Source organism: Helianthus annuus, chromosome 5, assembly GCF_002127325.2.
Source record: "Helianthus annuus cultivar XRQ/B chromosome 5, HanXRQr2.0-SUNRISE, whole genome shotgun sequence".
Taxonomy (NCBI): Eukaryota; Viridiplantae; Streptophyta; class Magnoliopsida; order Asterales; family Asteraceae; genus Helianthus; species Helianthus annuus.
Window position 1 is genome coordinate 20564887 of NC_035437.2, and position 72089 is coordinate 20636975.

Consider the following 72089-nt stretch of genomic DNA (forward strand, 5'->3'; position numbering starts at 1 on the left):
CCACTGGCTTCCAGGTCGGAAGGCCACGCTGCGTAAAGCCTACGTAGCCCCCACGCATACCACTGTCCTCGGGGAAGGGCACGTCACGTAAAGCCTACGTGACCCTGTACGTTTTCCTGTTCTCGGTAAAGAAGAACACATGGTCGGAAGTTAGTCTAGTAAGTACCGTTAATGAGAAGCCCTCATTAGCCAGGATAAACATGGGAAGCCCCCACCAGTAATAAGAACACAAGGTTTGGGAAGCCCCCACCTTTAGTACACACTAGTATGGGAAGCCCCACTAGTTATATTTACGCACTATGTTATGAACTTACTTTCTGTGAACTCGCTCAACTAGTTTGTTGATTTTTTGCTGCATGCCTTGCAGGACCTTAGGTATACTTGGAGCTTGCACAGGGAGGAGCAGGTCGTTGTGGGATACGGATCATGAACTTCATCTGAACTTATAACTATTTTGAGTTTACATACTATGCTTCCGCTATTTAAACGATGTTTGGTTTTGAAACATCAATCATGTCATGATGATTTACATTGATTACTTTTATTATTAAATGCTATGTTTGATATGATTGATGGCTTGATCCTGGTCAGTCACGCTCCCAAGCGGTGGTACTCCGCAGGTGGATTTTGAGGGTGTGACAGTTAGTGATTGAGATCAGATTAGGTTAGTGTAATAATGTTAATTGGTTTAGGATGTTTTAATTTGGAAAATAAAACAAAGTTCATGTAGTTTGTACAGACGGTATCAATTTATAAAAACAAACAATCTTATATTTCCAGCTTGAAGAGCTTCAGACCACATCTTCAGTTGCAGACATGAAAACAGATGAAATCAGATTGCAGACAATTTTTGTCTGCAAAAACAAACAGCGCCTTACAGTTTTGTTATTGGTTTTGTTTTTTCTCTCCTAGCCAAATTACGATTTCGCCCTCAGTTCAAATTTACAGTTTTGCCATTGTTTTTGTTCTTTTTTACTTGTCCAATTACGATTTTGCCCAAGTGTAAACTTATAGTCATGCCATCGTTTTAATTTTTTTTGGACAATGTTATGATAGTGTTTTGTTTTAATTGGTTACTCGGTGTAATTTTTATTCGTGTTAGGCGCCTGCTAGCACATGCTCATTTGTCATATAACTTTACAATTTTCCTCCCAGTTTAAAACTATAGTCTTTCAATCATTTTAGTTTTTTTTTTAGCAAAAGTATGGTAATGTTTTGTTTTAATTGGTTGATTCGATGTACTTTTTTTTAGATCGTGTGATAAGTAGTTATCATCATCATCATCATACTCAGTAAATCCCACCAATACCAAAGCTAAAGTAGGGTCTGAGTAGGGTAAGATGTAGACAATCTTACCTCTACTCCGTAGGAATGGAGAGGCTGCTTCCAGTGAGACCCCTGACTCTATTGTAGTTTTATATCAAGCCTTGGACCTAAGACACATAACACTCAAACAATCGGGACAGAGACTGATTGGTGCATGTAACCCCGTGTCTTTCAGCTATCAACGTCACCACATGATGCATGATTAACCATCCACTGTTTTTAACGTTATTTTCACGAAATTAGTAAAATAACGTCAAAGTTAGTACCATTTCACTTTTGCCCCCCTCCCGAGCGTCCACACATATATACATTATATGTGCACACCATAAGCAGGGTAATCGTGTTATAAGTAGTACGTACAAGTAACCGAAATACAGACATACATGTTATGAAAGAGAAATATTCGGCTTAGTGCCCGTAACGCGAAGGAAAAGCTAGTTGAAACTAAATAAACATATGATTCTATCGGTTTTTTTAGCAACGGACAGACCCAACTCCTCACTTTCTTCCTTACATTCTTCATTCAACCTTTTTGTACATTTCTGCTCGCCAAGATCCACCCAGATCCGACCCGACCCGATCCGATGCCTCACCTCCTCATTTCATATCCTCCAACGCATTCATCATTTTCCGTTACAAATATTCGTTGATCGCGTGAGTAAATTCCGTTACAATAAATCAATAATAATAATATTTACCGTTTGTACAATGCGAATTCAATGCTTGTTGTTGTAGTGTTAGCCTGTTAGGTTGATTCGGTAATAAATCCGTATAATTATTATTATTATTATTATTGTTATTGTTGTTGGTGAAATTGGTGTGAGATTGTAATTTGTAACCTAGGGTTTATAAAAATTGGGGCTTTTTGGGTTGTGCATGAAGATTTGGTGTTGTTTATGTTTCGGCGAAGAAGAAGAAGAAGAGGAATTTAGGAGCAGAGAGATGATGAGGGATGAAGATGATGAAATGAAGTTGTTAGGGGAGGGTTGTTCTAGAACTACTGCAGAGGTTGATTTGAATTTGAGTTTAGGCGGAGAGTCCGAGTCTTCGGCAGCTGTGGCTGCGATTGAACGAGATGATGTTGATCGCGATTCGCAGAGTAAACGGCCCAAAGTTCATTCTCTTGCACTGTGAGACCCTGTTTCTTGATATATCATGTGAATCATATGTTAAGTGATTGTTTTTGTTTTTGTTTAGGTTCTTATGTGATGACGGTTAACCGTGTGTGATTTTGCGATTTTGTTTATTACAGGGATTGTGATAGCTTTCTTTTATCTGATTCGTTTCGAGAAAGTAGGCCCTTTAGTGTGACTGAGAAAGAGTACGAATGTTTGGCGTCCGATGAAAATGAGAGTTCTTTCATGTCGGATAGTTGGAGAATGGAAGAAGATGAGAATGTATCGCCAGAGATAGAAGATTTAGAAGTTAGAATGGATCTTACAGATGACTTGTTGCATATGGTATATGTTGCTCTTTGGTTTATCTTCTGTGTTTTTTTTTTCTTTTGTTTTAGTTTTAGGGATATTGGTTCCATACTACTATGAGCTGATATGATTATTGTTCTGGCTTGTTAGGTGTTTTCTTTCTTGGACCACATTAATCTTTGTAGAGCGGCTAAGGTTTGCAAGCAGTGGCGTGTAGCTAGTGCACATGAAGATTTCTGGAGGTTATTAAGTTTTGAGAACAGTAACATATCACCACAACAATGTAAGACGTTCTTTTTTGTTATCTACGTATGGATGTAGCCAGGAAATTTTCAGGGTTTTGTATAAGCTAGAAATAACCAAACAACCTAAACCGGAGGTCCGGAACTTGCAACTTGAAATTTCTCTAGTAGAACATTTGTCCAGCCCTGATTAAGATTTCAAAATTAGAATATCTGCTGGATAGGTTTCTCGTTACTTTAAAACCGAATGATATGTGCCATCAATGTAGAATGTAGATAATTCTCCTGCCAAATATCTTCATATGCTTCTAAGCATAGTCGTCAAAGGTGCAAACGCACTCAAGGCGTAAAGGGTGAGCCTTGGGCCTAAGCGCAAGGTGCATAGCATAAACATACCATTTTTTGGGGTTATAGACGTGTTTTAGGCTTGTTTAGGGCTAGTTTAGGCTGGTTCCATGCCATATTTGATGTTTTAAACCAGTTTGTCCGGAATCTGCAGACATTAGCCAGAGTTTTCAGGATTTGGCTGAATTCTCGCCGGATTCTTGCCAGAAGGTCGCCAGAGTGCCTGGATGGCAGCAATGTTTTTTTTTTCCCGCGCCTTGCCTTGCATGAGGGCCTAGGCGCGCTCCCGAAGGGCTTTTGAAAACATATATTCTAACTAGGAGTAATTTTTATTTAGATGAAGTTAAATAGGTGATTGTTACTAGTTTATCACAACTGTAAAAGGCTTTGTTATAACTTCAGAAGATAGGTGGTTGGGAAGTTTGATGTTCTTTTGAGCAAAGTCGATTGAGAATCTGAACCATCTATATGGATGGATACAACACATTTAGAATACTTGTTGGGGTATGTGTTACAAATACATCACACATGCAGTACATGTGTCTCATATTAAAATTATTAGTACTTGTTGACAAGCATGTGTCTGTCTTCATATGGATAGTTCTGTACTCTGTACTTCAGCAGCGCAAAAGCATGTGAATATGTGAGTTTTTTTAAACAATTTGAAGATTGGGAAATCAATTCCAACGTCTCATCATGTGGAAACATTCAGCTCCTGTACTATATATATGTTACATCGGTTTTATATTCTTTTTTCGTATACTTACCTTTCAATATCATACGTGCCAAACTAGATTTTACAAAAGTTGTTTACTTGCGTTTCACTGTGTCTTAACATTTCTTTGCTATGTGCTATTTTCATGCTTTGGGCTTTTGGCTGGTGATTTGAGGTTTTGTGTTGGTTTGTTGGTGATAATTATTAGCCTAGCCAAGTTTTAGATCGGCATTGAGTTCATAGCTCTATTATCTTTGTACTTGAATGTGACAAACTGACGATGTTTATTTTTTTATTTTTTGCAAAAGAAATCGACAATATTAAATTTGATTTAAGCTCGTTGGGATGGACTCTAAATTTTGTTGCTATATAGTTATACATGTTGGTTGTCGTGCGTTTTTGGGCTATCGGCAAATAAATATGTATACAAGTGATTTGTAATGCTATGTTATGGTGCTTGCATTTGTTATTCCTTTCAGTTTCCTTAAGCTTAGAGCACTCTGTCATGATAGTTATAATGTTTTTCTATTTCTATTACCTTAAGGTCTCGTTATATTTATATTTGAAAAATAAAGGAAATTAATATCCACATATGTATTATATAGATGTTTGTTTCATTTTGAAGCATTGATTTAAAGTGGAAAATTTTCACAATCACATATTTTATTTTCAGTTGAAGACATGTGCCATCGATATCCAAATGCTACTCATGTAAACATTAATGGGTCGCCAGCTATTCACACACTTGTGATGCAAGCGATTTCTTCCTTAAGGTGATCACTATTTATTACTCAAGACTACATCATCATCGAATATTGTGTTTAACTTGTTACGCATTTGACTTCTTTCAGGAATCTTGAGTATTTAACCTTGGGAAAAGGACAGTTAGGGGAGACATTTTTCCAAGCTTTAACCGACTGCACTATGCTAAAGAGTTTAACCGTGACTGATGCTATTCTCGGTAATGGCATCCAGGAGATACCGATATACCACGATAGCTTGCAACACATTCATATCGTGAAATGCCGTGTGGTCCGTATTTCCGTCAGGTAAACAATGTATAAAAACGCTAGTAGAATTGTATACGGTTGCTTGATACAATTCTCGCTAAGAAAGTGTTATCTTTTTGCCAGGTGTCCCCAACTTCAGACTCTATCGTTGAAGCGAAGCAGCATGGCTCATGCTGTACTGAACTGCCCTCTTTTGCACGATCTTGATATAGCATCTTGTCACAAGCTTCTAGATGCTGCGATTAGGTCAGCGGTGACATCATGTCCTCTCTTGGAGTCACTGGATATGTCTAACTGTTCTTGTGTTAGTGATGAAACACTACGTGAAATTTCGATTACGTGCGGAAATCTTCATATCCTGAATGCATCATACTGTCCAAACATCTCCCTTGAGGTAATTTCCGTCATATATGATTTATCAAATATGCTGGTGATATTTTATTGATAATATACCCTTCTTGTTTGCTTGAAGTCTGTAAGGTTGCCTATGCTAACCGTTCTCAAGCTTCATAGCTGTGAAGGCATAACTTCTGCTTCTATGGCTGCCATAGCATATAGCTATATGTTGGAGGTGAAAATCTGCTCTGTTGTCGTAAATACTGACCGCTAACCTTTGCAAGAACAATTCTTTGTAACCTTTTCAGCCCACAGGTTTTGGAGCTTGATAATTGCAGTTTGTTGACATCCGTCTTCTTGGATCTTCCTCGCTTGCAGAATGTCAGACTCGTACATTGCCGCAAGTAATGCATTAATAATACTCTACTAAAAAACCATTATTTATGAGAAAATATTCTATTAGCATTACCAAATTCTTATTTAATTAATACGGTGCAGATTTGTGGACTTGAGTTTAAGAAGTCTGGTATTGTTGTCCATTAAAGTCTCCAACTGTCCTTCACTCCAGCGAATCAACATAGTATCGAACTCATTGCAAGTATGGCTTAGTCCTATTTGTTCTTTTGGATTTTGATTTTATTCTGAATGCTTGAATATTTGTATGCAGAAACTAGTTTTGCAAAAACAGGAAAGCTTAAGTTGTTTGGAGTTGCAATGCCAGTCTCTACAAGAAGTTGACCTCACCGACTGTGAATCTTTGACGAATTCGATCTGTGAGGTTTTTAGTGATGGCAGTGGATGCCCCATGCTCAAATCATTGATTCTTGATAACTGTGAGGTATGACGTCTATTAGTTTTTTTTACGATTTGACATTTTTAACTTTGTGGATCATGTATTATATAGTTTGAGAACGGAACTCTGATTATGTTATCTTCATTGGTTCAGAGCTTGACAGCTGTTGAATTCCGTAGCAATTCGTTAACTAGTCTCTCTCTTGCTGGTTGTCGTGGCATTACGTCCCTTGAACTAACTTGCCCGTATCTTGAACAAGTGTCGTTGGATGGATGCGATCATCTTGAAAGAGCAATCTGTAGTCCAGTTGGCCTTCGATCTCTTAATTTGGGAATTTGTCCAAAGTTAAACACACTCAAGATCGAAGCACCGACTATGGCGTTGCTTGAACTCAAAGGCTGTGGTGTCCTATCAGAAGCATCTATAAACTGCCCACTGTTAACATCTCTAGATGCTTCCTTTTGCAGGTCATCTGAATTTACCCTTTTCTCTTTGTACCCATCAGTTAAAATTCGTTAATAAGATGCTAATGGTTTATGCTACACGAATGCAGCCAACTGAAGGATGACTGCTTATCTGCAACTACCGCCTCGTGTCCCCTCATTGAATCACTAATTCTGATGTCGTGCACATCTGTCGGTTCCGATGGACTTGCATCTCTTCGTCGGCTTCCAAATTTGACATCACTTGATCTTTCCTACACGTTTTTAACCAACTTGCAACCTGTATTCGATTCTTGTTTCCAGTTAAAGGTTAGTGTTATCATCACATAATTTTTCATTGAGTAAAATGCCATCTTCGCCCCTGAGGTTTGGCTGGTTTTGCAACTTCCATCCGAAGGTTTATTTTTCCGCATCTTGATCCAAAAGGTTTGAAATCTTGCCATTTTCATCCGGCTCGTTGACTCCAACCATTGTTCTCTGTTAAGTCAGGGGTATTTTCGTCTTTTTTGTTAACTTAAAGGGCAATTAGGTCTTCTTCACTTTATGTACAAGCATTTAGCATAATGTACGAGCGAGAGTCCTTAAGTGAAAACGATCGGATTGCCCTTGAAGTTAAAAAAAGACGAAAATACCCCTGACTTAACAGAGAAAAATGGTTGGAGTTAACGAGCCGGATGAAAATGGCAAGATTTCAAACCTTTTGGATCCAGATGCGGAAAAACAAACCTTTGGATGAAAGTCGCAAAACTGGCCAAACCTCAGGGACGAAAATGGTATTGTACTCGTTTTAATTTTCGAACCTTGGCTTACTAATTTTTTTTTTGTTTGTTGAAGGTTTTGAAATTGCAAGCATGCAAATATCTCACCGACTCATCACTTGAACCTCTTTACAAAAACGGGGCCCTCCCTACACTGCGTGAATTAGACCTATCATACGGGAGTCTGTGTCAGGCTTCCATAGAAGAGCTGCTTGCTTGCTGTACTCATTTAACTCATGTCAGTTTGAACGGGTGTGTGAATATGCATGACCTAATCTGGAGTTTTAGTGTTGATCGTGTGTATCAGCGTTTCCTCCAAAACCTCAACTGTGTTGGTTGCCCAAACATCAAGAAAGTACTCATCCCCTCGATCGCTCATTTTTCTAATTTATCGTCGTTAAACATGTCGCTATCTGTGTATCTGAAAGAAGTTGACGTGGCATGTTCTAATTTGTGCTTTCTCAATCTAAGGTGTGACTTTGTGGTATTGTATTCGTATTTGTAATGCTTAAATAATTTAATAAAAAGCGTATTTACATGTTTTTGCTACTTCAGCAATTGCAGCTCATTGGAAATCTTGAGGCTCGACTGCCCACGATTAACCAGCCTCTTTCTGCAGGTATACAAAGTGTGCCATTTATTTATTATTTACTAAAGTTTATTTACATCATTTCTGAATCTTTTCTCTCTCAATTAGTCTTGCAATATTAGCGAGGCAGCTGTCGAGTCCGCTATATCGCATTGTAACATGCTTGAGACACTAGATGTCCGTTTTTGTCAAAAAGTAAGTCGTGTGAAAATGCGTCATTGTTTTAATCATTTTGTTCCATAAAAACATGCTTATTTATTTGTATTTTTTGTGGAACTCAATAGATAAGCCCAGCGAGCGTGGGAAAACTACGGACTGCGTGCCCTAGCTTGAAGCGCATATTCAGCAGCATGGTGCCGATTTAAGTTATTCTCTGAAACTATTGTGAACGTTTTAAATGCTATAATTGTTAAGGTTCTCACTCTTGTGGTGGTGTTTGTTTAAACCGTACTTATTCTAGAGTGTATAAAAAACATTGATGTATGCATATTGTAATACTGTCTTTGTGGTGTTCCATTTGAGTCCTGGTTTAAGTAAAACGACTCAGTGTTTCGACTAAGAAATAATTCTCTGATTTAAAGGATTATCTAGAAAGTTAATATGGGTTAAGGATAATTCAAGTGGATTCGAGATAAATATAGAGTGGTTATTTATTTAACTAGTTTGATTTATTTGTTTATTAGATGGGTTTATATTAAATAAAGTTTGAGCAGGTTTAGGACTAGACGTGTTAGTCTCCAAATTGTTTGTATTTGGTTTTGTATGTTCATAATTGGAAGTCTAGGCCAACAATTGGTAGACAAGCCGAAGCAAGGATCGATTACACGTTCAAGATCTACTAAGCCGAACTCGACCAGGAGAGAAGCAGATAAATAAAGGATCACTGAATAAGTTTATCCGTCTACGTATTTGATTATCGTAGTAGAAAAAAGAAAAAGAAAAAAAAAAACGAGTACAGGTCGAATGAGAAATCAGTGAGTTTAAGTTTTAATATAACTTTGAATTAGTTTCAAAGGAGATGGAATAATTCATGAACAAATTGTGAAGTTTAAGCCGGTGGAGTTATATATCGAATAGAGTTAAATGCCATTTTAGTCCGGTTTTATAACCAGATATGTGTTTTTATATAAAAACCCAAAAAGAGTTAAAAAAAAATAAAAATAAACCTTTAATTAACATAATAGACAAAATGACAAAAATACCCCTTGACTAACTGAGAAGCATGGATGGGGTTAAGTCAGATGGACCAAAATGACAACGATGAAACCTTTTTGGATCTAGATGCGAAAAATGAAACCTTTAGACTAAACTGGCAAAATGACCCAAACCACAGGGACTAAAATGACATTTAACTCTATTGAATATTATCATTGGTTTTTAAAGTAATGACATTTGTTGGACGCGTTGATTGAATCCGTCAAAAAGTGAATTAATTCGATAATAGAGAAGATCGAATCTATTTATAGCCGAGTCGAAAAATCCGTGTGATGAAGAGAAGATCAACCGAACGAAGATCTGATCCGGTGAAGAAGAATCGGATCCGAGTTAATTCCGATCTACGAGTAAAATTACCAAGAAGACGAGACCGTTTCGGATTGTGTGGAAGCAACCTATCTCGTCGAAACCAAAGAAGATTAATCACTCTGTATAAGTGATAAGAAGAGGTGTGGCAATCTTGTAATTTAATCAAGGTGTGATTGAATCCGACAATGAAATGGTTGCATGTAAATCTTTCATATGTTAAGTGTACTGGAATGATCATAGAAGTGGTTTTGGAGTAGTGAACAATGGATATGTAAAAGTACACATATTGTTGTATTAATGATAATAGATTTGAACAAAGCATATGTAAATTGATAGATGAATGATCTATGGATGCAATCTCACCACTATCATCATCACATAATGCTAGTACTCAAAACTTGCAACACTATCACTATCACTTTCAACTTCAAACTCAGTTCCTCTTTACCTTTAACATCAACCTTACCACAAGCTTTCACTTTCAACTCACTTCTAACATCATTAGCAAACTCCACATTCACATTCTCATGATTATCAAGGTCGAACATCATTAGCAACCTCCACATACACACTCTCGTGTACCATGTTCAAGCTTGGAAAAATGTGCCCTTAGGCCTTAATGAAATATATAATCTAAACTAGTTTTTCATACAATCTAATGTCAATGAGCTAATAATTAATTTAAACCATAAGAATAGTTTTGTTTTGTAAGTGGGCCTATGTTGGTGTTTGTATGGTATATCCTATTAAAATTTTTTTACATATACATATCAGCTTTTTTTTTTAAATAACATGCCCTTCGAAATATCGGACATTGGCTGGTGGATGCCAGGCTTAAAAGCTAAAGTATCGTAGAATGTTAAAGTGACCATGACTATGGCTTTATGTTAGGTATTAAATATTAGAGAAGGTCAACTAGTCTTTTGTATTGTATTTAAACGAACCAATGAATAGAATGGAACCATCGATAATTTGAGCTAGTCTGCTTCTATCTCTGAGTTTTCTTCTTCTCATTGTCGATAATCTAATATGTATCACTTTAATCCCCATCTTGTTAAATATTTTAAATATTAGTTAGTATCTAGTTAGTAAAGTTAGGGCACAAAGTGTATTATAGTAAGTAATAAGTTAGTTATGGAATTATTGTAAATAAACAACCAATACATTGCAATGTTTCAGGGAAACGTCGCGTCGGTTCGCTAAAGGATTCCACGCGACCACGCCTATAAATAGGCATCGTCGATCACCATTTGTAATCAACCTGTTCTTCACACAATCAATAATACAAAATCGTTTCTATCTAATTGATGTTTTTACAATCTTGATTTCTATTGTATTGTGTTCAATCGATCCGATTAAGGCCATCAATTACTTAGTAAGTTTTATAAATTTTAATACTTTATTCATTCAAGTCTTTGTCATACACATAAATATGGGATTCAATTCAATTTTTACAAGCAAGCTCTCCGTACATCCTAAATTGTACGGAGAGCTTGCTTGTAAAAATAGTAAAATTTCAGTTTTGATCGATTATAAGATAATTATTTTAGTTTGAGACATTAAATTTAATATAATTATTTATGTGGATTATTCTTATGGCTTGGTTATTTGCTTTTACAAGGGGTGGTCCATTGGCAAAGGCAAAGCCTTTAAACACCTTGAGAGAGGGAGGTCTTAAGTTCAAATCACATAAACGACAGGAATAAAAGAAATTTGCCGTTAAAAAAATTGCTTTTACAAGTAACTATTAATAAATGCATATCATCATTGGTTATCCCTAGAATTATTTGAAGGGGACCAGCAGATAATTTTCACACATATTTTCTTGCTGTTAAATACATATGAGAGAGAAGCAAGCAAGGGTATATAATCTTATACTATATTATAATGCATGAGTGAGGGACATTTTAAGATACCCAAAAAATAAGAACTTTTTTCCTCTTTATTTATAGAAAGATCCCTAAAATAAGGGTAGTTTGGTCTTTTAAACATTATTTATTTTTTAGCCCCTAAAATTATTACACTTAAATCCATAAGGTTTTAACAAAATTATAGATAATTAGTTACAGTTCACCCCTCCATAACAAACTTATATTTTTTTACGTATTCTTGATATATCTTATAAACTATACTGTTTAAAAAAAATCCAAAGATAGCATGGCGACCTACACATTTTTGTCGACGTTTCGGTAGTTGCTTTGTTCAATATCGATGCACTAATTAAAAGGTACAAGTCGATTATGCGTTAATGTACAAGTAATTAATACTTGTGATCTAATTTGCCTAATCTACAAAGATGGGTTGCATCTATGCAAACAAAAACAAAAGGAACTAAAAGTACCGTAACATAAAAAGAAAATATTATGTGTCATATTTTATTTTATTAAAACTGTCTAATATCTATACTTAGATATATCTTATAGAAACTTAAAACTAACAACAACAAACTTCCTAAATAAAGGGGTGATAAATTTAAAATTAAACTCTAATGACTTCTATAGTTACTACTATAAAATTATAAATATAGCAGGACACTCCTATATCTATTGCTAAACAAAGTTCAAAAAATGGATCCAGTTCTGAATTCAATTGTTGCGAAAGGTCAGTTTTGTTATATCGCAGCAGTGAATATTTTTTTCTTTTATTTACTTTTATGTGAATGTAAACTTATTTGATTTTTCAGATTCAGTTGCATGATGAACATGCTAATTTAAACAACACATTTGTCGAACAAGCTTTTAAGGTATTGATTTTGCTGGTTTTTAAGTATTATTTTTGCGTATATCTTTCATATTAACATGTTCGTTATGTTATTATATGTGTGTATCACACCCCCAAAAATCCACATGCGGAGTACCACCGATTGAAGGCGTGACTGACCAGGATCCAGCCACCAATTATGTTGATCATTGGTTAGTAGAGATAATATTCACCAACCGTAATGGTTAATAAATAACACAGTTTAAAGTTCAAAAGTTTAAGTTCAGATAACAGTTTAAATAAGTAGCGGAAGCATAGACAAAACAGTTCATAGTTCATGTTTATTTAGAACCCCACCACTAGGGTTAGACGACCACTACACCTCCCCAAGCTGCAAGCTCCTGAGTCACTGGTTACCTACAAAGCATGCAGTAGGGTATCAACAAAAATGTTGGCGAGTTCACGAGTTGTCCAGTTTTTAATTTCCAAAAACTTGTTTCACCAGTTAATTTATCCGTTTATACATGTCGTGGGGAGCTACCCCATAAGTAAGCGACTAAACTATTTTCCAATACCGAATACTAGGTGACCGTACGTTTCCGCAGTGCCCCGTTTGTCAATGTTCTATCGTCGTTGACGGTTTGCCAAAGTACATTAGTTCACTCCCGATCCCATACACGGGCACGGTGTGAGGCTGGTAAGACCTAAATAGCGCTATCAACTAATAACCCGTTCGCGTGGCCCCAGCGACTAATCGGTATTAAGTAGTAGGGACTTGAGTGATAAAGTTTTGTTTAGTGTTGCTCGTTGCATTCCGTATAAACTGTAATTAACTAAGAGTCCCGTTTAAGGGGAGAAAAGTAGGTTTGTATCCCTTACGAGGGGGATAGCATTGTTTAAGTTTCCGTTTCCCAAACCACCGGGAACGCATGCTTTAAGTTGTGAACTCACCTTGGGTTGCTCGGCAGTTTAGTTTACTTGGTTAAGTATGCTGATCACCACGTCCTAATATGGTTACCAGTATGGGTTAGGCTCGGATACAAGTAATCACGTATATCCTACACGTATCTAACATATAGCATGCATACAATTATTGTTGGGTTATTGGGCCTATTCCAACGATTGCACAGTCAAACAATAGCAGTTAACACATAGTCCAGTCAACAGTCAGCCCAAACCAAAAACACGTTGTGGCCCAATAACCAAAGTAGACAGCCCAGTCGAGACAAGGTGGTCTCGACTCGAGAACACGCGGTCTCGGGTCGCAACCACGAGATCTCGAGTCATGGATTTCTGGTCTCGAGTAGTGCAGGCATGAGTCATAACTTCAGAGGTCTCGAGTCCAGTCTCGAGTCGAAACCATGAGATTTCGAGTCGAGACCTTGATGGTCTCGAGTCCCTGAAGTCTGTTTTGAGTTGTTTGGTCAAGGTCTCGAGTCGCAATCACTGCGGTCTCGAGTTGTAGTTTGATGGTCTCGAGTCGAAACCGGAGGTCTCGACTTGCACACCTGATAACCGATTCCTTCTAGAACCTGTCCAACTTGTACTATCCAATAGAATTTCATTTTCATGATCCTATGTACTAACCAATACCATTTCACCAACATGTTTTCTTGTCTAACACTTCATCAAAACAGATCAAAACAAGCATTTTTCAAATGTTTTTCATGATCTTCAAGTAGTTCATCTTATAAGTTTTCATATTAAATCAGTCATGTTCATCTTACATAATCATGCATTTTATGGACAAGAATCGTAACACATAAACTAGATACCAAGATCATTTTGCAAACCATCATCAAACAAAACATTTGTTCTCTAATATTTAGCATAAATCAGATGGTCATGAACAATCCTAAACTATCATTCTTTTGCCATTCAAAACATCTCAACAAAATGTTACCCTACAAAAGTCCACACTTTTTACAAAGGAGATCATGTTCATCTTAGATGTTGGAACCAAGCATGTATCATTAACAAACATGAACCCATTAAACCGAATAACCACTTTCATCATACTTAAATACTAGCCACAATGCACATTATCACATAATCAACATTTTTATCATGCATTTGCATGTGTTTACAAAGAAACACTAACCGGCTAAGGATTTTGAATGTAGAAGTGAGTAGGTTGTTGTCCGATAATCCTCGAGTGAAGAACACAAGCTGTTCCGAGAGCTTTGCCGCTACCGGTTGGATCCGAGAGGTGGAGAAGGAGGGTTTATGGTGGTGTTCTAGGGTTTTAGTGAGGGAGAGAGAGTGTAGGAGTGATGTGCGTGAAGTGTAATATAATTTAGATGTATATTTTAAGCCCTTTTTACACTTTTAGCCAAGTTTTAAATTTATAAAACACGATATTTACTAATACTAAACACACATATGGGCAAGTGCACCCATCGTGGACGTAGTATAGTGTTGGTAAGATACCGAGGTCATCCAAGGACACAAGAGCTTTTAGTACCGGTGTATCCTCAACGTCTAATCAAATCAAAAAGTTAGAAAAGGTTTTTAAACTAAGAAAATAAAAACTAACTAAATGCTGAAAAATAAAATAAAAACAGATAGACAAGATGAATCACTTGGATCCGACTCGTGTATTAGTATAACCTTTGATTATTTTCGCACTTTTGCACTTGTTTAAGAGATTATCTTAGTTATTGTAGTAGGCCCCTCTTTTGGAGGCGACGTTACCCTCAACCCAGTAGTTTGAGTCAGCAAGGATACAATCCTAAAGGGTCGGATTATTGTAAGATAATGAATTAAGTTATTAATGCAAATTATGGTAGGCCCCGCTTTTGGCGGTGATGTTACCCTCGGCTAAGTAGTCTGAGTCAGCAGGGATACAGTCCTAAATAGCCGGGTTATAGTATTAATAGTAGTTAACTTATGAGGGGGTCAAAGAATTTGGATCCCCGCCATCCAATACCTATGGGCATTGAAGGAGATCCTACTAAATTTGATCCAGGTCCCTTGCAGGACCTCTAAACGCTGAACAAGGGCAAGACCCTTACCAAACCGTTCCCTTAACCCCCGATCAGGTAGCCAACATACCTCCATATAGACCGTGGAGATATGAATGGTGAAAATCTTTTATTTTATATAGACAGTAAAATAATGCCAAGACACCACGGACAAACGATAAGGAAAGATCACCTTCAACATAAGTAACTAGTTATTAAAGTCATTAATACAAAACCAAATAAAAAGTGCAAAAGATTAAAAATAAAAAGTATTATACTAAACACTTGTCTTCACCAAGTGATGTAAGAGACTTAGGCAAACATGGCCTTGATTGTCAAGAACTCTTACTATTAATCTTGGATCCCGAGACGACTCACACACTCTACGATGGACAATGGATGATGGTGGTGGATGATGGTGTTATGGTGGTGGTGGGTGGTGGATGAAGTGTGAGAGAGGTGGTGTGCCAAGGGATGAGTTGGAATGAAACCAAGCACTCCTATTTATAGGCTGAACAGAAGGCTGGGCACGGCCCCGTGTCCGCTGGACACGCCCCCGTGCCCGTCTGACACTCTCTCTCTTCATTAATTGTAATTCACAATTACAATAAATGCGCCTGCTGTACTTTCGCCACGCCCCCGTGCTCACTGGACACGGCCCCGTGGTGGGCAATAGAAGCTTCTACAGGTTTGTCTTTTCTGCTGCTTCTTGGGCACGGCCCCGTGCTGGCTGAGCACGGGGCGTGTTCAGTCTTCTGTTTTCTCTTCTTTGCTTGGGAGGATGCCGTTGAGGGTTCGGGCAATCTACTTTTGTTCCTTTTCTTGTATTTATGCTAGAATTAGCTGTATTTTTGCTTCTTTTGTGTATTTGAGCTCATTTCATCCTGAAAATACAAAAGGAAGACAAAAACACTCTTTTTCCAACATTAGTACTTAAAAAGGGTTAGTTTTATGCCTCATTTGATGTAATTTATATGTTGCATTTTATACACATCAAGGAGAGTGTGTGAGAATGTAAGGTAAAGGTGGATGATGGGTTTTTATATCAAATGATGCACCCTAAAGGGGCTTTCGGGTGGACTAAAGGAGGTCCACGGCCCAACCGGCCCACTGTTTACTGTTCACTCGAGACCGGGTGGTCTCGAGTCGTGGTCTCGGTTCACTAGAACTTATACAACTATATATATATTTATTACATACATATAACTTAATACAAGGATCATATAGCATACCAAGGTAATTCACAAATTTCCATCTAATAAAATATGTACACATAATTTCAATACAAGATAGTTGCTCGGGAAAACCCAGAGTGTCACATTATCCCCAAGTTTTAAGAACTTTCGTCCCGAAAGTTAAGGCAGCCACTGTCAAGCTAGTATAAGTGAGAACGTTTCAACGGGGTGTCACATCATCCCCCGTTAGTTTGGAATTTCGTCCCGAAATTCGGTTGTAGCTTCAGTGTTGGGGGTTTCATTTGGGAACATGATGTGTGTAAAATGCAACATATAAATTACATCAAATGAGGCATAAAACTAACCCTTTTTGAGTACTATTTTGGAAAAAGAGTGTTTTTGTCTTCCTTTTGTATTTTCAGGATTAAATGAGCTCAAATTCACAAAAGAAGCAAAAAGACAGCTAAATCTAACATAAATACAAGAAAAGGAACACAAGTGGATTGCCCCACCCCTCAACGACATCTTCCCAAGCAAAATAGAGAAGGCAGAAGACTGAACACGCCCCGTGCTCAGCCAGCACGGGGCCGTGCCCAAGAAGCAGCAGAAAAGACAAACCTATAGAAGCTTCTATTGCCCACCACGGGGCCGTGTCCAGTGAGCACGGGGGCGTGGCGAAAGTACAGCAAGCGCATTAATTGTAATTGCGAATTACAATTAATGAAGAGAGAGAGTGTCAGACGGGCACGGGGGCGTGTCCAGCGGACACGGGGCCGTGCCCAGCCTATAAATAGGAGTGCTTGGCTTCATTTCAACTCATCCCTTGGCACACCACCTCTCTCACACTTCATCCACCACCATCATCCATTGTCCATCATAGAGTGTGTGAGTCGTCTCGGGATCCAAGATTGATCGTAAGAGTTCTTGACAATCAAGGCCATGTTTGCCTAAGTCTCTTACATCACTTGGTGAAGACAAGTGTTTAGTATAATACTTTTTATTTTTAATCTTTTGCACTTTTTATTTGGTTTTGTATTAATGACTTTAATAACTAGTTGCTTATTTTGAAGGTGATCTTTCCTTATCGTTTGTCCGTGGTGTCTTGGCATTATTTTACTGTCTATATAAAATAAAAGATTTTCACCATTCATATCTCCACGGTCTATATGGAGGTATGTTGGCTACCTGATCGGGGGTTAAGGGAACGGTTTGGTAAGGGTCTTGCCCTTGTTCAGCGTTTAGAGGTCCTGCAAGGGACCTGGGTCAAATTTAGTAGGATCTCCTTCAATGCCCATAGGTATTGGATGGCGGGGATCCAAACTCTTTGACCCCCTCATAAGTTAACTACTATTGATACTATAACCCGGCTATTTAGGATTGTATCCCTGCTGACTCAGACTACTTAGTCGAGGGTAACGTCACCGCCAAAAGCGGGGCCTACCATAATTTGCATTAATAACTTAATTCATTATCTTCCAATAATCCAACCCTTTAGGATTGTATCCTTGCTGACTCAAACTACTGGGTTGAGGGTAACGTCGCCTTCAAAAGAGGGGCCTACTACAATAACTAAGATAATCTCTTAAACAAGTGCAAAAGTGCGAAAATAATCAAAGGTTATACTAATACACGAGTCGGATCCAAGTGATTCATCTTGTCTATCTGTTTTTATTTTATTTTTATTTTTCAGCATTTAGTTAGTTTTTATTTTCTTAGTTTAAAAACCTTTTCTAACATTTTGAGTTGATTAGACGTTGAGGATAAACCGGTACTAAATGCTCTTGTGTCCTTGGACGACCTCGGTATCTTACCAAAACTATACTACGTCCACGATGGGTGCACTTGCCCATATGTGTGTTTAGTGTTAGTAAATATCGTGTTTTATAAATTTAAAACTTGGCTAAAAGTGTAAAAAGGGCTTAAAATATACATAAAAAATATACTACACTTCGCACGCATCAAGTTTTTTTGGCGCCGTTGCCGGGGACAAAAGGATTTTAAGAAAGTTAGGAATCAACAGCCTAATCATATTTTTATTTTTCTTTTTAATTTTTAGGATTTTCTTAGTTTTTCAGCTTCTGCAGAGCTCAGCACGGGCCGTGCCTGGTCGGACACGGGCCGTGCCCAGCATAATCACTGGCAGTTTTTAGTTTTCCAAGTTATAGAAGGCTGACCACGGGGCCGTGTAGGTGCAACAAGGGACCGTGTAGGTGCAACACGGGGCCGTGTCCAACTCTCTAGTAACTGGGATCTGGAAAACAAACACTGTAACTCCGACCACGGGCCGTGCTCACTGAGCACGGGGCCGTCGTGAACCTTCTGACCAGCATTCTTTTCTGTTTTTATTGCAGGAGTTGGAACCAGACGCCATTCTACATAGTGTAAGAGCTCCAGTTCTAATAAGGACATAAAAGAACCTCTAGAAGAACCCGAACGCTTTCTCAGAAAAAGACTAAAAGCTAAAAACCAAGAGAAAGTTTCGGGGAATCCACCTCCAATGGCGTACCAACGTACCCTCATGGATTATCTACGACCTACCGTAGGTAACCTAGGCACCGCTATCAATGCACCGAATGTTGAAGCCAATAACTTCGAACTTCGGCCACATTTGATACAAATGCTCCAAAACTCCGCAACCTTCCATGGGCTTGCGGACGAGGATCCCCATCTACATATTATTAATTTCTTAGAAATTTGTGATACCTTTCGGATCAATGGAGCATCAAATGACGCCATCCGCCTTCGAATGTTTCCTTTTTCACTAAAAGACCGAGCAAAAGCTTGGCTCAACGCCTCCCAGCTGGATCGGTAAACACCTAGGATGAACTAGCCCAAAAATTTCTATATAAGTATTTCCCTCCCGCTAAAACGGCTAAATTAATGACTGAAATTAATACATATTCACAAGAGGACGGGGAATCCTTATATGAAACTTGGGAAAGGTTCAAGGAACTATTGCGAAAGTGTCCACATCATGGCCTTGCGATATGGCAACAAGTATCCACTTTCTATAATGGGTTGTTGCCACACACAAGGCAGACACTTGACTCTAGCTCCGGGGGACTTTTAGGTAATCGCCGCCCGCATGAAATATATAATCAAATTGAGGAAATTGCTCAAACCAATTTTCAGTGGCACACCCCCCGAGGCAATAAATCTATTGCCCCGGGCGCCCATAAGGTTGATGAAAGCAATTCTTTACAAGCCCAGATCGAGGCCCTTTCTTCAAAAATAAAAAAATTGGAAATGACAAAAACGGTCTCGGTTATGGCTTGTGAAGGGTGTGGTGGGCCACATGAAAATTGGAGTTGTATGAAAGAAACAGACGATCAACAAGAGGCGGTAAGCTACATTGATAATAGACCTAGGCCGTCGGGTCCTCCAACGGGCACTTACAACCAAGGGTGGCGAAACCACCCAAACCTTGGTTGGAGAGAGCCCGGCAATAGTAGTAACCAACAAACCCAACGAACAAACTTTCAACAACCAAGAAATGAGTCACAAAATTTCACTCAACAACAAGGTGGACGAGAAAGGCTTGAAGATACTGTATCTCGCCTCATCTCCGACACTGAAAAGAAAAACTCGGACAGGTTTCTACAATTAGAATCAAATTTTAGAGATCAACAAGCTAGTATTCAAAACATAGAAAAACAATTAAATCAACTAGCTCAAAATTTTTCCGAGAGACCACAAGGTGCATTACCAAGTAATACCGAAACAAACCCAAAAGCGCAAGTTCATCTCATTACGTTACGAAACCGCACCGTGGGGCCTGCGGAAGCGCCACCGCCGACAGAAGAAACTGTACCCCCGTCTCTGCAGGAGAAGAACTCCCCTCCATCATCAGAGCCTACCAAGGCTCCTCGAGTTTCGTACCCCGGTAGGTTAATTCGTCAAAAGACCAATGAGCAATTCGCAAAATTCGAAAGTCTATTAAAACAATTGCATGTCAATATTCCTTTTATTGATGTCCTAACCCAAATGCCCAAATACTCTAAGTTCATGAGAGACTTCCTTACTCATAAAAAGAAAATTGAAACTTTGCAATTAGTTAACTTAGGCGAAGAATGCTCTGCCCTCGTACTCAACAAACTTCCCCAAAAGAAAATCGATCCTGGAAGCTTCACGATTCCCTGCTCAATCGGGGACTCCCCCGTTCGTATTGCACTAGCCGACCTTGGGGCTAGCATTAACCTCATGCCCTCATCAATGTTTAAAAGACTCGGCTTAGGAACAACGAGTCCTACAAAAATGAGCATACAACTTGCTGATCGATCCGTCAAATTCCCGCAAGGTGTCATCGAAAATGTCCTAGTAAAGGTAAACAAATTTGTCTATCCGACCGATTTTGTCATACTCGATATGGAGGAAGACACCGAGGTCCCCCTCATACTAGGGAGACCATTTTTCTTGCCACCGCACAAGCAGTGGTAGACATGAATGACGGAACGCTCACCCTAAGGTACGGGGATGATGAAGTAAAATTCGGGGTTGGGAAGAGAATAGAGGACGACGACCCGGTCAACTACATGAAGGTTATTGATTCGAGTTTGGATGCTGCTCTCTGACGGTGCAACATGGGATGCCAAACATCCCACTCGGAAAATATATAACCTCACATTGGGTCTAGCCAAGGACCCTTATAAACGTGGCGCACCACCGAGGCATTCCGCGGAACTACCCTTAGTTTAGTTTAAATCTTTTAGTTTTAATTTGCAGGAATAAAACACACTCGTGGTGGTAAGGGATGAAAAGGGGAACGAGAAAAATGACCCCATGCACAAGAACAAGGCAACCGACATCAATTTCTCCGATACAGAAGGTTCAACACGGGCCGTGTCCAACCAACACGGCCCCGTGCTGAACCCCCTGCAGAAAAATGCCCAGTTCAGGTAACTGGACACGGGCCGTGTTCACTAGACACGCCCCCGTGTCCAGGTTTCTGTTTCTTTTCTTTAATTTTCGTCACTGGCACCTGAACACGGGGCCGTGTCCGGTCACCACGGGGCCGTGTCCAAATTGCCAGTAACATAAATCTTTGCTCTTAACACTATATTACACATCTAATCAACCTAAAAATTTATTTTTGGGACACATTGAGGACAATGTGTAAATTAAGTGTGGGGGGGGGGGATGCTAAAATCTTGAAATTTTGCAAGTCCTAATAACAAGCCTTACACAAAACTCTATTGGAACCGCTAAACACCCCAAATTTTTTTTCAAAAAAATTTTTCATTTTTTTTACTTGTCTAAAGTTTAAGTTAGGAATCCTAAGATTAATAAGGTTATATTTTTATAAATTTACAACCGAGAGCGTCGTGATAATAAGAACCGACATAAGAAAATTATGAAACGGCATGACAAGCTTAGTTAAAATTTGATTATATATACTTGATCACATAAAAACCCATTCCCACAAATAGTGAGTTTTGAGCCTTTATTGAGCATACAAATTTACATCCTTAGACTAAATGCTCATTTTTCGTTTCTTGTGTGAATAGCCGCTTGGTTCTTACGACTCTAGAACTTGCCATGACGATTCATTCCCGGTCCTTACCAACTTAAACCCAAGTAAGTAAATGATGGAGGCATTAGGACTAACCATTTTTCTTTCTACACCATTATTTTTTATTTTTTTTACCACCTATCCAAAAAAATCCCCCTAGTTAACCCCTTTGAGCCTAAACCTTTCATTTCTTTACCCTAAAACCTTTTTACCCACCAAAAACCTTTTTTATTTTTCACCCTTTTATTTTAGTAACAAGCTCGGTTTTTCGTGTGACTAAAAAACAAATGATGAAGTTAGAAATAAACAAACAAAGCTCTTAAAACAAAAATCTTGTTTGGAAAAATACTTCAAAATAAAAAGTCACTAAAACAAAGTGTTTTATGAAAACCGATGCTTTTTACGCTTTTCGCCCATTTCTACTAACCCATTCACCCACCTTTAGCCCAAGCCTATACCCAAAAAGTCCTCTTGATATTTACAAAGGTAACAAGTTAAAAAGGAGGAGGATTGATTGCTTGGAAAGCTTATGGTAGGAATAAGTTCCATGCCGCTCTCGAGTGATTCACTAAAAATACACCTTCGGCCGAGTGTGAGTGATTTCTCCCGTGAGGTATGTGAACTTGTATATAAATGGAATTTTAAAAAAGGCATGTTATGCCCAAATAAGTAATTTATCCTATGAAACGTTCTAAATAAATCATAACGAATAGGATTGTAAATAAATAAAAATAAAACCCCAAAAAAAAAAAATCTTGGATTCTCAACACTCTATGACAAGCCAAAACCTTCTCTTCTACCCATTCCATTTGGGAGTGTAAGCCACATATTAAAGAGTTTTGCTTGAGGACAAGCAAAAGTTCAAGTGTGGGGGTATTTGATGTGTGTAAAATGCAACATATAAATTACATCAAATGAGGCATAAAACTAACCCTTTTTGAGTACTAATGTTGGAAAAAGAGTGTTTTTGTCTTCCTTTTGTATTTTCAGGATTAAATGAGCTCAAATTCACAAAAGAAGCAAAAAGACAGCTAAATCTAACATAAATACAAGAAAAGGAACACAAGTGGATTGCCCGACCCCTCAACGGCATCTTCCCAAGCAAAACAGAGAAGGTAGAAGACTGAACACGCCCCGTGCTCAGCCAGCACGGGGCCGTGCCCAAGAAGCAGCAGAAAAGACAAACCTATAGAAGCTTCTATTGCCCACCACGGGGCCGTGTCCAGTGAGCACGAGGGCGTGGCGAAAGTACAGCAGGCGCATTAATTGTAATTGCGAATTACAATTAATGAAGAGAGAGAGTGTCTGACGGGCACGGGTTTTTTTTTCTTTTTTGAAAAAAAAAACCAGCGGACACGGGGCCGTGCCCAGCCTTCTGTTCAGCCTATAAATAGGAGTGCTTGGCTTCATTTCAACTCATCCGTTGGCACACCACCTCTCTCACACTTCATCCACCACCATCATCCATTGTCCATCATAGAGTGTGTGAGTCGTCTCGGGATCCAAGATTGATCGTAAGAGTTCTTGACAATCAAGGCCATGTTTGCCTAAGTCTCTTACATCACTTGGTGAAGACAAGTGTTTAGTATAATACTTTTTATTTTTAATCTTTTGCATTTTTTATTTGGTTTTGTATTAATGACTTTAATAACTAGTTGCTTATTTTGAAGGTGATTTTTCCTTATCGTTTGTCCGTGGTGTCTTGGCATTATTTTACTGTCTATATAAAATAAAAGATTTTCACCATTCATATCTCCACGGTCTATATGGAGGTATGTTGGCTACCTGGTCGGGGGTTAAGGGAACGGTTTGGTAAGGGTCTTGCCCTTGTTCAGCGTTTAGAGGTCCTGCAAGGGACCTGGGTCAAATTTAGTAGGATCTCCTTCAATGCCCATAGGTATTGGATGGCGGGGATCCAAACTCTTTGACCCCCTCATAAGTTAACTACTATTAATACTATAACCCGGCTATTTAGGATTGTATCCCTGCTGACTCAGACTACTTAGTCGAGGGTAACGTCACCGCCAAAAGCGGGGCCTACCATAATTTGCATTAATAACTTAATTCATTATCTTCCAATAATCCAACCCTTTAGGATTGTATCCTTGCTGACTCAAACTACTGGGTTGAGGGTAACGTCGCCTTCAAAAGAGGGGCCTACTACAATAACTAAGATAATCTCTTAAACAAGTGCAAAAGTGCGAAAATAATCAAAGGTTATACTAATACACGAGTCGGATCCAAGTGATTCATCTTGTCTATCTGTTTTTATTTTATTTTTATTTTTCAGCATTTAGTTAGTTTTTATTTTCTTAGTTTAAAAACCTTTTCTAACATTTTGAGTTGATTAGACGTTGAGGATAAACCGGTACTAAATGCTCTTGTGTCCTTGGACGACCTCGGTATCTTACCAAAACTATACTACGTCCACGATGGGTGCACTTGCCCATATGTGTGTTTAGTGTTAGTAAATATCGTGTTTTATAAATTTAAAACTTGGCTAAAAGTGTAAAAAGGGCTTAAAATATACATCAAAAATATACTACACTTCGCACGCATCAGAACAACTGGGGATATTTGCGCTTCATCTGGTCTTCCCGCTCCCAGGTAAACTCTGGGCCACGGCGCGAGTTCCAACGAACTCGCACGAGAGGTATCTGGCTACGTTTGAGGGTTTTGATCTCTCGATCCGTGATCTCAACCGGTTCCTCAGTAAAGTGTAGCTGTTCGTCAATAGTGAGTTCCTTGAAGGGAATTACGAGTGTCTCATCTGACAGACACTTCTTCAGATTAGACATGTGAAAGACGTTGTGTACCGCACTCAGTTCTTCAGGCAGATTCAATCTATAAGCCACCTTACCAATCCTCTCGGTAATTTCGAATGGTCCGACATATCGCGGATTCAGCTTGCCTCGTTTACCAAAACGAACCACACCCTTCCAGAGTGAGACTTTAAGTAGAACCCGGTCACCGACCTGGAATTCTAGCGGTTTCCTACGCTTATCAGCGTAACTTTTCTGACGGTCACGAGATGCCGCCATACATTGTCTGATCTGGGCAATCCTTTCCGTTGTGTCTACCACCAGTTCCGGGCCTATGATCTGGCTGTCACCAACCTCCGCCCAGCAAAGTGGTGATCGGCATTTACGACCGTACAATGCCTCAAAGGATGCTGCCTGAAAGCTGATGTGGTAGCTGTTATTATACAAGAATTCCACTAGCGGTAGGTGTTTCTCCCAACTCTTGCCAAAATCGATCACACATGCCCTAAGCATGTCTTCTAGGGTTTGGATGGTGCGTTCAGACTGCCCATCCGTTTGTGGATGATAAGCGGTGCTCATGTCTAAACGTGAGCCAAAGGATTTGTGCATTGCTTGCCACAGTTCCGAAGTAAAACGTGCATCACGATCTGATATAATAGAGGTTGGCACTTCGTGCCTCGATACTACTTCCTTTAAGTACACGTCTGCTAAAGTGGAGAACTTGTCTGTCTCTTTGATAGCCAGGAAGTGTACAGACTTAGTCAATCGATCCATTATCATCCAAATAGTGTCATTTCCACGCTAAGATCTAGGCAGGCCAGTAACGAAATCCATGGAAATTTGCTCCCATTTCCATTTCGGGATCTCTGGTTGTTGTAACAAGCCTTGCGGCTTCTGGTATTTGGCCTTAACTCTAGCACAGGTCAAGCACTTGCTAACATAGGTGGCTATGTTGGCCTTCATACCAGGCCACCAATAAGTAGTCTTGAGGTCGTGGTACATCTTATCCGAACCAGGATGTACTGAGTAACGGGACTTATGGGCTTCGTCCATCACGAGCTCGCGTAACTTTCCATAAAGGGGGACCCATATGCGCCCGGTTACGTAATAAGCATCATCTTCTTTTTGTTCTAGCCGCTTCCTTGACCCGCGTAGGGACTCCGCCCTGATATTTTCTGGTTTCAATGCTTCAACCTGAGCATTTCGGATTTGGTTAGGAAGGTTCGAGTGGATAGTGAGCTGTAGAGCATGAATACGCTTAGGTTTGGTTTCCTTCCTGCTGAGGGCATCGGCTACAACGTTAGCCTTGCCGGGGTGATATTTAATTGCGCATTCGTAGTCATTTAGGAGTTCGACCCATCGGCGTTGCCGCATATTCAACTCCTTTTGTTCCATTATGTGCTGAAGACTCTTGTGATCCGTGTAAATTGTGCACTTGGTACCGTACAAGTAATGTCTCCAAATCTTGAGCGCGAAGACCACAGCTCCGAATTCTAAATCATGTGTCGTGTAGTTCCGTTTGTGGATCTTGAGTTGTCGCGAAGCGTAAGCAATAACTTTCTCGCGTTGCATCAACACGCAACCGAGTCCTTGGATAGAAGCGTCGTAGTAAACCACAAAGTCGTCGATACCTCCGGGTAACGAAAGAATAGGAGCACTACAGAGATTATCCTTTAGTTTCTGAAAAGCAGACTCCTGAGCATCATTCCATTTTTAAGCGATACCCTTCTGGGTAAGAGTTGTAAGGGGTTGAGCGATCTTTGAAAATCCCTTGATGAATCTACGATAGTACCCTGCCAATCCCAAGAACTGGTGGACTTCGGTCGGTGTCTTAGGGGTAGGCCAATTCTTTATAGAGTCGATCTTTACTGGATCGACATGAATTCCGTCCTTATTGACCACGTGTCCAAGGAAGTGGACTTCTCGAAGCCAGAAGTCACATTTCGAGAATTTAGCGTACAATTGTTCATTGCGAAGGAGTTCGAGAATAAGACGCAGGTGTTGTTCATGCTCCTCTTGACTTTTTGAGTAGACCAGGATGTCGTCGATAAACACAATTACGAACTTATCGAGGTAAGGTTTGCACACTCGGTTCATGAGATCCATGAAAACCGCAGGCGCGTTAGTCATTCCAAAGGGCATGACGAGGAATTCGTAGTGTCCATAACGAGTTCTGAACGCTGTTTTGGAGATATCTTCATTACGGACTCTCAGCTGATGATAACCTGATCGCAGGTCAATCTTAGAGTAGTAGCTCGATCCTTGCAATTGATCGAATAGATCGTCGATACGGGGGAGAGGGTAGCGATTCTTGATGGTAACCTTGTTTAGCTCACGATAGTCGATGCACATACGGAATGTGCCATCCTTCTTTTTGACAAAGAGCACTGGGGCTCCCCAGGGTGACGAACTAGGATGGATAAATCCTTTGTCCATCAGTTCTTGCAGCTGTGCAGAAAGTTCCTTTAGTTCGGCGGGGGCTAATCGATAAGGTGCACGAGCTATGGGTGCTGCTCCGGGAGCTAGCTCGATTTGAAATTCGACCTGGCGATGAGGAGGGAGTCTAGGTAGTTCTTCGGGAAAAACCTCGGGGTAGTCACGTACCACTGGAAAATCTTCGATCCTCTTTTCCTTCTCCTGTGTGTCGGTGACAAGTGCTAAGATAGCAGTGTGCCCTTTTCGTAAACACTTCTGGGCTTTTAAGAACGAGATGATGCCTGTGACTTCTATGCCTTTGTCACCTTGAACGATAAGGGGTTTGCCAGAACGGCGGGGGATGCGCAAGTGCTAAGATAGCAGTGTGCCCTTTTCGTAAACACTTCTGGGCTTTTAAGAACGAGATGATGCCTGTGACTTCTATGCCTTTGTCACCTTGAACGATAAGGGGTTTGCCAGAACGGCGGGGGATGCGAACCATTTTCTCTTGACAGAGGATTTCAGCGCGATGTTTGGATAACCAATCCATACCAATGACGACGTCGAAGCTTCCAAGATCGATAGGGAAAAGATCGATGCTAAAGGTTTGACCAGACAATACTAGTTTGCAGTTGTTGATAACATGTGAGGCCTCGATGCTTCTACCATTAGCTAACTCGACGATATGCTTAGAACTTAATAACGTAGGTGTATGCTCAAGCTTCTTACTAATACGTAGGGATACATAGCTAGCATCGGCTCCAGAATCAAATAATATGGAAACATAATGATCATTGAGTAGGAACTTACCCGCCACGACGTTGGGGTCATTCCTTGCTTCCCCAGCTCCAATAACAAAAGCCCTTCCTCTTGCACCATTCCCAGCATTGTTGTTGTTTTGATCGTTGTTTCCAGCTCCCTGGTTGTTGTTGCGGTTCTGGTTCAGTTCAGGGCAATCCCTGCGTATGTGCCCCGTTGCTCCACACTTAAAGCATCCACGGTTGTTTCCTTGCTGCTGTTGCGGCTGTTGCTGATTCTGCCTAACTGGAAGCTGGCTTCTGCAGTCTTTGGCTTCATGACCCATCTTGTTGCATCGCTGACACTGACTTTTGCCACATGGCCCACTGTGGTGTCGGTTACACTTGTTACACTTGGGGTGGTTTCCTCGGTAGCCACCCTGTTGCTGAGGGCCCTTGTTGTTTTCGGTTTTCCTTTGCTGAGTTGGGGCCTGAGTGGGGTTAGCATCCTTGCTTTGGTTTCCTTCCCACTTACGCTTGTTATCACCAGAAGTTCCATTAGTAGCACTGACCCTTTTTGGCAGCTTGCCCTGTTCCACAGCCTGATCAGTGAGTTTGTGAGCAAGACGAACGACTGGCTGAATGGTATTGAGGTTGGCTGAGGTCACATGGCTCCGAATTTCTGGGGCCAAACCCTTGATGTATAATTCGATCCTTCGATACATAGGTCGAGACATGTTTGGGCAAAGAGCAGCATAGTCGTTAGACTGTTTGGTGTAGGCCTCGATCTTCGATCCAACCATCTTGAGCTCAAAGTACTCATTTTCGAGCTTGTGGATGTCATCCCTGTGACAATACTCTTCCTTAATCATATCCTTGAAATCTTCCCATGCAGTAGCATTAGCAGTTTCCAATCCAAGCATCTGAATTTGTGTTTTCCACCAGGAAAGCGCGTTTCCTTCAAGTGTACCAGTAGCAAACTTCACCCAATTAGCAGGGGGACACTCGCAGACAGCAAAAACAGCTTCGGCCTTCTCAATCCAGTGCAGGAGACCTATGGCACCTTCAGTGCCATTGAAAGGAAGAGGCTTGCAATCCATGAAGGTTTTGAAAGTACAAACACGTGGTTGCGCGGGCGCATGCTGACCTGTTGTGAGAAGCGAAGCGAATAGGTTTAGGAGTGAAAAGACGATGCGGCGGTAGGATCTAAACATCCTAAAATAACGAGTTTACCTCCAGGGTGAGCTGCGAAAGCTGCAGCCACCGTGTTGATCAGGTTAGTGAACTGAGCCTGAGTCATGTTAACGTTTCCTCTTCCGCGTCCACTCATTGTCTTCATAACCAGAAAACATAGCATGAGTGTGATGTCGTAATGTAGTGAGAATGAGATAGAAGAGGGAGGTGTATCTACCTAACTAGGCACACTAGTACGTATAACAGAACAGAAAACATAAAGTAAGCAAACAAGTAAACACTAGTCCGAGCCATGAGGTCTAATGCGTTGGGTCTTGCACTTGGAGTGTAGTGTCGTCACGAGTCACGGGTTATAGTCTGGTTTTTTCTCAAAAAGACTTCCTTTTTAAAACCAAGTTCACTATAACCAATGGCTCTGATACCAATCTGTCACACCCCCAAAAATCCACATGCGGAGTACCACCGATTGGAGGCGTGACTGACCAGGATCCAGCCACCAATTATGTTGATCATTGGTTAGTAGAGATAATATTCACCAACCGTAATGGTTAATAAATAACACAGTTTAAAGTTCAAAAGTTTAAGTTCAGATAACAGTTTAAATAAGTAGCGGAAACATAGACAAAACAGTTCATAGTTCATGTTTATTTAGAACCCAGCACTAGGGTTAGACGACCACTACACCTCCCCAAGCTGCAAGCTCCTGAGTCACTGGTTACCTGCAAAACATGCAGTAGGGTATCAACAAAAATGTTGGCGAGTTCACGAGTTGTCCAGTTTTTAATTTCCAAAAACTTGTTTCACCAGTTAATTTATCTGTTTATACATGCCGTGGGGAGCTACCCCATAAGTAAGCGACTAAACTATTTTCCAATACCGAATACTAGGTGACCGTACGTTTCCGCAGTGCCCCGTTTGTCAATGTTCTATCGTCCTTGACGGTTTGCCAGAGTACATTAGTTCACTCCCGATCCCATACACGGGCACGGTGTGAGGCTGGTAAGACCTAAATAGCGCTATCAACTAATAACCCGTTCGCCTGGCCCCGGCGACTAATCGGTATTAAGTAGTAGGGACGTGAGTGATAGAGTTTTGTTTAGTGTTGCTCGTTGCATTCCGTATAAACTGTAATTAACTAAGAGTCCTGTTTAAGGGGAGAAAAGTAGGTTTGTATCCCTTACGAGGGGGATAACATTGTTTAAGTTTCCGTTTCCCAAACCACCGGGAACGCATGCTTTAAGTTGTGAACTCACCTTGGGTTGCTCGGCAGTTTAGTTTACTTGGTTAAGTATGCTGGTCACCACGTCCTAATATGGTTACCAGTATGGGTTAGGCTCGGATACAAGTAATCACGTATATCCTACACGTATCTAACATATAGCATGCATACAGTTATTGTTGGGTTATTGGGCCTAATCCAACGATTGCACAGTCAAACAATAGCAGTTAACACATAGTCCAGTCAACAGTCCGCCCAAACCAAAAACACGTTGTGGCCCAATAACCAAAGTAGGCAGCCCAGTCGAGACAAGGTGGTCTCGACTCGAGAACACGCGGTCTCGGGTCGCAACCACGAGATCTCGAGTCATGGATTTCTGGTCTCGAGTAGTGCAGGCATGAGTCGTAATTTCAGAGGTCTCGAGTCCAGTCTCGAGTCGAAACCATGAGATTTCGAGTCGAGACCTTGATGGTCTCGAGTCCCTGAAGTCTGTTTTGAGTTGTTTGGTCAAGGTCTCGAGTCGCAATCACTGCGGTCTCGAGTTGTAGTTTGATGGTCTCGAGTCGAAACCGGAGGTCTCGACTTGCACACCTGATGCCCGATTTCTTCTAGAACCTGTCCAACTTGTACTATCCAATAGAATTTCATTTTCATGATCCTATGTACTAACCAATACCATTTCACCAACATGTTTTCTTGTCTAACACTTCATCAAAACAGATCAAAACAAGCATTTTTCAAATGTTTTTCATGATCTTCAAGTAGTTCATCTTTTAAGTTTTCATATTAAATCAGTCATGTTCATCTTACATAATCATGCATTTTATGGACAAGAATCGTAACACATAAACTAGATACCAAGATCATTTTGCAAACCATCATCAAACAAAACATTTGTTCTCTAATATTTAGCATAAATCAGATGGTCATGAACAATCCTAAACTATCATTCTTTTGCCATTCAAAACATCTCAACAAAATGTTACCCTACAAAATTCCACACTTTTTTACAAAGGAGATCATGTTCATCTTAGATGTTGGAACCAAGCATGTATCATTAACAAACATGAACCCATTAAACCGAACAACCACTTTCATCATACTTAAACACTAGCCACAATGCACATTATCACATAATAAACATTTTTATCATGCATTTGCATGTGTTTACAAAGAAACACTAACCGGCTAAGGATTTTGAATGTAGAAGTGAGTAGGTTGTTGTCCGATAATCCTCGAGTGAAGAACACAAGCTGTTCCGAGAGCTTTGCCGCTACCGGTTGGATCCGAGAGGTGGAGAAGGAGGGTTTATGGTGGTGTTCTAGGGTTTAGTGAGGGAGAGAGAGTGTAGGAGAGTGTGTGAGAATGTAAGGTAAAGGTGGATGATGGGTTTTTATATCAAATGATGCACCCTAAAGGAGCTTTCGGGTGGACTAAAGGAGGTCCACGGCCCAACCGACCCACTGTTTACTGTTCACTCGAGATCGGGTGGTCTCGAGTCGTGGTCTCGGTTCACTAGAACTTATACACCTATATATATATTTATTACATACATATAACTTAATACAAGGATCATATAGCATACCAAGGTAATTCACAAATTTCCATTTAATAAAATATGTACACATAATTTCAATACAAGATAGTTGCTCGGGAAAACCCAGATTGTCACTGTGTGTTTTATTACAGGATGATGGTGATAAAAATATGGATATTATTTCTTATGGTGCAATGTTTTAGTCCATACAAGTCTAATCTTCAATATGAATTTAGTGAATATGTAATTTTAAGGTTTATTTAATCTTTTTTTAACTTTTGTATTCAATTTTTGTCATTTATAGGGATCGGAAGTTTGAGATTCAAAGGAAGAGATCCAAGAGACTCTCTTAATGGAAATGAAGTGATGTTATTAATTTAGACGATTCTGAGGACAATGACAAAGAAGAGGAATTAGAAGATAATGCCGATTCAAACACAAACCAGAAAACACGATTAAAAATACGTCGAGTGTCAATTCAGAAGCGGAACAGATTTCATGCAGTCTAATATGAAATCTATCAAGTGTTTTTATATAATATATATATATATATATATATATATACATATTTTTCATTTTCAGTTGTTATGTTTGACCTAGACGTATGAATAAAGTTTATTTTATATTTGAACTTTATCTTTGGTGTTAATATAATGCAGTTATTAACCATATTAATAAAGTTCAAAATAAAGTTAATATCCTAAATTTACAAGTCAACTGAACTTATATAAGTTAATATCCTAAAGTTGAAATTATAATAGTCAAGCTGAAATTATAAAATATTGCAGTTATTCTTGGATATTAATCTAATAATTTGCATTTCTTAATTAAAAAGTAATAAAATAATAAACTTTAAAGCTAAACTAAAAAACTGAACTTACTATGATATAAAGTTAACAAAAAATAATTATTTTATAAACATTTTTAAAACAAGTAATATAAATAAAATACTCTAGAAATTTACAATCTTTACTAGATAAATTCTAAACTGGGTTGCAATTTTTTAGGAATTATAAGTTCAACTATATTGTTATAGATAATATTAGTCAGTTCTAAAAGAATTATTTACCAACTTGACTAGATACATAGTAGTAGATTGTGTTGCATATTTTTAGGGATTATTAGTTAAAAGTAGACTCATATAGATAAGATTAGTTAGGAACTAAAAATTTGAACTTAGTATGATATAAAGTTAATAAAGATATAAACTCTTATCATTCTATTTTTTTATAAAAACAATTATTGAAATTTTATAAAAATATAAATTTTTTATATTTGTAAAAAACCGAAATTTAACAATTTAAGTTAAAGCTCTAAAACGTACTTACCAATCAAATACTATTTTTTATTTTTATAAAAACGAAAATTTTAAACTTAAAGTTTATTGGATGGGTACTATGTGAATATTTAGAAAAAGTTATAAACTTTAAAGAATAAAATTATACTTTATAATTTAACCAATAAAATAAACAAACTTTACAATTATAACAACTTATCTTTTATTTTTTGTCTTTTAATTATTAACTTTTATAAAAAAACAATATTTTTTTGTCTTTTGATCATTAACTTTTATAAAAAAAACAAAACTTTTACATATGTGTAGACTTATGACATATATCCACCACATGTTATCATAAATGTTATACGAACAATAAAACTACCAGAAACGAGTGTCGCAATGCAAAGTGTCGCCCCCGCCGCATCGCGCGGGCACCCTGCTAGTATATACCTATTAAAGAGAGCAAATTAGCAATCTACCTTTACTTATACATGTAACATATTTTATGAGCTAGTAAATATAATGTGACCCTATGAATATTGAGATTACAAGGTGTAGAACACAATTTACAAGCTTGACTGTCACCGGGATGCATTTTACCATATTACATATAATTGAGCATTTATGAAAATTTAATGAATTAATATATGTATAAAAATGCATTTTGTTAATGTACATTACATTACATGTCATTATAAGGATATCATATATGATCATGTAACAAACTAAATACCACATAATAAACCTAACTGTCTTCATCTAGCAACATCAAACCTTCAAAACATATTTTCGTACATACAAATCTAAAGGGATGAAATTTTAATCCACACGATACTGAGACATAACTTCCTTAGTTGCAATTTGAGTCATGACAACCTAAAGACTAGAGTGAATTGTAAGTTTTGTTCTTTACTTTTAAAATTGATGTTTCAGATTGTTGTACGGTTTGTCCTTTACCTTTAAAATTGATGAGTTCTTTTTATTTACATATTTTTTAATTAAAATAGGTAAATTACAAATGTACCCTCATGTGACTTGTACATGATCTCATTTAACTTTAAAAACAAACTGAGTTAGGGCTAAAGGACAAATCGTGAAACAATCTGAAACATAAAGTATAAAACTCATCAATTTTAAAGATAAAAGATACCGCTTGAAATTGGGTATATAGATAAAGGACAAAACTTGTAATTCACTCTAAAGACTATGATTAGTTAGATTGTTGATGATTCGAGATTATTAAAAAGGTAATGGACTTAACTCAAGTAGCTAATATTCACATTCCAAAGGGACTGTTCCCTAGCAGTAGCAAGGTTTGATGGAAATGTGTCATATCAGTTGAGGGTTCAAGTCTCATGATGAACAAATATGTAAATTAGGAGTAGGATCACAGATTGTGTGTGAGTTAGCCGAAAAAAAAAAAAGCGTCAGATAATATAACATAAAAAGATAATGTTCATTTAGTACTTAATATAAACATAACCTAAATAATTTTACCAAAAAGATATAAATTCATGAAATTTATAAGCAATGCACATTAGTGGCAGTATGGCACTCAAAATAGGCTTGTTTTGTTTTGTTATTTTGAGGTTCGGGCCTTTGGGGGCCAGAAACCTTAAATACAGCAATTGAATTGAATGGGCACGTGACAGGGAACACTTGCCGTTGGGTGGGAGCATCGACACACTTCCATTTCCATACACGTCATTTCTCTGGCTCATATATATATATATTTTTTTCTTCTTAGACATGTGTAGTGGTGGAATAAAATAATGCCCCCACCATGGGGCATTATTCGACACGTGTCATCCTAGTCAGTATGGGGAATTATTGCAAAAGTGGTGTAGTGGGCATAATACCTTATAATGCCCCCTTCCAATTATTAAAAAAAAAAAAGGAAAGTAGTTGCTGCAGGTCAAAGTCCTCCTCATTGGCTAGTCAAAGTCCCCCTCACACTCCATTGGCCACATCCATTTTCCTTCCAACCCATTTAGCGTTATAATTAAAACGCTGGCTTGCGAATTTTCAAAAAAAAAAAAAAAAACGCCTCATAACGCCTAGTGTAGTGGGGGAGGGGGCGTTTTGGGGCGTTTTTTTTTCAATTTTTTTTTTTAAAAATCACGCCCCACTACGGGTGGTCTTAGACTGGAGGGAGTGGGGCATCCTTTTGAGAGGGCGTCTTGCGACACGTGGCGCCACGTCAGATTAGAGGATTTTGAGCAAAAAAGGGGGAGTGGGGCAACTTTGCTGGGTAGGGTGTCTTGCGACACGTGTCACCCATTTAATTTTGATTTGGTTAAAAAAAAATAATTGGTCAAAGGGGGGAAGCCAGGCGTCTTGCAGAGGATGCCCAAAGGGGGACGCCCCCATGGAACGCCTAAGGGGAATGGTGTGCAGGGCGGCATTAGGCGGCTTGGAGGGGGAGAACGCTCCACTCCCTTCAGTCTTAGTGGTGGCGTTGGTTGGACGGGGAAGCCAGCCAACATTTGTAATGTTTTTCTTTTTATTAATTCTAGTAAAATTACAATTTTATTGTTTGTTCCCTAATGTTGATGTACTTTTATTATGATATCGTTTTTTATTATGATCCCTAATAGACATTTTAACGTTTGGTTGTGAAAAATTTAGTCATCGAAAAATGTGACCCCATAAGAAAAAAAATCATGGACCAGCAATTGTGTACTAACCATAAACAAGATATAAAGTTATGAACCATATAAAATTTGTATCTCAATGCATAACTACCAATAACTTACTTGGCTCGCTGCTCACACAGTGAGTCTAGGAATCTACATTTACTGATCCAACGAACTATTTTCACACTCATAGTCACCAGTTGGACGATTTACACAACCGCACAATTTCATACTTTCATTGGGCAACAAGGTCGGAATATTTCAGACTTTCGGTGACACAATGAGCAACAAGTAAGTTCGAATTCGATTCGAAAACTGTACTCAGGATTCGGTTTGGATGCCAACTCAATTTGTAAAATTCAAAACCGAATTCTAGTTCGTAATTTTAATTCACTTTTACAGGTTCTTCGAGTCCAATTAAAATAACAAACACGGCTACTTTCAAACTTAACGTAACCTCACTACAAGCATTGAATATAAAATTTAGAGTTAAATGCCAATTTTAGTCTTTGTGTTTTGGGTCATTTTGTCAATTTAGTCCAAATGTTTCATTTTGGTATGTGGGTCCAAAAATATTTCACCGTTGCCATTTTGGTCCACTAGGTTAACTTCATTCATTTTTTCTGTTAACGAGAAGAGCAATTCGGTCATTTTATATGTAAATCTGTTAACTATCAGCCATATAAAATGATCGAATTGCCCTTCTCGTTAACGGAAATAATGGATGAAGTTAACCCAATGGACTAAAATGGCAACGGTGAAACCTTTTTGGACACATATGCAAAAAATGAAACCTTTGGACTAAACTGACAAAATGACCTAAACCACATGGACTAAAATTTAACACTAATTATGGGTACTATTATACTTTCGAACCCAACTTGGGCCGACTTGATTAAATAACCCGATGATTATGTAAATATGCATAAACATCGAAGGTAAAAAATGCAAAATGAGTATCATTTAGAAAGATGTACCTAATATCATGATAGATGCATGTTATACAAAAGACACATTTCCTCACGGTTTATTAAATATATGCCAAATGGGTTGATTTTTAAGTTGACGGATAATTACACATTTTGTCTGTGTTAGGAAAAATGGCTTCTATTCTAGTATCACCACGCCACCGGTTTTCTGATAAACATTGAAAATATGATAGCATTTTCTTACCATACTTATATGATATTAATAATGACAAATAATTCTAAAAACTCATGTAGTAAAAAATATTTAGAATAATTCTGAAATTTGATGTAGTAAAAAATACATTTGAGATCAAATGTATCCGTATCTCTCATATCTTGAGTGAAATGTAAAGTTGCAGTTAGTGGCGGTGTTTGAACGAAAAATCAGTGGGTGTCAGACTCTCAAAATCCAATAATAGGGGATGAACTCTTAAAATTCCAATATTTTACCCAACAAAAAAAATCAGAAATTTTTAGTAAAATTAACACAATGATCGAAAAATCAAGAGGGGTCGGGGCATCCCAGACCACCAAGATGCTCTGCTACTAATTGCAACATATATTGTTGGACTTCTGAGCTTATTTAATTATATCATGACATGTCTCTTTGTTTTTTATACATGTATACATGGAGACGTTTAATACATAATAAAATTTAAGTAAAAAACTACGAAACACAATAAATATATGTATTTATTGTTTTATCACTAATGGATAACGGTAACCATCTCCCTTTATTATTTTACAAACTACCAAGTGGTTATTCTTTGGCCAAAGAAGTTAGACCGCGAACCGACGCGTTGTATGCTTCTTCGTCCTTAGTTAGTGGAAGACTTAATCCTTCATCCATCTCTTCTCGTGTACTCATCCTTCAACTATAGCTTCGTCTTTGAGAATTGAAATGTGTTATATACGATCCATTGTGCCCAAGTGATCCTTTAAGTAAATGCACATCTATACTGCCTCGAGAGTGAACCTTGTTCTTCGTATCGTTAAAACCTTGCCACCAACGGATGATTGTGAGTGAGCACCTTGGGAAGCCATTGCGAAAAGTTTGCGAGACGAGCGTTTTTGCACTTTTCGTAAGCGGTTTTTATTTTTGTGTGTGTAAGCGGTTTTTCTTTTTATTTTTGTAAGTTGTGGTCAACCAAAAACACCCTCTAGCTATTTTTTGGGCGAAAAAAAAAACGGCTAGAAAAGTGGTCCAAACGGTCAAATGGTCGTTTTTAACGTTCAAATCGTTGGCAACTGTATAAATCAGTTTCATTGGGTCGGTTTGGATTCGAAACCGGTCTAGGTCAGGTTGAGCATCCAGGGAGAGGAACCGATGTGGAATTGGTGGTTTGAATAGGTTTGGGACTGGTTCAAGATGAAACCGGTTTGGACCCGAAACTGTTCAGGTCAGGTTGCCCCTTCCGGTTCGCAAACCGGTTTTTTTGGGCGAGGTCCAGGAGCTGAGCCGTTGGTGGAAGTCTTGGCCGTCTCGCTTGCTAGCATCAATTGTTTGACAAGTATTAAGTGGGCGATTAACACTAAACGAGGATCAACAACCATTAAGTTAAAAACCAATATGTACAAGTGACTAAGTTATTTACCGTTGATAGCAACTGAATTAGTTGCAACACGTTTTAACCGCCAACTGACACACATTTTCACGAACCAGTCTCATTTCAAGTAAACCTATTGAAAGTTCCTCATTTACAAAATAAAAGTCTTTAGTCTATTTCAAAGGTTAATCTGAAAACGACTTTAACACGTTTTTCTAACCAATTATAACCAAACATTAGGGAGGGCGGGGCGTCTTCGGGGACTCACCTCGGGGAGGCATTTTGCCGATTAGGTGGGTACCGCCATTAAGGCGGGGGAGTGAATCGGGGAAGCTTGTAGGTGGCGGCTCACCGAGAGAGAGGGGAGGAGAGAGAGAGGAGAGAGAGAGAGGGGACCAATCACAAGCTTTCCTTTTTTTTTTTTTTTAAAAAAAAAAAAACCAATTCACCTAAGAGGGGAGTGGCGCCATCAAATTGGGGTGTTAGGGGAGTTTAAGAGGGGAGTTGACGTGGCACACGGGGATTGGTTTGGCGTAAGAGAGGGGACTCCCCTCTTAGGGGAGTGCCCCTTACACCCTTAGACAAACTTTTTGGAACAGAAAAACAACCAAAGCCTTGTATGCATCGAATAAACAGCAAGTAAAATAAGCAATCATTATTTTCGTGATTCTATCCTATAAAAAAACATAATGAAGTACTCATCAGTAGTTAAAGGGACCGAGTCTGAAGGCACATGGAAGCCATAAAAGTATCTGTAGATTAAATGGATGTTTTCCCCCTCTCCGAATAAATAAAGTGTCCACTGTTCTCTTCTGCTCTGCTCTGCTACTTCGTTTACTCACATCCATCTTCTCTCATAAGCATAGCATTGTCATTATCAAATATCATATACCACCCTAGCCCCCAGCCCCCAGCCCCCCCCCCCCCCCCACCCACAAGTGTGAGTGAAGACCCTGTCAAAAGGCAGATGTCTCCCTCACCTTCACACTCTGCAAACATCTCAGAAAAACCAAAACTTGATGGAGACTAATGATTGGACTCAAGTGTATACAACCCAACCCAACCCCACCCCACCCTTCTTGTGTGTGTATATATATATATATAAAGGGTAAATCTTTATTCTAACAGTAATAATATTTCAAGATTACATTTTTATAGATTTTTAAAGGGTTATAAAGAATTTGCAGATTGACCCACATGTACATGTATGGTGTAGAATGGAAATAATCTTTTTTCTGAAAATGATAATAGTTTAAATGCATGAAATATTAAAAACTAACATGATGTTGAAATGGGTCTTTTTCATCTCTCTTATCCTGAAAAAGTTGTCAGCAGAGAGAGAAAGAGAGAGAGAGAGAGAGTAAAAATTTTGCAGGGTTTAATAACACAGTTGCTGCTCAGCTATACCTTGTCACTACTATTATGTTACTGTTCCAAACTTCTTGACTTTATCTCTCCACAATCCTACATAGATTCTATATTGTTTTGTTACAAATGATGGGACTCAACAAGCACTTGCATCTTGAAAATTTCAAGAATATTAAGTGGTGAGGTGGTTCAAGGTGTTGGGTGTGGTGGCTGTGGCTTAGATCATTTATGGAGTTTCTAAGAAAAAAGGTTCAAGCTTTGAGAATGATGAGGCTTTGTTTGTTTCTTCTGGTTTCATCAAGCTTCTACCTTTTGGTGAACTGTGATGACGGTGAGTAGTTTTTTTTTTTTTTTTTTTTTTTTTTTTTTTTTTTTTAACCTAACCCTTTTTGTACAACTTTTGATCCATATTGTACAACTGCACAAGTCTGTTTTTGAGTTGGGGAATAGGGTTTATTTTGTAATCATGTTTCTTGATTTCAAGCTATTTGTTAACTAATATTCATTTTGACATGAGTTAATTCTTGATTTGGGAAAAAAGTGTTTTTTTTCTTGATTTTCAAGAATTAAGAACCCATTATAATATTCCCTTTGACTTGTATTATATATTCAAGTACTGTTTATTTTAGGTTAATTAAAATTATTTTATCCACTTGAGACATGTGCTTTTGAGTTAATATATTAATTAATTAATATATAATCTTGAATTTTTAATATTGAAGGAGGGATATTGTTGGAGATTAAAAAGTCATTTAGAGATGTGAACAATGTGCTCTATGACTGGACTGATTCACCTTCTTCTTCAGACTACTATTGTATGTGGAGAGGTGTTTCTTGTGATAATGTCACCTTCAATGTGGTTGCACTGTGAGTGTATTGCAACTTTCAATACCAAGATTATGACTTTTTGGGTCAAAATGTTGACTTTTTTTTGGAACCATTTTTCAGTAATCTTTCAGATTTGAATCTTGATGGAGAACTGTCACCAAGTATTGGACAGCTTAAAGGTTTACTCTCCATGTACAGTTTCTTCCCTTTAATACCCTTGAGCTATTTTTTTAATAAAGTGAAATTTCTTTTGTTATTCTGAAATTAAAAAAAAAGTTTTTTTTTTAATCTGATTTTGGATCATTTTTAAGCAGAGATCTACGTGGAAATAGATTATCTGGTCAAATTCCAGATGAGATTGGTGATTGCAAGACCCTCAAGAACCTGTAAGCATCATATAAAAAAAAAAAAAACCTTTTTTTATGATTTCTGGGATCTGTTTTTTATTTAATAACTTTAACAAGTTTTGTGGCTATGATTTATGATTAAATTACTTTACTAGGGATCTATCATTCAATATGTTAACTGGAGACATCCCATTTTCGGTATCGAAGTTAAAACAGCTCGAGCTCTTGTAAGTATAACATTCACTAATATTTGGTAGCTAAACATTGGCCACATTTGATGACACTATTTCCATTTGTATCACAGAGTCTTGAAAGACAATCAATTAACCGGTCCAATCCCTACAACGTTATCACAGATTCCTAATTTGAAGATTTTGTAAGCATCATTCCTTCATTTTCTTCCTAAAAGATTAAAAAAAAAATAAAAAATCCATAATTTTATTTATATAAATGATGGCTATCCTAGGGACTTGGCACAAAATCGGCTAAACGGCGAAATCCCGAGGCTTATATACTGGAATGAAGTGTTGCAGTATCTGTAACTTTCTAAAGCTTGTATCTTTAATATAATATTACATGTTTAACAATTTTTTTTTTAATTTGTACTTAACAAGTTTGACCAAAATATATGATTTTGTAACTAGAGGATTGAGAGGTAACAAATTGGTAGGAGAGCTCTCTCCCGACATCTGTCAGCTAACGGGCCTGTGGTATTTGTAAGTAGCGTTGTATACATTCATCATGTCGGTTTATATTTATATAAACTTTTAGCTTATGTATGATAATTTACGCAGTGATGTGAGGAACAATAGTTTAAGTGGCACAATGCCCTCAAGTATTGGCAATTGCACTAGCTTCCAGGTTTTGTATGTACCAATCTCGAGACGTTTAAATTTTCGAAAAAAAACCAAGCATGGTGTGTTCTTGTTTAGAATAATTGTTGTGTTACTCGTGTTAGGGACTTGTCATACAACCGACTGACTGGAGAGATACCGTTCAATATCGGTTTTCTCCAAGTAGCCACATTGTGAGTCTATATCATATAGCTTTGACTACTTTTGAATTAAATTTAAAATATATGCATATTTATATAACTATATATATATAACAATCTTTTGGTTTTGGGCAAATCTTAGATCTCTCCAAGGAAATCAATTCTCGGGTGAAATTCCGTCGGTGATTGGACTCATGCAGGCGCTTACGGTTTTGTAAGTGATTTCATCCTATTTTACTGTAGTTGAAACCCATTATCTATATATTTTTTTTCAAGTTAATTGTTTCGCGGTATTGCAGGGACCTGAGTTGCAATAATTTGACTGGTCAAATTCCTCCGATCCTTGGAAACTTGACTTATACCGAAAAATTGTGAGGACGTTTTTTTTTTTTTTTTTTTTTTTTTGTGTTATGCTGATGTTGTAATAATTAGTTTATAAGATGTTTGACTGTTTAGCAATTTGATTATATAAAGACTTAATGGTTTTCTCCGTAAGAACGTTTTATATATTAACTTCTTGAAACTGCGTTCTTCGGTTTTGTTGTAGGTATCTCCATAACAACAAGTTGACAGGATCCATTCCTCCTGAGCTCGGGAATATGTCGAAGCTCCATTACCTGTATACGCGCTTCCGTGTTTATTATCAGTCCTTAGAATATTATATATATGTTACGAATCTTTAACGCGTGCATTTCCGTTATATAGGGAACTGAATGATAATCAGCTTACGGGTCATATTCCACCGGAGCTTGGAAAACTCACCGACCTGTTTGACCTGTAAATTCTGCAATTCCCAATTATTTAACCTGATTCTGTTTTTTTTCTTTCGGAAGTTAATTATGGTGTGTGATTGTAGTAATGTTGCCGGGAATAAACTCGAGGGGCACGTACCTCAGAATCTGAGCTCTTGCACTAATCTCAACAGCCTGTAAGTTTTTACATTTTTAAACCTATTTCTGTAAATTTTATACAGTCGATATTTATCGAGTTTTAACTTTGTAGCAACGTGCACGGGAACAGACTGAAGGGAACGATCCCCGCTGCATTTCAAAGGCTCGAAAGCATGACCTATTTGTAAGTTCATACGTTCTTGTTTTAGTGTTGTTTGAAATCCTGTTATCAGATTAATGTGTATCTTCATGGGAATTAAATAACTATCTTTTATTATAAATAAATCAATTAGGAATCTTTCGTCAAACTACCTTACGGGTCCTATTCCAATTGAGTTGTCTCGGATCGGTAACTTGGATACATTGTAAGTAATTCTAAACTGTTAATAACTTTTAACTTAATTGTTTTTCCTCCTTATTAGCAAAATCAATTAATGGTATTTTTTTTATTTGGCATAGGGACCTATCTAACAACAAAATCAGCGGTTCGATTCCTTCTCCACTTGGTGATTTGGAGCATCTTTTAAAACTGTAAGTTCGCTTTTTTTTTTAATACCATGTTTCGATACTCGATAGGCCTTTGTTGTCACTTGTTAATTTTTGTTCTTTTGTTGAAAAAAAAACAGGAATCTGAGCCAGAACGAGTTGACTGGATACTTACCAGCCGAGTTTGGCAACTTAAGAAGTGTCATGGAAATGTAAGCAATCGTACGTTGGTTAATAAGTTTCCACGTGGTTTTAGTAACATAAATCACTTGTCTTTTTTTTTTTTTTTTTTTTTTTTTTTTTTGCAGAGATCTTTCTTACAATCATATCTCCGGTGTTCTGCCCCAAGAGCTTGGTCAACTTCAGAATTTGTTCATGCTGTATGTCCCCCCACAGGAGTGATATCTTAAATAGAAAATCACGAGAGTAGACATTTTTTAATGCATTCACGCATACACAAATCTATGGTCGCATATCTGCTTTTACCGGCCTAAACCCAATATATTTTCAATTTTCATTCCGTACGTGAATAACAATACATGTGCAAATCTATACAAGATATGGTGTCGCATATCACATTAGTTTTAATCATAATTGACGAGGAATGGTTATGCCAAGTAAAAGTCGATATGGACTCGCTAAATGAGTTTTTTTTGTTTCTGACATGGCTATATAGGTATTGTAGTACACACCCACAATATAATACCTTTGTGATTTTCTCTATTTTAAGATATAGTAACCGACGTTTTCAACGATACTTTTCTCGCCACATGACCTTGGTTTCTTCGATTAATGTTTTGCAGAAAATTAGAAAGTAACAACTTAACGGGCGGTTTGGTGTCGCTGGTGAATTGCCTTAGCCTTTCGATTCTGTAAGTTTAAGTAATAACGTAATATGATTATGTATAAGGTGACTTTCTGTTAACACGACTTTGGGACTGATTTTTTTTTTTTTTTTTTTTTTTTTTTCTGTTTATGCAGAAACGTATCGTATAATAATCTGGCTGGGGATATTCCTACTGGCAATAACTTCTCAAAATTTTCACCCGATAGGTATGAAACCGAACTTTCTACTAATGTACGATGTCTCATCGTAAAACCGACTTACAAAAAACGCACATTCCCGATGCAGCTTTCTTGCCAATCCTGGTCTTTGCAGCAGTTCTCTAAGTTCTTCCTGTCACGCTTCTCGTTCCACCGAGCGAGGTAATAAACGATTACTATAACTTATTGTTGGTTTGATAATTTTACGACACAAACACTAATAAAAACAATTTCTCTATGTAGTGACGATTTCTAAAGCGGCTATACTAGGAATCGCTCTTGGTGCCTTGGTTCTACTCCTTATGATTTTAGTGGCGGTATGCTGGCCCCACAGGTCAAAACCGTTTATCGACGGGTCATACGACAAACCCGTTTATTACCCGTCACCAAAGCTTGTGATACTTCATATGAACATGGCTCTTCATGTGTATGATGATATTATGAGGATGACTGAGAATTTGAGTGAGAAGTATAGAATCGGATACGGGGCGTCAAGCACGGTCTACAAATGTGTTCTCAAAAACTGTCGGCCCGTGGCTATTAAAAAACTGCATACTCATTATCCCGAGTATTTGAAAGAGTTCGAGACTGAACTCGAAACGGTTGGAAGCATAAAGCACCGAAATCTTGTTAGTTTACAGGGTTATTCGTTGTCACCTTCCGGAAACTTGTTGTTTTATGACTACATGGAAAACGGTAGCCTCTGGGATCTCCTTCATGGTGAGTATATTTATTGCTAGTAAGTAGTTTCTAAAGGTGGCAGATAGGCGGGTCAAACCGGTTGGGTTGACCCGCCCCCTGGACCACCTTTTTAGACTTTCTATAATTAATTAACGCGTTACCTATGATTACAATAATAATCTAAGATTTCGAATGAGCTGACCTGTGGCAGCATTCGACCCACTTGACCCGTTTGTAATTAAACAATACCCAAATCGACCCATTCACAAGCAAGTGGGTCAAAATGTAATCAAACAATAAATGTGTATGTATGTATATGTATATATTATATTTATAATTATTTTTTTTTGTTTTTTATTTAAAGATAAAATTTAAAAACAAAAAGAATAAATGGGTAAATTGCCAAAATCGTCCCTGAGGTTTGGGAATTGACAAAATCGTCCTTGAGTTAACGATACATTTTAACTGAGTTAGTAATTTGGATGGAAATGGCAACAAAAATGAACCTCACGGGTTCAAGTTACAAAAAATCTTATTTTGGATGTAACAGACAAAAGTGTCCAACCTCAGGACGATTTTGGCATTTTACTCTTTATTTTTTTTATAGAATATTTTGTTTATCTTTATGGAATATTTGTTTAGGCCCGTTAAAGAAGAAAAAGCTCGATTGGGATACACGAGTTCAAATAGCATTGGGGGCGGCCCAAGGGCTTGCGTATCTTCACCATGACTGTAGTCCTAGGATCATCCATAGAGATGTGAAATCATCCAACATTTTACTCGACAAGGATTTTGAAGCACATCTTACTGATTTCGGGATTGCTAAAAGTTTATGCACCTCGAAAACCTTCACTTCGACTTATATAATGGGGACTATTGGCTATATTGACCCTGAATATGCCCGTACTTCGCGTCTCACCGAGAAATCTGATGTGTACAGCTATGGGATTGTTTTACTTGAACTGCTTACTGGAAGGAAAGCTGTTGATAACGAGTCAAACCTCCATCATCTGGTCAGTCTTCTTGCCATAGCTTTTTTAATGTAATCTGTACTGTAGGGTTGCTATATGGGTCGTGTACCGGGTTGGCGGGTCCATCCTGACAAGAACCCAAAAATTTGATTTGCATCGTGTCAAACATATAACTCCAAATATGTAGTTTAAAACCCTGACCCGACCCGACCCGACCCGGTTGTTCATGTTACTCATTTTTTTTAATTCTAGTTTCCTGCATTTATCTTATGCTTCAAATTCCAAATCAATTGTACATCAGATTCTTTCAAAGACAGCAAACAACACAGTCATGGAAACCGTCGATCCCGAAATATCGGCAACATGCAAAGATCTCGGGGAAGTAAAAAAGGTATTCCAACTCGCGCTTTTGTGCACCAAACGACAACCGTTTGACAGACCAACAATGTACGAAGTGGTTCAGGTCCTCGAGAGCCTACTCCCGCCACCAAAACCCGAAGCAGCATGCCCCACCCCGCCTTCAAAAGTGTCGAGCTACATGGACGAATACGCGAACCTCAAGACTCCACATTTGGTCAACTGCTCATCTATCATCAGCACCTCAGATGCTCAACTGTTTCTGAAATTTGGTGAGGTTATATCCCAAAACAGTGACTAGGAGTAAATGTCTATATTGCCCTTACTATGATCAAGATTTTAGTAGCAAGTATAAGAAGGTTGTAGGGAGTTTTCTTGTAATTGTTGAAACTGTTGTTGTATCCATGTGCTGTGCAGGTCTGTTGTATGAAATTATGATGATGGTACTAAGTAACTAATAGGACATAATATTGGGCCCTGTGAACGTGGGTGGGTCATGGGTGCACCACTGAGCCCTCTGTAAATAATGGGCCCGGCCCATTGTCACATTTCCCAATGAAAGATTGCCTTTTGGTCCTTTGGTATTATTCACATGGGTGAGGCATAAAATCCTCAGGTGTGTAAGGAAGGGGGCCTAGGTGGGAGACCATATTTTAAATGCTACATTCCAGTGTTTTTTTATTCAACATTTTTTTTAATTAAATTTTGTGAACATGAAAAGTTTAGTTTTTTTTTTTTTTTTTTTTTTTTTTTTTTTTCAGTTTTTTATTTATTTAGCGTTCTCTATATTATTCTATAAGAATTTTAAAGATAAAGTACGTTTTAGATGCTCTAATGTGAATGATCAACCAATAATACACTCATGAATACCCGCTAAGTAAACCAACTGGGGTAGCCCAGTTGGCCACCGACACCCACCTCTTCCCAGAGGTACCGGGTTCGAGTCTTGGGAGTGGCATATGTCGCCCAGGGTAAGAACTCGGCAAGGGGAAGTCACCGCGGAGCTAGCTTGGTCGAGTAGCGGCTCCCGGAGTGGGATCACTCCGGCGGTTGGGAGGACCGTGCACTATCCCCCCCCCCCCCTCGATCGATAAGTCGGATTAAAACAAGCTGTTCATAATGTTTACGTGAGGATTCGATATAAAGTCGTTATATGTCTAAAAGGATATTGACACATGTTTTACGTTGATCAAAAATTATAAAAACGAATATTGATACGGTCTCAGACATTTTTCGATCGGTATCAAGTCGTTTCTTTAATTTGAACACAACTTGTAGGCTGCAAAAAAAAAAAAAAAAAAAAAAAAAAAAAAAAAAAAACATTATATACAATAGTTTCATTACACAAAAATTGTGTGATATAACCCAACTAGTAAATTCATATTTTACATCAACCGAAAACCATAAAAACGAATACCAATATTCGGTTATGATAATATCAACACCGGTACCAACATATCTCACTCGGTATCAGGGCCGGCCCAAGCCCAATTATTCTCAAGCTAGGGCTTTAGGCCACAAAATATCTAGGGCCTCATTTGTTTTAAAAATATACAAATTTCTAAATATTAAATATACTTTGATAAGTATAATCATAAAGTTGGATTAGATCTGGTGGTTATGTTCCTGTTTGTGTTGTGTGTAGGCATGGGTTCGAATCCCAGTAATTCACATCTTTTAATAATTATCAGCATTTAAGGCCTATCTCTCATAAAAAAAATTCTTTTTCTTAATTATTTTTCCTAATTTTTGGGTTTATTATTTACTTAATTATTTTTTCTAATCTTTGCTATAGAATCCGATGTTATACAATTTCATTTAACCAAAAAAACCACTTAATTTATAAATTTATAAGTGCCATTTAGTTTCTTATATGGGTTTTTTTATTATTAATTTCCACCTCAAGTAAAAACTGTAAACATAAATCTAAAAAATAAAATAAAATTGGAGGGTCCGAATTTTTGTTTTGCTTTGGGCCACCAAAACGGTTGAGCCGGCCCTGGTCGGTATTGATTTTGTTCGTCAGGTATGACATCTGCACTCGTTATAGTCTACAATAAAAAAAAAAAAAAAAAAAAAAAAACTCTATTCCAAACACAACTCCGTTTTCAACAAATTTATGCTGGAACATAGAATTTTTTTTAACAGACACCTATTCTTTTTGTTAAATAAATACCAACGAATGCAAATTATCATACAAAAAAAATTAGTATAAAAAATATAGGTTAAAAATATATGTTACATGAAGTAGAGGAGATGAAGTTGAAATTGGAATAAAAAATAATTGTATTGATCATTTCCTTTCAATGTGTTCTATAGTAAATTATTATGTATATATTTTTTTACAAATGAGTTCAATCGGTGATTTGAATGTAAAATCGAAAATGAGGCCACTACCCCATAAAAAGTAACTTACATGTTTTGTCATTACTCATTATGTATATACCGCATTACAGTCGGGTCCTTAATGTTCACCAAGGGTGAAAGGGGTGGGTTACTAGCAAAGCCCGAGTTGGTGCAACCAATCCAAGTTGTTGGATTGAGTAGGGGAGCGAGTACGACAACCCGGAGAGAGTAAGAGGAGTAGAGATGAGTGTGTGACTTCGAAATGGGGAGTGTGTAGTGGGTTAAGCTTGGAGAGTGCCCTCTTCTGTTTGAGTTGTATTGGGTTAAATGAGATAGCACAATCGTATTGGATGATGGTACTACTTGGGTTAACATAGTCAGTGTGTTACAAATTACGTCCTTCACGCTAAATGATGTTAAAAATTTCAGTTGAATCCCTGTAAATCTTGAATAAACAAGTAAGCTTATTAATATATAAGACGAATTTACATCGTGATAGTTGGTAAACGGGCAACAAGCTGCGCCGCTACCCCTTAAATGACTGATATGTCGTTCTTTAATTCACAAAGACCGGCCCCTCAAAACACAAAAAAAAAAAAAAAAACCCTGAAATCAAGTAATCGGTGTACCTTGGTTCACGATTTCTCAATTTGATTTCACTAACCCTCAAATTGTATCTTGGTTCTTTACTAAGAAGGACATATCCGTCATTTAACATGGATTACCTAAAAAACTAACGTCGGTTAGTGTAAATGATGTAATTTATAACAAACCAATTACATTAAGGATGTCTAGTGTACTTTGGTAAACATTAGTAAAGAACCCAACATTCAACGAGTATATGCAATAAGGGCGAAACGTGTAATTTACTCCTTTATATAAGAGAGCCCTCATTGGGCTAGCTGCCTGGCTCCCCCTCGGTATCTATTTATACATAAAAAAATCAGCAAAATTAAAATGCACGATCAAAGAGTTGATACATTCAAAACCAAACACAAGCCCCTCCGTGGATTTTACAATCACGTCAAGTTCAACAATTTGTAATTTTTAGGAGCTAGCGTTGAATAATATAATCTACTTCTAATAAATACGTAAGTGATTGCGCCACATAGTATGTGAGTTTAAGGTTATTTTTCCTGTTTCTTTTAATTCAGTTATTCGTATACTCTTTCTTAATTTTTTGAAAAATGATTAAAAAGCAATAGTAATAAAATATATCATATTTCTAAATTCAGAAAGTGGATGTTTATTACTTAAAGTAATTATATGTAATTTCAATTATACATTATTTCAAAATTGTTGGGTTTATTGCTTAAAGTAATTATATTGTTGGGTTTACAGATGCTTAATTAGTTAATTGGGCCAACTTTAGAACACACAAAAGTGGCAGACTAATTAGGTCAAAGATCACTTGACCCATTTGATTTATTATAGCTCATTTACTAGTTTTCTTGGAGAATAAACAATAAACACTAATATGTAATTATAAATAGATGATCTTGCACTTGTAATTCATCATCATGAAAGTAGAGAACAATAATATTATATACCGGTTGCAGTCCATGAACGCAGGTCACCTTAGACTGAACCATGTAAATCCTTGTGTATTTACTTCTTTGTAGTTTATTTGTGTGTGTATGTGTGCGTTTGCAACTTGATCCTAATAAAAATATCGTTTTATAATTCTTAAATCTTCCTTGGTTACTAACTATTTAATGTTTTTTCAGGATCGAAAGGCTAGCGAAAGGAAGTACGACGGAGTTTTAGGACTAGGGACTAAGGTGGTGTTTGTTTTTTCAGAAAAACCTCTTCTGGCCTCTTATGTCTGCGCCGCGCAAACCACGCGCAGACGTTTAGCTCTGCAGACCGTTTGTTTTTTAGAAGACATTTCATTAAAAAATGTCTTCAAACCTCTGTGTGTCCTCTTCCCCACGCAGACATGGTCCAATATCTTCCCACCTCTTCCAACCCTTCTAACCTCTTCTTCTTTCCTAATCTCAAAACACAGACATCTCTTATCAAATCTAGCACCTCTCCTCCACCCCTCTCCTCCTCCCAGCCGTCACCTCCACCTCCTCTGCCACCACCTCCACCTCCACCTCCACCTCCTCCGACAACCACCTGCTGCCTCGTCGCCCAGCTTACACCTCCACCTCCTCCGCCACCACCACCACATCTTCGTCACCTCCACCTCATCCGTCGCTCCCACACAACAACCACTTCCCTTCTCTACCCAAGCTGCAACTGCCGGCGTCCCCCCTCCACCACAGCTGCAGCCGCCGGCGTCGGTTGTTGGGTTCCGGTGTCGGTGATGGGTATTGCACATATTTATATTAGCTCACATAATACACATAATGCACATAACGCAAACATAACTATATTAATTAATAATTTCTCATAGTTGTATTATACAATAAAGTTGTTCGGGAAAACCCGAAGTGTCACAACCACCACCACTTCGACCATCATTGGCGTACCACAACCGCCTATAACCACCCATAATCATCTCGTCACCACCAAACAACAGCAGCTCCACCACTAACCACCGTCTTCAACCCAAACTACAACCATCACCATCACTCCACACCTCTGCAACCACCACTATACTCACCAAACTACTACCATGAAACCCATCACTCTTGTCCACCACCGGAACAAACATCCTTGAATATGATTTGAAATTGATGCTTCTCGTAGCTCTTGACTGGTGTAAACATTGTCTTATTATAGATTAACCGAGAAACTTAACATAGGTTAGATTAACTGTAATTATTGAAGCATTGAGACCAAGTCTGCAATATTTGCAAACCACAGGGACCAACCATGCATTCAACTCTATATTTACTTATTAAAATTTTAATTTGTTTTCTATTTATTATTAGGTTAGAAACATGTGTAAATTCCCAAAATCGTTCCCGGGGTTTTATATTTGCTAGTTCCATCCAAATATCCTTCAACTTAACATAAAAAGTAAATTAAGTTAGTGGTTTGAATAAAATGACAAAAAAATGCCAAAGGTGAAGGGCTGTTTGACACCAAAAAGTCATTTTAAATGAAACTGACAAACATGCCTAAACCTTAGACGGTTTTAGCAATTTACTCTTTTAAAAAGGAACTTATTTGATATCAACTTATCAAGAAAAAAACTTAAATATAAAATATCAAATGTTTAATAAATAAAACCTAAACTTAAACATAAAATATCAAATGTTTAGTAATTTTTTTTAACAATTTAACATTTTCATTGATACTTGCCAAGTTACATCAAAACAGAAGGTAGACGGGCAACAAGCTGCTCCGCCACCCCTTTCTGAATTGCAAACCCTAATCTACTAAGGACAAAACCCTGCCCCCTTGGGGCTGAACAATTGTTGTGGATGACCCGTTGGACCCTGATTAGGAATTGGATAGCTTCTAGCGCTAGGGGAGCCAAATGTGTTAAAGACAAAAGGGACAAAAACATGTTGGTTCTCTTCACAACACCGTTTTCTGGCGAGATGACAAATCAAAAATTTCTCCTAGACTTTGAGCGATTTTGCTAAAAAGAGCATTCGCCAAATTTTTTTTGTGGCTTCGAGGGGGCCGTGTCCTTGTTAGAGAAACCGCCGATATCAAAGTCTGGGAAAGAGACATTTAAGCGTTCGATCGCCTGCACATAGTCCCGGTCGAGCCCGACAACCCCAATGTTTCGAAAGACATGATCCTGTAGTTCCCAAGATTGAGCTTTGGACGCCACAAAGGCATAAACCTCAACATCTCGAGCTGAGAGGAGGCCCAGACCACCTAGACGCATTGGCATAGATGCCAGACGCCGTTGGAGGTCACCAAAGAAGGGGCCACCACCCACGACTGTGTCTTTTATAGCCTTCCGGAGGCCATCATCGAATCGAGATGCCGCATCTACCATCAAATGGGGTTGACAAGTTCGCAACCCAAAAAGTAACTTAGCAACCCCATGCCTGACCTTAGCAGAAAGGAGTTCACATTGGGGGTCCCTAAGGCAGCGCAAGAGTTTCATAAGGTCAACCGCCCCCGAGGCCCGCCGCTCTGCCAACTCCCCAATAAAGCTAGGGTCACAGCTAACAGCTCCATCAAGGAGCTTAACCCCCCTCTCTGATATGCCAATCCCTCTTGAGGAAAGCCTGTCCTAAACTTTCCGCCCATCTTTCGGCAAAAAAACCTCTATTTTCTTAATGTTGAGGTAAAGCCCTAAAGATGGCCCCTCCTTGTTGATGATGTCTAAGGCCCTAGAAACCTCAGTCGCGTTGCCGATAATCATCCATCGTCCAAGTATCAAGCATGAAACGGGAGGTTACAGTGGTCCTGTACCCTGAGAATGAGGGGGTGTAAGGCAAGGGCAAAGAGAAGGGCCCCAAGGGATCCCCTTGTTGCACTCGAGCCCCAATACACTCATTACCAAATACAACCGAGCAGGCTGGACGTAAAGGAATTGGACCCACTGATAAATTGACGGGCAATGCCGATGAACCTCTTTGAGGAAGGTTGTGCGGTCGACCGTGTTGAACGCATTGGAGAATTCCACAGTAAGCAAGGCCAAGAAACCATCTGTATGAAAGAGGAATATAAACATCTGATACATCTAAAACTTCAAAATAAATAGAAAAACAATATAATTCTTTTATTACATACCTAGAAAACTGATTAGACCAAATTGTTGAAAAGAAGAAGTTTAGGTTTTGCTTTAGCTGATAACATCGTGTGTGTGTTTAGGGTTGATGGAAAAAACATTTTTTTCATAAAAAACGTACTATTGGCCAGTTTCCACTTGTTCATCGGCTTGTTTTATTTCTTCTTTTGTGTCTTCGTCTTCTGATGGGTTCGACATGTAATCATGTGCATCATGGTATTCTTCTTCACTTTCTGTCGTAATCTCTAAGACCAGGTGGTTACTAAGTGTTAGTTGCATTTTTAGGCATATTTTACCACATTTTAGCGTGCATATTTAATGGCATTTTAGGCATTTATACTATAGATATTGCATTGTTTTGGGAAATACGCGTTTTTGTGGAACGGAATCTACTTTGGACGTTTTAATGATTTTGTAGGCATGGAGATTGGAGCGGTTGTAAGGAATGGCAAGAGATAGTGAAAAGGCTCGTAAAGACTCAAGAAATAAATAAAGTATGGGCTCAAGTAAAAGTGGATATGGATTTTTAGTTGGATGATTTACAAGGGCCTGATCATTGCAAGAATAAAAAGAAGTTCATTTGTTCATCAAATGAACTAACTGGAGATGACATTGGGCTGAAATAAACTTCCTAAGTTTGGGCCAATTGATGACACCGATGGGCTGCACATTGAGTCATGGACTAGAAAAAAAATAACAATCATCACGAAAAAAAGGGGGGGATTGGTTTTTGGACGGCTGAAAGTGGAAAAAGAAAAGAAGGGAATCCATTTTTTTTGTGGGTGGCTGGCATTCGAAATCACAAGGAAAAAGTGGCATTTTCTCTTTGATGAATTTTTTATAGAACATCACAGTTTGTTTGATTTTCGTAAGTTTTAAATATTGGATGTTTTATTTCATATTTGAATTGATTGTTCTAACCACCATGTCTGGCTAGTCTTTTATAGTTTCAACATTAGGGTTTGTTTTCTTTGATTTGGTTCATAAACTTATGTGAAACGGTTACGTTTGATTCAATTTATTTTAGTGGTTTGTTTGTGTGATTCTTGTTTTTAATACAGATTCAATCTGGAAAATATTAGATTGTTAATAAACCTGATCAACTTATTAATTTTTCTAATAAAGTTCAATCAATTTTTAGAACCCTAATAAAGTTTTAATCTTTGATACAAGGAACAAATAATATTTTGAGTTTGTCTATGAACCCAAAATTATTATAGAATCATACAATATAATTAGGCACTCCGAACGGCGTGTGTGTTTGATTATAATCGATACTTCTATCCCGCAACCCGCACGCTAAAATCCGAACGGCGTGAGCTTAGAGTAGCGGGTTGGCTCTAATCAACGAACTGCGCTTGGTTAGACATTAGATAGAGTGGATGTCCGAACTGCGTGACGTCTAGGGTCGATACAAACTACTATTTAAAAAGGATCATTGCACCGTGACCGTTAATGATCGTAAGTCGAACCGAATCAAGAAATTGCCCTGGTGTTGAAATTAGTTTTTAACATCTGAATTTCCACAACCACTTTAATTAGCTTTTCTTTTTAATCTAAAAATTATAAATTGTTTTTACATTTAGTTAAATAAAAACCCCCTTTTCAAAACAACCGTATCTGTGTCTAAAACGTTTTTTGGCATAATCAATTAATTAATCTGTATCCCTGTGGACACGAACCTGACTTCCACTCATACTATTTAGTGTGTCAAGTAGGTTTATTTTATTTTATTTTATTTGCTGGATTCGACACCCAACAAATTGGCGCCGTTGCCGGGGATACGGCAAATTTAATCGTTTTATGCCAAGATCTTTGCGTACAGGTACACCACTCGAGATTGACCCGGAGATCGAGAAAACAGCAAAGAGATTAAGGAAGCAAGCGAAACAACGAAAGAAGTTAGCAAGCTCCTCATCCTCTATATCTTCACCTCCGATCACCAACATTTGGCAAGACATACTCTTGTCAAGTGAATCAGAAACCGAAACGGAATCACAATCCCATCAAGAAACACCCATCACTCCACCACACTCACCTACCCATACCCACCAAGAACCAAACTCACCTAAACCACAATTTCCCGCAGTTACAATGGCAAATGAACAAACCCTTAGACAGTGGGCGACTCGTGATGTCCCACAACAGCCCCTTTGCATTAACTACCCTACTGTGGAAAACTTTGAGCTGAAATCCGGACTCATTCACCTATTACCACTTTTCCGCGGGCTAGAGAATGAAGACCCACACAAGTTCCTCAAAGAGTTTCACGTTGTGTGCTCCGGTATGAAGCCACATAACGTCACGGAAGACCAAATCAAGCTAAGGGCATTCCCCTTTGCTCTTCAAGACTCAGCAAAAGAATGGCTATATTACCTACCACCGGGGTCGGTAACTACTTGGAACGAACTTGCAAAGCTGTTTCTAGACAAATACTTCCCAGAAGTTAAAGCTTCAATCCTACGCAAGGAGATCATCGGAATCAAGCAACTCAAAAGAGAAGCCTTGCACACTTATTGGGACAGGTTTAAAAAGTTGTGTGCTCGTTGCCCACAACACGGCATAACTGATCACCAACTCCTTCAATACTTTTGTGAAGGATTGGCACCAATGGAGAGACGCTTGATAAATGCATCTAGTGGAGGGGCTCTACTCGACAAAACACCTACCCAAATTAGAGCCTTGATTACCTCCATAGCTGAAGACACCAAGCACTCAGCACAGGATGAAGAGTGGTACATGGATGTCCCACGAGCAGTTAAGGAAGTGAGCACTCCTCACATCGAAACCCAGCTAGCTGAGTTAACCAAAGCAGTCATGCAACTTACCAAGGACAAGAGTGCTGAGCCACAAGCCCGAGCTTGTGGGATTTGCCTACAATATGGACACCCCACTGATATGTGTCCCACACTGCAAGATGATGTTGAACAAGCACAAGCACTTGGAGGTTATCCGGGGCAAAATTCAAGACAATATGAACAACCTCGAGGCAATCAAAATTGGGGACATCCTCCCAACATGAATTTCCAGCAAAGGCCTCAACAATATCAACAACGCCCAACCTTCCAAGGTAATCAACAACCACAAAACTTTCAACCTCGACAACAGCAACCCGCCCAACAACAAACGAGCAGCTCGGGAATGTCTTTAGAAGATATTGTGAAAAGTTTGGCAACCAGCACACATACGTTCCAACAAGAGACAAAAGCTAGCATAAAGAATCTGGAACAACAAATGGCTCAACTCGCCACCTCGGTGAGTAAGATAGAGTCTCAAGGTAAACTGCCTCCACAAACCGAGGCAAATCCTAAGCACAATGCTTGTGCTGTTACCTTGAGAAGCGGGAAGAGTTATGATGGTCCGACAATGCAAGAAGAGGAAGAAGAGATCGTTGTTGAGAAGAAAGATACGGAGAAACCCGAGGCTCTAAAATCAGATGAAGTCAAGGCAAAGTTCACCACTCCTCCTCCATTCCCCTCAAGACTAAGAAGCACACAAAAGCAAAGAGAGGAACAGGAAATCATGGAGACCTTTCGGAAGGTAGAGGTAAACATTCCCCTTCTTGATGCTATTAAACAGGTTCCACGATATGCAAAATTCTTAAAGGAACTGTGCACCTCAAAGAAAAAGCTAAAAGGTAATGAAACTGTCAAGGTAGGTGAAAACATATCGGCCGTTTTACAAAAAAGACTACCACAAAAGTGCAAGGATCCGGGTGTTTTCACGGTTCCTTGTAAATTGGGAAATCTTAACATACCACGAGCCATGCTCGACCTTGGAGCCTCTATTAACGTCCTACCAAATTCTATTTTCAAAACACTTAATGTAGGACCGTTAAAAAGGACCGGGGTGGTCATTCAATTGGCCGATCGATCCTTAGTATACCCAAAAGGTGTATTAGAGGATGTTTTGGTCCAAGTGAATGAATTGGTATTCCCGGCTGATTTTTATGTGTTGGATATGGAGGATGATGATTCTCCACACTCAAGCTCCATTTTGTTAGGGAGGCCATTTTTGAAAACTGCAAAAACAAAAATTGATGTTTATAGTGGCACCCTATCAATGGAATTTGACGGAGAAGTTATCAATTTTAATATATATATGATGCTATGCGTTACCCAAGTGATGTTTCATCTTTGAATTGGTTAGATGTTATTGAACCTTTATCTGATGATTGTTTTGAGTTATCTAACCACGATGTTCTAGCGTTAGTGTTAAATAGAAGCATTGATGAAGCTGCAGCAAAAGAACTTACTGAAAAGTTCAAGCTTGGGGAGGATTTGATGGAAGTAGTAGCGTTTATGGATGCACAAAAGAAAACCAGGTATGAAGCTCCAAAAACACAATTACCTACTACTAACCAGAAACTTCTTCCATCTGTTGTGCAGGCACCGGAGTTAGAGTTGAAGACCCTCCCCGATCACCTTAAATATGTGTATCTTGGGGAGAAGGATACATTACCGGTAATCATATCCAACAAGTTGACGAGCGGGCAAGAAAAGGAGTTAGTCAACACACTCAAACGCTATAAGGAAGCAATTGGGTGGACTATTGCCGACATAAAAGGTTTGAGCCCATCACTTTGTATGCACAAAATCCTCATGGAGGACGATTATAAGCCAACACGGGAAGCACAAAGAAGGTTGAATCCTCCTATGATGGAGGTAGTGAAGAAAGAGATCTTGAAGTTGTTGAATGCAGGTATGATCTATCCAATTTCTGATAGCAAATGGGTAAGCCCCATACAAGTTGTGCCAAAGAAAACAGGTATCACCGTGACTGAAAACGAACAAGGTGAGTTGGTCCCCACCCGTGTACAAAACGGGTGGAGGGTGTGCATAGACTATAGAAAACTTAATGCCTCGACCCGCAAGGACCATTTCCCGCTTCCCTTTATTGACCAAATGTTAGAAAGGTTAGCGGGAAAGACTCATTATTGTTGCTTGGACGGGTATTCCGGTTTTCATCAAATACCCGTCGCGCCGGAAGACCAAGAAAAAACTACATTTACGTGCCCCTTTGGCACGTTTGCATACCGGCGTATGCCTTTTGGACTTTGCAATGCTCCCGCCACCTTTCAAAGGTGTATGGTAAGCATTTTTTCAGATTATGTGGAGGAAATAATTGAAGTGTTTATGGATGATTTCACGGTTTATGGAAATTCTTTTGATGAATGTTTGAGAAATTTGACTAAAATTTTGGAAAGATGTATTGAAACCAACCTTGTTTTGAATTATGAAAAATGTCATTTTATGGTTGATCAAGGCATCATTTTAGGTCATGTTGTCTCTTCAAAAGGGCTTGAGGTAGATAAAGCGAAAATTGACATAATTAAATCTCTACCTTATCCTAATAGTGTCCGCGAGGTACGTTCTTTTCTTGGTCATGCAGGATTCTACCGAAGATTTATCAAGGACTTTTCCAAGATAACTCGACCAATGTGCGAGCTCTTACAAAAAGATGTCGAATTCGTTTTCTCCGAAGCATGCAAGCAAGCCTTTGACACTTTGAAGAATCTGTTAGTCACCGCACCCATAATCCAACCACCGGATTGGAGTCTACCATTCGAGATCATGTGTGATGCAAGCAATCATGCGGTAGGAGCGGTGTTGGGTCAAAGGAAGGATCGAGTCCCACATGTGATCTACTATGCTTCGAAGACCTTGGATCATGCTCAAAGCAACTACTCGACAACAGAAAAAGAGCTCTTAGCCATTGTTTTTGCTTTAGAAAAATTTAGACAATATTTATTGGGCACTAAAGTAATTGTTTATTCTGATCATGCAGCTTTGAGATATCTTATGACAAAGAAGGACGCAAAACCGAGACTCATTCGGTGGGTGCTTTTACTCCAAGAGTTCGATTTGGAGATTAGAGACAAAAGTGGAAAGCAAAATCTTGTGGCAGATCACTTGAGTAGGATCATCAACAACGAAGAGCCAATGCCTTTGAATGACTCATTTCCAGATGAGCATTTGTTTGCTGCTGAAGTAACAACTCCTTGGTATGCGGATATCGTCAATTACTTGGTAACAAACACTTTTCCTTTCGAACTTTCCCGTGCTCAAAAAGACAAGATAAAGAAGGAAGCAAGACGATATGTTTGGGACGAGCCATACTTGTGGAAATACTGTGCCGACCAAGTCATCAGAAGATGCGTTGATAAAAGTGAGGTACCTTCTATTTTAGATTTTTGCCACTCACAAGCTTGTGGAGGGCACTTTGGTCCTAAACGTACAGCGCATAAGGTACTTGAATCCGGTTTCTTTTGGCCAACTATATTTCTTGATTCATACATGTTTTGCAAATCTTGTGAACGATGTCAGAAGACCGGTAATTTGAGTTCTAGAGATCAGATGCCCCTCACACCCATCTTGGTGTGTGAGATTTTCGATGTATGGGGCATCGATTTTATGGGTCCATTCCCATCGTCTTTTGGTAATGTTTATATTCTCTTGGCGGTGGACTATGTCTCCAAATGGGTGGAGGCGAAAGCCACAAGGACTAATGATTCTAAAGTTGTGTCAGGGTTTATAAAGGCTAACATCTTTAGCAGATTTGGAACACCAAAGGCATTCATAAGCGATAGAGGGTCGCACTTCTGCAATAGAACAATCGAAGCACTTTTCAAGAAATATGGGGTTGCACATCGAGTATCGACGGCATACCACCCACAAACGAATGGACAAGCTGAGATTTCCAACCGGGAAATAAAGTCAATCCTTGAAAAGACAGTTAACCCAAACCGGAAAGATTGGAGTTTACGATTGGATGATGCATTGTGGGCGTATCGCACCGCCTACAAAACCCCGATAGGTATGTCACCTTTTCGTCTCGTATTTGGGAAAGCTTGTCATCTTCCTGTTGAATTAGAGCATAAGGCTTTTTGGGCCATTAAGCAATTCAACTTGAAGATTGACGAAGCTGGTGTTCATCGTAAGCTACAAATTCAAGAGTTAGAAGAAATTCGTAATGAGGCTTACGAGAATTCCCGAATTTATAAAGAAAAGACAAAAGCTTTCCATGACAAGGTAAATACACGAAAAACTTTTATTGTGGGTCAAAAGGTATTGCTATTCTCTTCTAAACTCAAACTATTTCCTGGTAAACTACGGTCCCGTTGGGTCGGGCCGTTTGTGGTTACTAATGTTTTTCCTCATGGTGCAGTAGAGATTACAAGTGAAAAAACAGGAAAAACGTTCAAGGTGAATGGGCACCGCTTGAAAGTGTTTTATGAAGCATTCCAACACGAACATGATTCCACGGTGGAGTTGGAATGCGTGGATTACAAAGATTAAACACGTTCTAAGTCTAGCCAAAGACGAGAAAGAAAGGCGCTTCGCGGGAGGCAACCCGTGGTTTCGTATCATTTTGCATTGAAAAAAAAAAACAAAAAAAAAAAAAGAAAAAAAAACAAAAAAAAAAAAAATATAGATTTAGCTTGAAGGTTAACCCGGCCGTGTTGAATTTCCTTATAAAAATGGCCCGGTCATGTGAAAGATAGTTTTTAATTCAGAACCGTGACCCGGCCGTGTCAAAAATTCTACAAAAAGTGACCCGGCCGTGTTAAAATTTACTAAACTTATTCAGAACCTTGACACGGGCGTGTCAAAATCTCACCCGGCCGGGTGAACATTCTGTGAACAAAGAGGGTGGATGTCAACTTTCAAGCTAAAATATAATAATTATAATAATAATAAAAAACCCAAAGGATAAAACAAAACAAATCGTTTCCTCTTTTCTCTCAACCATGAGCCAGTATCTTCATCTCCAAAATTGCCTCCCCTGCTCCCTCAATACATCAGCAACCCTAACATCACCCCATCTTTTCCTCCTCTCACACGACAGCCTCCAACCACAACCACACCCCTCCATCCGACGCCGGTCATACCGCACCACCGTCTTCAACCGCCGGCTGCCGCCTGAACCGGCAACCCACCACAGTCGAACGACTGCCGTCGTCGGTCACCTGTATCACCCTTCTACGTCACCGCCATCAAGTAAGTCTCTGTCTCTTCTTTCTTTTTCTCTACCGATGTCCAGAGACACCGATCGACAATGCACCCGAACCGACCTAGATCCTCAGCGATCCGGCTAACCCCGATACCGATTTAAGACGGAACACTGTTACCAAACCCAAACAGTTCCATGGAATTGAAAGTGATCTTGAATAGATTATAATTTCATAATTTTTGTTATTATTGGTCTTGAATAAATTATAATTACATCATGGAAAGGAACTTGGTTCGATTTGATATCGGTGAACAAATTGCATTAATTTGAATGAGTTAAAATAGCATCTGAAGTGGTCATATATTGCTTTTTGTTCTACTTGATGGTATATATTTTGAGTTTAGTGAATTAGAACTGCATATCACAACCATTCTGAGGTAAGTTACTTGATTCGTGGGCATACCAGGTATGTTGCTTGGTAATGGTGATATCCATGATTATTGCTCATAAACCATCCTTATGATCTTATATATTGAATAATAATCTAACTGATGGTTTATTGTTGTGATACCAGGTTGTTGATATGCGGACGAAGAAACGACATGGCGAAACCGCTTCGCCATTGCCACCCGCAAAGCGTGCAAACAAAAAGTCTTCAAGTCACGCCTCGTCTCCTAGAGGTAAAAATGAGAAGGAAAAGTCACAAACCCTTAAAGAAAAAGAGAAGCTGGCGATTCTTAAGGAGCGGGATTTATGTAACACCAAGTTCGCACATGAAGAATCACTGAAAGATCTTGGTGTGCTAGAAGGTGTGAAGACATTGTTTGACAACATCGGTTGGGTAAAGTTACTGGAATGGTTTGATGTTGGCTACGCACCCACAACCGTTGAATTTCTGAGTTCTCTTTACCTCGAGGAGGAGGAACTACACTTCCATTTGTTTAAAAAGGCGTGCGTTCTTTCAACGAATACTATTTGCCGGATGATAGATGCTCCCACCGCGGAAACCTTCGGGCCTAATGATCCAACTCATGTTGACTATCAGGCTAAGGCATTTTGGAGATCTATCACGAAAGAGGAAAAGTATGACACCGGTAGACTAAAGGCCACGCACATCATCCATCCAGTGTTACGGGTGACGCACAGACTGTTATCCAACATCATCGACAGTCGTCATGACACTGGAAATGTCACCCAACAGGAGCTGTATTTGTTATGGTGCATGATCCATCCGCAGTCTTCACGACCCAATTTTGGGAAGTATTTGTGCCACAAGTTGTTGCAAGTTTCCAATGCAACAAAAGGAAAAATTTGTTGCGGGTCTGTGATCACCATTTTGGGCCGCCATAAATCCTTAAATCTTCGGTTTCCGCAAAACATGGGCGAGTTAAAAGGTTATCAGTACCTAGACATGGTTCAATTAGCTAAAATGAAGTTATTCGAGCTATCGGAAAGGGGCCCCGGTATTCGTTGGTTAAAGGGCACGAGGAGAACTGTCTATATCACCGAATCAAATCAGGACATTTTATCCTTAGAAAGCCCAGTTGAAGAAACAAATTGGACACTTGATTTTGAAGATATTGATTCTGAAGCAGATGTCGATTCCGAGGATGCTGATACTGGGGATGATGCTCAAGACCAAAATGAGTATATGGCTCGATTCAACACTGTCGATACGGAGCTCACCAGCTTACGGGCTGAAGTGGTTCACCTTCGTGGTGAGCTTACTGATCAGCGAGCGATGCTTCGTCTCATGTATGCTCATCAGCGTGAGATGGGCCGCACCACCGTCTCTCTCCGTGACCACATAGAGCGACTTGGATCTCCACCACCCACGCCGCCTTTGTAGATGCCTTCCACATATTTCTCCGAGCCTCGAGGACGATGCTACATCTTAAGCTTGGGGAGATTAGAGGTAATTTTTATGTTTTCATCATAGCATGCATTACTTAGTTTGTAAATAGTTGCATTTTTCATGTTCATTGCATTTAGGGTGTATATACGTGCATAAAAAAATTCAAAAAAAAAAAAAATAAAATAAAAAAAAAAAAAAAACCCGTTTCTGTTCCGCTGAAAATGGTTTGTGAAAAATGAGAAATGATATGATTTCTGGCATGTCGAAGCTTATGCGTGAAATGGTAACTTTGGGGAAGAAAACATAGATAATTCGGGATATGTTGATAGGCTCGGCCCTAACTTAGGAACGCCAATGTTGTATGCAATAACCTTAATTGAATATATGTGTTTAGTTTCCCATCTTAATGCTTGTGGTCAAAGATTGATCCCGACCAAAAATCGGTTGAGTTGCATATCCTCTATCACACACCATGTTCTCCATATCATGACACCTCCGTAATAAAGAGGTGAAAAATTGACCTCAAAGAGGTGAAAAATTGACCTCATAGGTTATTATAGTTAAAAAAAAAAAAAAAAAAGAGAAAAAGGAAGGGGTAAAAGAGCACAATGTATGCCAAAAATTTGAAAAAAAAAGTTGAAATAAAAAAAAAAAATATTTGAGCAAATTAGGGAGAAAAGTCCCGACCCCTTGAAAAACGGAAAAAAAAAGATAATAGCTATCGTGTCATGGTTTGGATGCATGGTCGCATCAAGTGTGATTTTGGATATCTTCAAAAAGTCGTGAGGTTGGGTAGATGTTGCCATAGGTGTTGGGCGTGGGGACGATTGAACCATGTTGGTAAATTTGTATATTATTAAGCAGAAAACATTTGGTCGTGATTAAGCGGGTTTGAGTTTAAAGGGACACAAAATATCAACAATCGCGGTTACACGTGTAAGTATTTCCCGGGTTCGAACGAATGTAATAGGAGTTGATATTGTTAGATATGATCTCATTACAAGTTTATTTTCTGGAATAAAAGAAGCGGGTTGAAAAAAATTAATAGTGAGCATGCATATGTGTATTATTTTTCGTGTCTACTTCTCGGTTTATTCTTGTTCTTGACTTCCTTGAGGACAAGGAAAGGTTTAAGCTTGGGGAGATTTGTTAGTTGCATTTTTAGGCATATTTTACCACATTTTAGCGTGCATATTTAATGGCATTTTAGGCATTTATACTATAGATATTGCATTGTTTTGGGAAATACGCGTTTTTGTGGAACGGAATCTACTTTGGACGTTTTAATGATTTTGTAGGCATGGAGATTGGAGCGGTTGTAAGGAATGGCAAGAGATAGTGAAAAGGCTCGTAAAGACTCAAGAAATAAATAAAGTATGGGCTCAAGTAAAAGTGGATATGGATTTTTAGTTGGATGATTTACAAGGGCCTGATCATTGCAAGAATAAAAAGAAGTTCATTTGTTCATCAAATGAACTAACTGGAGATGACATTGGGCTGAAATAAACTTCCTAAGTTTGGGCCAATTGATGACACCGATGGGCTGCACATTGAGTCATGGACTAGAAAAAAAATAACAATCATCACGAAAAAAAGGGGGGGATTGGTTTTTGGACGGCTGAAAGTGGAAAAAGAAAAGAAGGGAATCCATTTTTTTTGTGGGTGGCTGGCATTCGAAATCACAAGGAAAAAGTGGCATTTTCTCTTTGATGAATTTTTTATAGAACATCACAGTTTGTTTGATTTTCGTAAGTTTTAAATATTGGATGTTTTATTTCATATTTGAATTGATTGTTCTAACCACCATGTCTGGCTAGTCTTTTATAGTTTCAACATTAGGGTTTGTTTTCTTTGATTTGGTTCATAAACTTATGTGAAACGGTTACGTTTGATTCAATTTATTTTAGTGGTTTGTTTGTGTGATTCTTGTTTTTAATACAGATTCAATCTGGAAAATATTAGATTGTTAATAAACCTGATCAACTTATTAATTTTTCTAATAAAGTTCAATCAATTTTTAGAACCCTAATAAAGTTTTAATCTTTGATACAAGGAACAAATAATATTTTGAGTTTGTCTATGAACCCAAAATTATTATAGAATCATACAATATAATTAGGCACTCCGAACGGCGTGTGTGTTTGATTATAATCGATACTTCTATCCCGCAACCCGCACGCTAAAATCCGAACGGCGTGAGCTTAGAGTAGCGGGTTGGCTCTAATCAACGAACTGCGCTTGGTTAGACATTAGATAGAGTGGATGTCCGAACTGCGTGACGTCTAGGGTCGATACAAACTACTATTTAAAAAGGATCATTGCACCGTGACCGTTAATGATCGTAAGTCGAACCGAATCAAGAAATTGCCCTGGTATTGAAATTAGTTTTTAACATCTGAATTTTCACAACCACTTTAATTAGCTTTTCTTTTTAATCTAAAAATTATAAATTGTTTTTACATTTAGTTAAATAAAAACCCCCTTTTCAAAACAACCGTATCTGTGTCTAAAACGTTTTTTGGCATAATCAATTAATTAATCTGTATCCCTGTGGACACGAACCTGACTTCCACTCATACTATTTAGTGTGTCAAGTAGGTTTATTTTATTTTATTTTATTTGCTGGATTCGACACCCAACACTAAGACTTGCAACAAAATATAGAAGAGAATTCATTTATCAAATTAGAAAATATAGAGATGATTAAATCAGAAACTTGAAAATGAAGTGATAGACATTAAATTTTGGTTTACCGTGGTGATTTGATGTTGGTCATAGTTGATGAGTTTCTTCGACGGAGTGTCCGGTCCATATTACCGGATTATGGAGAGAAGTGAGTAGTCGGTGGTTTTTGGATTTTTTCTACAAGAGTCGATGGAGAGAAGGAACCTTGGTATGGAAGAGTAACCTTCAATTGATTTTATGGAGGACAAAATCATCACCATATCATTGTACTTCTATTTTCTTTCTTCAATTTTATTGTGACCTGCAATGATTACAATAAGCATCCATGTGGTCCACTAGTAGGGGTGTTCAAAACCGGATATCCGAAAATTCAGATATCCGAATTTCAGATATCCGAAAATTTCGGATATCTGATTTCACTATCCGAATCCGTATCCAAAATTTCAGATATCCGAATATCCGATTTTTATTTATTTTTTTGTTTTTTTTATTATTTTTTTCAGAACCGGATATTTCGGATATCCGAATATAAGTTTTCGGATATTTTGGATATTTTCTCATACTTTTCGGATATTTCGGATATTTTCAGATACCTTTTGAATATTTTCAGATACTTCGGATATTTTTGGATATTCGGATATCAGCAAAAAATAAAAATTAAATTTTTGGTGACATGTAATCATGTGCATCATGGTATTCTTCTTCACTTTCTGTCGTTATCTCTAATACCAGGCGGTTACTAAGATTTGCAACAAAAAATAGAAGAGAATTCATTTATCAAATTAGAAAATATAGAGATGATTAAATCAGAAACTTGAAAATGAAGTGATAGACATTAAATTTTGGTTTACCGTGGTGATTTGATGTTGCTCGTAGTTGATAAGTTTCTTCGACGGAATGTCCGGTCCATATTACCGGATTATGGAGAGAAGTGAGTAGCCGGTGGTTTTCGGATTTTTTCTACGAGAGTCGCTGGAGAGAAGGAACTTTGGTATGGAAGAGTAACCTTCAATTGATATTTATGGAGGATAAAATCGTCACCATATCATTGTACTTCTATTTTCTTTCTTCCATTTTATTGTGACCCGCAATGATTACAATAAGCATCCATGTGGTCCACTGGTAGGGGTGCTCAAAACCGGATATCCGAAAATTCAGATATCTGAATTTCAGATATCCGAAAATTTCGGATATCTGATTTCACTATCCGAATCCGTATCTAAAATTTCGGATATCCGAATATCCGATTTTTATTTAATTTTTTGTTTTTATTATTATTTTTTTCAGAACCGGATATTTCGGATATCCGAATATAAGTTTTCGGATATTTTGGATATTTTCTAATAATTTTCGGATATTTCGGATATTTTCAGATATTTTTTGAATATTTTCAGATACTTCGGATATTTTCGGATATTCGGATATCAGCAAAAAATAAAAATTAAATTTTCGGTGACATGTAATCATGTGCATCATGGTATTCTTCTTCACTTTCTGTCGTAATCTCTAAGACCAGGTGGTTACTAAGACTTGCAACAAAAAATAGAAGAGAATTCATTTATCAAATTAGAAAATATAGAGATGATTAAATCACAAACTTGAAAATGAAGTGATAGACATTAAATTTTGGTTTACCGTGGTGATATGATCTTGCTCGTAGTTGATGAGTTTCTTCGACGGAGTGTCCGGTCCATATTACCGGATTATGGAGAGAAGTGAGTAGCCGGTGGTTTTCGGATTTTTTCTACAAGAGTCGCTGGAGAGAAGGAACTTTGGTATGGAAGAGTAACCTTCAATTGATATTTATAGAGGATAAAATCGTCACCATATCATTGTACTTCTATTTTCTTTCTTCCATTTTATTGTGACCCGCAATGATTACAATAAGCATCCATGTGGTCCACTGGTAGGGGTGTTCAAAACCGGATATCCGAAAATTCAGATATCCGAATTTCATATATCCGAAAATTTCGGATATCTGATTTCAATATCCGAATCCGTATCCAAAATTTCGGATATCCAAATATCCGATTTTTATTTAATTTTTTGTTTTTATTATTATTTTTTTTCAGAACCGGATATTTCGGATATCCGAATATAAGTTTTCGGATATTTTGGATATTTTCTCATACTTTTCGGATATTTCGGATATTTTCAGATACTTTTTGAATATTTTCAGATACTTCGGATATTTTTGGATATTCGGATATCAGCAAAAAATAAAAATTAAATTTTCGGTGACATGTAATCATGTGCATCATGGTATTCTTCTTCACTTTCTGTCGTAATCTCTAAGACTAGGTGGTTACTAAGACTTGCAACAAAAAATAGAAGAGAATTCATTTATCAAATTAGAAAATATAGAGATGATTAAATCAGAAACTTGAAAATGAAGTGATAGACATTAAATTTTGGTTTACCGTGGTGATTTGACGTTGCTCGTAGTTGATGAGTTTCTTCGACGGAGTGTCCGGTCCATATTACCGGATTATGGAGAGAAGTGAGTAGCCGGTGGTTTTTGGATTTTTTCTACAAGAGTCGCTGGAGAGAAGGAACTTTGGTATGGAAGAGTAACCTTCAATTGATATTGATATGATATTTATGGAGGATAAAATCGTCACCATATCATTGTACTTCTATTTTCTTTTTCCATTTTATTGTGACCCGCAATGATTACAATAAGCATCCATGTGGTCCACTAGTAGGGGTGTTCAAAACCGGATATCCGAAAATTCAGATATCCGAATTTCAGATATCCGAAAATTTTGGATATCTGATTTCACTATCCGAATCCGTATCCAAAATTTCAGATATCCGAATATCCGATTTTTATTTATTTTTTTGTTTTTTTATTATTTTTTTCAGAACCGGATATTTCGGATATCCGAATATAGGTTTTCGGATATTTTGGATATTTTCTCATACTTTTCGGATATTTCGGATATTTTCGGATACCTTTTGAATATTTTCAGATACTTCGGATATTTTCGGATATTCGGATATCAGCAAAAAATAAAAATTAAATTTTTGGTGACATGTAATCATGTGCATCCTGGTAGTCTTCTTCACTTTCTGTCGTAATCTCTAATACCAGGTGGTTACTAAGATTTGCAACAAAAAATAGAAGAGAATTCATTTATCAAATTAGAAAATATAGAGATGATTAAATCAGAAACTTGAAAATGAAGTGATAGACATTAAATTTTGGTTTACCGTGGTGATTTGATGTTGCTCGTAGTTGATAAGTTTCTTCGACGGAATGTCTGGTCCATATTACCGGATTATGGAGAGAAGTGAGTAGCCGGTGGTTTTCGGATTTTTTCTACAAGAGTCGCTGGAGAGAAGGAACTTTGGTATGGAAGAGTAACCTTCAATTGATATTTATGGAGGATAAAATCGTCACCATATCATTGTACTTCTATTTTCTTTCTTCCATTTTATTGTGACCCGCAATGATTACAATAAGCATCCATGTGGTCCACTGGTAGGGGTGTTCAAAACCGGATATCCGAAAATTCAGATATCCGAATTTCAGATATCCGAAAATTTCGGATATCTGATTTCACTATCCGAATCCGTATCTAAAATTTCGGATATCCGAATATCCGATTTTTATTTAATTTTTTGTTTTTATTATTATTTTTTTCAGAACCGGATATTTCGGATATCCGAATATAAGTTTTCGGATATTTTGGATATTTTCTAATAATTTTCGGATATTTCGGATATTTTCAGATATTTTTTGAATATTTTCAGATACTTCGGATATTCGGATATCAGCAAAAAATAAAAATTAAATTTTCGGTGACATGTAATCATGTGCATCATGGTATTCTTCTTCACTTTCTGCCGTAATCTCTAAGACCAGGTGGTTACTAAGACTTGCAACAAAAAATAGAAGAGAATTCATTTATCAAATTAGAAAATATAGAGATGATTAAATCAGAAACTTGAAAATGAAGTGATAGACATTAAATTTTGGTTTACCGTGGTGATATGATCTTGCTCGTAGTTGATGAGTTTCTTCGACGGAGTGTCCGGTCCATATTACCGGATTATGGAGAGAAGTGAGTAGCCGGTGGTTTTCGGATTTTTTCTACAAGAGTCGCTGGAGAGAACGAACTTTGGTATGGAAGAGTAACCTTCAATTGATATTTATAGAGGATAAAATCGTCACCAAATCGTTGTACTTCTATTTTCTTTCTTCCATTTTATTGTGACCCGCAATGATTACAATAAGCATCCATGTGGTCCACTGGTAGGGGTGTTCAAAACCGGATATCCGAAAATTCAGATATCCGAATTTCATATATCCAAAAATTTCGGATATCTGATTTCAATATCCGAATCCGTATCCAAAATTTCGGATATCCAAATATCCGATTTTTATTTAATTTTTTGTTTTTATTATTATTTTTTTTCAGAACCGGATATTTCGGATATCCGAATATAAGTTTTCGGATATTTTGGATATTTTCTCATACTTTTCGGATATTTCAGATATTTTCAGATACTTTTTGAATATTTTCAGATACTTCGGATATTTTTGGATATTCGGATATCAGCAAAAAATAAAAATTAAATTTTCGGTGACATGTAATCATGTGCATCATGGTATTCTTCTTCACTTTCTGTCGTAATCTCTAAGACTAGGTGGTTACTAAGACTTGCAACAAAAAATAGAAGAGAATTCATTTATCAAATTAGAAAATATAGAGATGATTAAATCAGAAACTTGAAAATGAAGTGATAGACATTAAATTTTGGTTTACCGTGGTGATTTGACGTTGCTCGTAGTTGATGAGTTTCTTCGACGGAGTGTCCGGTCCATATTACCGGATTATGGAGAGAAGTGAGTAGCCGGTGGTTTTTGGATTTTTTCTACAAGAGTCGCTGGAGAGAAGGAACTTTGGTATGGAAGAGTAACCTTCAATTGATATTTATGGAGGATAAAATCGTCACCATATCATTGTACTTCTATTTTCTTTTTCCATTTTATTGTGACCCGCAATGATTACAATAAGCATCCATGTGGTCGACTGGTAGGGGTGTTCAAAACCGGATATCCGAAAATTCAGATATCCGAATTTCGGATATCCGAAAATTTCGGATATCTGATTTCACTATCTGAATCCGTATCCAAAATTTCGGATATCCGAATATCCGATTTTTATTTAATTTTTTGTTTTTATTATTATTTTTTTATTCAGAACCGGATATTTCGGATATACGAATATAAGTTTTCGGATATTTTCTGATACTTTTCGGATATTTCGGATATTTTCAGATAATTTTCGAATATTTTCAGATACTTCGGATATTCGGATATTCGGATATCAGCAAAAAATAAAAATTAAATTTTCGGATATCCAAAACATCCGAAATTTTTTAAAATCACTATACGAATCCGAATCCGAAAATTCGGATATCCAAATTTTTGGATATTTCGGATTCGGATAATTTAGATCGGATTTTCGGATAAAAATAGTTTTGAACACCCCTATCCACTGGTGTAACAATGTTTACTTTGGGGGTGTTTGGCTTAGCTTTTTGAAACAACTTATTGACTTACTGCTTTTTCAACCCAATAAGTCAAAATAATGTTTGGACAAGTGAAAAGGACTTTTTGAAATTTTTTTTGTATAAGGTGTAAAAGTCATTTTGAAAAGCCAATGAGTCAATAAGTTGTTTCAAAAAGCTAAGCCAAACACCCCCTTCATAATAGTGTGGGTTTAAATTTTCGTAGGTAATTTAGGTGTAAATAGGCCTATAAACGAACCAAATAAACACGCGTTGATTTAATTTTAACCGAACATGAACATATAATCGAATACATTTTTTTTTTGTTGGTGTTCATTCATTAAGAATTCGGACATGTTCGGTTCATTTAAGTTCGTTCGTTTAAAGCCTAAACGAACATAAATGAACATAAACGAACATAAAAAAATTAATTGAACATATTTTTTGAATATAACATAAACAAACATAAATCAACATGATTGAACAAACTTAAACGAACACAAATGAACGTAATTGAACAACTATAAATAAACACAATTTAACATTAGTGAACACAAACAAAGAAGTCTAATATATTACAGTTCATCCAAAAACACATCTAAATTAGGGTTCATAGATACTAAAATTAATAGTTTTTAATATAAATATTAAGTAAGTGATCAATCTAGGAAACATTTTAGAATTTCATTTTTTAATACTAGAAAACTCAATTACTAATTATTTACAGGCCTAGGGGTAAAAATATACTTGAGAATAGAAATTAAAATATTAAAAAAAATAATAAGAGTAAATTGCCAAAACCGTCTTTGAGGTTTGGGCATGTTTGTCGTTTTCATCCAAAACAACTTTTTTTGTACCATATACTCCTTCACTTTTGGGATTTTTTGCCATTTTTATCCAAATGTCTGACTTTTTTTTTTTTCCAAATTCATCCTTGAGATTTGGAATTTTTTGCCATTTTTATCTAAAT

At 38.0% G+C, this 72089-nt stretch overlaps 3 protein-coding genes and 1 non-coding gene across 4 annotated transcripts; 3 read left to right on the forward strand and 1 right to left on the reverse strand.

Moving 5' to 3' along the window:
• Nucleotides 1-1796: 1796 nt before the first annotated feature.
• LOC110940124 (F-box/LRR-repeat protein 15) lies at nt 1797-8497 on the forward strand. The gene is made up of 16 exons (XM_022181682.2): nt 1797-2456; nt 2579-2786; nt 2901-3033; nt 4726-4825; nt 4904-5101; nt 5186-5456; nt 5535-5633; nt 5714-5802; nt 5897-5996; nt 6066-6236; nt 6345-6658; nt 6745-6943; nt 7469-7863; nt 7948-8011; nt 8090-8176; nt 8266-8497. The coding sequence occupies exons 1-16, from the start codon at nt 2203-2205 to the stop codon at nt 8344-8346; spliced, it is 2763 nt and encodes a 920-aa protein (XP_022037374.1). The 5' UTR covers nt 1797-2202; the 3' UTR covers nt 8347-8497.
• A 10720-nt stretch (nt 8498-19217) lies between these two features.
• On the reverse strand, nt 19218-19324 carry LOC118492671. Its single transcript, XR_004894673.1, has one exon. It is a non-coding gene; the product is annotated as a small nucleolar RNA R71 (small nucleolar RNA).
• Nucleotides 19325-39475: 20151 nt separating this feature from the next.
• LOC110940122 (LRR receptor-like serine/threonine-protein kinase ERECTA) lies at nt 39476-46824 on the forward strand. The gene is made up of 26 exons (XM_022181681.2): nt 39476-39845; nt 40237-40381; nt 40463-40534; nt 40657-40728; nt 40845-40916; nt 40994-41065; nt 41156-41227; nt 41334-41405; nt 41484-41555; nt 41648-41716; nt 41826-41897; nt 41983-42054; nt 42231-42302; nt 42389-42460; nt 42540-42611; nt 42686-42757; nt 42867-42938; nt 43033-43104; nt 43200-43271; nt 43368-43439; nt 43863-43931; nt 44041-44112; nt 44192-44265; nt 44347-44823; nt 45427-45797; nt 46057-46824. Exons 1-26 carry the CDS (start codon nt 39743-39745, stop codon nt 46411-46413), a joined length of 2961 nt encoding a protein of 986 aa, XP_022037373.1. The 5' UTR covers nt 39476-39742; the 3' UTR covers nt 46414-46824.
• Nucleotides 46825-60818: 13994 nt separating this feature from the next.
• LOC110940121 lies at nt 60819-64832 on the forward strand. The gene is made up of 2 exons (XM_022181680.2): nt 60819-61106; nt 61634-64832. The coding sequence occupies exon 2, from the start codon at nt 61643-61645 to the stop codon at nt 62906-62908; it is 1266 nt and encodes a 421-aa protein (XP_022037372.1). The 5' UTR covers nt 60819-61106; nt 61634-61642; the 3' UTR covers nt 62909-64832.
• The last annotated feature ends 7257 nt before the right edge of the window (nt 64833-72089 follow it).

Bases quoted from the DNA above. Each gene is read 5' to 3' on its own strand.
- LOC110940124 (XM_022181682.2), top strand. From the start codon at position 2,203: ATGAAGATTTGGTGTTGTTTATGTTTCGGCGAAGAAGAAGAAGAAGAG. The intron at 4,826-4,903 runs GTGATCACTATT...GACTTCTTTCAG, and splicing joins CAAGCGATTTCTTCCTTAAG to GAATCTTGAGTATTTAACCT. The intron at 6,659-6,744 runs GTCATCTGAATT...ACACGAATGCAG, and splicing joins CTAGATGCTTCCTTTTGCAG to CCAACTGAAGGATGACTGCT.
- LOC110940122 (XM_022181681.2), top strand. From the start codon at position 39,743: ATGGAGTTTCTAAGAAAAAAGGTTCAAGCTTTGAGAATGATGAGGCTT. The intron at 40,382-40,462 runs GTGAGTGTATTG...ACCATTTTTCAG, and splicing joins ACCTTCAATGTGGTTGCACT to TAATCTTTCAGATTTGAATC. The intron at 41,228-41,333 runs GTAACTTTCTAA...TTTTGTAACTAG, and splicing joins AATGAAGTGTTGCAGTATCT to AGGATTGAGAGGTAACAAAT.
- LOC110940121 (XM_022181680.2), top strand. From the start codon at position 61,643: ATGCGGACGAAGAAACGACATGGCGAAACCGCTTCGCCATTGCCACCC.